The sequence below is a fragment of the Triturus cristatus genome, chromosome 8 (genome assembly GCF_964204655.1).
Source record: "Triturus cristatus chromosome 8, aTriCri1.1, whole genome shotgun sequence".
Classification (NCBI taxonomy): Eukaryota; Metazoa; Chordata; class Amphibia; order Caudata; family Salamandridae; genus Triturus; species Triturus cristatus.
Genome location: NC_140591.1, coordinates 144,632,727 through 144,704,815, shown reverse-complemented (window position 1 = coordinate 144,704,815; position 72,089 = coordinate 144,632,727). Strand labels below are relative to the sequence as shown.

Here is a 72,089-nt window from a genome sequence, read left to right as displayed (position 1 = left end):
AAATCAAAACTAGCCCACATCAATGTCCTATTTTTGGGATATGAGCTGTCAAGTGAAGGGAAAAGTCTGGCAGCAAACTTTTTTAGAAAAGTGTGTGCTGCTCCAGCCTCCAAAATCATTAAAAAATGTACAATCAATATTGGGATTCCTAAATTTCAGAAGAACATACATTTTAGATTACGCACAACGGGTAAAACCTTTCTACCACTTAATAAAGCCAGAACATACTAATATTCTTCATTCACTCCAGGAAGACATGATAGCTTCCAAACACTTAACGAACACGCGTAAACGTACGCCCCTTGGTGATCCGTATAATTGCGGGTCAATGCGGGTACACTTACTTAACCTTTAATGAAGGAGAAACAGTACCAATAGCATACAAATCACACCTGTACACAAATGCAGAATTGCTTTTTACTTCAACAGAAAAAATCCTGACAGCGGTTCAGACTGCTGTAGCAAGAGAAAGAGCACTGGCTCAGGGGGAACGCATTATTGTTGTAACCCCGGTACCGGCTTTAGAAGCTGTTACAAAGGCCATCATTTCAAATGCGAAAGCGTTACATCCAAGATGGATACAATGGGCTAATTCTCTTACTGCAACAGATGTTGAATACAGATTTGATCCAAACTTAAAAACACAAGCATTCCTGCAATACAAATAAGAATATCCTCTACCAAATGAAATCTTGCCTCTCGATCAGTATGAATATATTATTTATACTGACGGATCTGCGCAACCGGCCATAGAAAGTAAGCAGCAATACAGCTTGGCGTGTGTTATCGTTAAAGGTCGCATGCGTGATGGCAAATTCCATCCTAGTTGCACAAAAACGCAATTTCTGGGAGACTGCACGGCTCAGTTGGCAGAGTTAAAAGCACTAATACTGGCACTTGAAGAAATACGGGTCACAAATTCCCCACACTAATCATGTGTGATTCCTTTTACTGTATACAGACGTACAATGAGTATTTACATCATTGGGAACAAAACGGGTTTAAGAATGCGAAAGGTGGCACAATTAAGCATAAAATGTTATGGGAACAGGTAGCAGAGTTGAAAAACGATCTACCAAGGACTCACGTGATCCATACACTGAGTCACCAACGTGATGGCGTTCACGTTGCGGGGAATTCATTGGCTGATGATGCCGCAAAGGGGGCGTACGGCCTCCGTAGCTGCACTCACTTGTTCAAAAACGAGAATAGATGGCGATATTATGGCAGCTGTCATCGCTTCAAGCAAAGGCAGCACAGCACCTAAAAAATGTCCACTTAAATACTCCTACAAGTTAGATGAAAAAAACATCCATATGCTCAAATTCCTGGAGTGAAGATGGAGTAATGCCAAATATGGATCGCAGGCAGGGTTTAATACTAGCTGCACACAAGAGTTTGGGCTCTGCGCACACAGGCGTTACAGCAACTATTTCTTTACTGAAACAGCGCTATTGGGGCCAGGGTTAACTAAGCAAACTAAAGACTATGTCTTGAATTGCGACATCTGCCAGCAGATGAAACGCTCCATGGTAGCAAGACCAGCACAGATGTCATTATTAAAATCAGACAATCCTCTCGCATGTGTGTACTTGGACCACTGCGGCCCCTTACAAATGGACGGGGCTTACAAATGTATCATGGTTGCAGTGGATTCATGCTTGAGATTCCTATGGGTATGGCCTCAGCGCTCGACTGACACTCAAACTGTTATCAAACATTTGCAAGTCTTTATCGGCACATAAGCAGTTAGCACGTTACATTCTGACCGCGGCCCTGCGTTTAGCTCTCGGGCTTACAAATTCCTACAATTGATCGAACTGCTTCTAGCTATTTCATGAACTTTGTTATGTTTTCTCTGGATCCAAGCGAGCCAGAAACGGCGCCAGCCAAAACACCATTCAAGCAACAATTAAAGAAATGTCTTCTCTTTCTTCATAAGATATTCCTGGTATAACCTTGGATTGAACTCTGGGTCATTTCTGGGATTTTGTTTTTTCTTTTCTGGCTAGGCTTAGTACTAACTTTTAGTATGCTTATTAATGGACACTATCTTCAACAACAAAGTTCCACAGCTCAAAAGGTCAACATCCTACTGAAGCCACATCCATCATCACATCGTGAACAAAGAGACTTATCATCAGTGAACATTGCAGCAGTTCCTATACCGGATGGTATAGTACGGGACAAGGTTGATTTTAACATATTCGGACCGACAGAACTTTTAAAAATTAATCATGTATTTAAAATTTCATTAAGTGATATCATTACCTCAAGTACATTTTCTGATGATTGGGACACTGAAACAATCAATAACATGTTGTCTGATTTAGAGAAAATACTGCATTTTCTAATAAAGAAATGTTAGAGAGTTCTTCAGATTATGACACATTGTACTGTTACCAACATTATGGTCATCATTTCCTGCACAAATCCATTTCAGCTAGGAATGTTTTTGAGTACCATCAGTGGGAACATTGCCCAACACTACCAAAAAGTAGTTCACAGAAATGTTCATACTTTTCAGGGTTTAACACAACACATCCAGCCTTGTTTTACTATATGGTTGCACCAACATCAGCACTGAAAATTATGTTGACAAACACTAAACAGATTTACTCTGCTTCCTTTTTGGCCCAATTGTCTAAACAGGGTTTCGACCTTTGGAAAGATGAAATTGACTCAAAATCAATTTGGGGTTTGAGGGACTGGCAAGTCCAGGGTACAGAGGCATTATTTAGAGAATGCCTCATTCCACAGCAGATGATCTTTTTAAATGATACTGTGCAACAGAAATCCTGTCTTGGACTTGCCAAGAACAAGGACCTGAACACTCTTAGGTTTCCAACACCAACACAGGGGTGACAGAATTCAACTAAAAAAGAAGGGGCAACAGTGGATGACATACTTAAGTACAATAGAACAGACCCAAATTGGAAGGATCACGAAGCGACTCAGTATACTTAGGCCAGACCCACGTTATGTACAGAGAGAACATCCAGGGGTAGTGACATCCTATAGAGTTGGAAAGTTGTGCCTTGATTGGCTAGAAACCTTAACACTTGCAGACGTGAAAGAACACTTATGTTTACTCTCACACAACATGGATCTTAGGGACTTTTTAAAAGGACCCAGAAAACAACGTAAAAAACGTTTCATATATGCAGGCATTTATGCTGCCTATAATGAAAACTGGAAGATTTCCCAACAGGAAGCCGCAGAGAGAAAACAGGAAATAGACCGTATAAACTTAGAAAAAGCTTTAGCTGTGGTAGATAATGGGTTAACAACTTTGACCTCCAGGATATATTCATTGGGCAACATTGTATCTTCTGCTATTGACATACTGGAACAGGATTTAGCCATATTACAACACGGCCAATCTCAGTGACGTTCTATTATGTTATTAAACTGGATGCTGCAATCTTTGCGTGCCGGATTTGTGCCTTGGCGTTTTATAAACAGTACGTCTATGTTTTCAGAATACAATCTAACAGATACATAGAGAGAGAAATGGCGCAAAGAGGAGATAAATATACAATTCTGTAAATTGAAAAACTGGATAGGCTACAATTCACAGGGGTGGAATTACCATCAACAGAATGTCTACTTCACGGGCAAATCACTCTCTTGGTCACAACCTTTCAATTTCACTATTGCCTCAAGCAAAAGCAGGCATGCAGATATGAAAAATTGGGTAAAGAATACATTAAGAAATCCTTGGATTTACCATATAGATTTCGATGCCGGAGTGGGGATCAAGAAGTGTGTCTTAGTGGTGCAAACTGCAAGAACGCTTTAAGCGGTTCTCATATGCCAAGATATTGTTTTGCATGGAGCATGTAATGGCTTAATAGCGAATCTGTCTTGCCACATGAAATGAACTCCAGCTGCCATGATTACACCGGTGTTCGAGTTGCTCTCGAATGGGTGTTACTTGATGCTAAATGATCAGGGTTGCTGTGGTATGCTTCCGGGCATCGCCTATCTGGTCACCGTGAACTCCAGGGTTCCTACGCCGACGACACCCAGCTGATCCTCTCCCTCACCAATGACCCTCTCACCGCCAAAACCAACCTTCACGAAGGAATGAAAGCCGTCGCCGAGTGGAAGAAGATCAGCTGCCTGAAGTTGAACTCAGACAAGACGGAAGTCCTCATCCTCGGCTTCACTCCTTCAGCGCGGGACGACTCCTGGTGGCCGACCGCACTGGGAGCAGCACCTACACCCACCGACCACGCATGCAACTTAGGGTTCATCCTCGACTCAACACTCTCCATGACCAAGCAAGTCAACACCGTCTTGTCCTCCTGCTTCAACACCCTCCGCATGCTTCACAAGATCTACAGGTGGATCCCCACTGAAACAAGAACAATGGACACACAGGCCCTCGTCAGCAGCAGGCTAGACTACGGCAACGCCCTCTACGCAGGAGCCTCGGCCAAACTCCTGAAACGACTACAACGCATATAGAACGCCTCCGCACGCTTGATCCTCGACATCCCTCGCCGAAGCCACATCACACCCCACCTAAAAGACCTGCACTGGCTTCCCATCAACAAGAGGATCACCTTCAAGCTCCTCACCCACACACTCAAGGCACTCCACAACACCGGACCGACATACCTCAACAGACGACTCACCTTCTACACCCCGAACCGCCAGATCCGCTCCGCCGATCTCGCCCTCGCCACCGTCCCCAGCATCCAAAGAGCGAACACCCGTGACAGATCGTTCTCCCACCTCGCCACCAAAACCTGGAACACCCTCGCCATCCTTCTACGGCAGACCCAGGACCTACTCACCTTCAGGAGGCTACTCAAGTCCTGGCTATTCGAGCAGTAGCAGCACCCCTCCCCTCAGCGCCTTGAGACCCTCACGGGTGAGTAGTTCGCTTTACAAATGTTATGATTGATTGCTGTATGCAAGAATTGTTTCCTCTGACAAATACAGTCAGGGAGGCACCGCTATGGCCTTCACTGAATGTTTCTTTTATACAATTTGATGCTTTGAGCAGAATGAAAGCCATGCTTTTACAGCAGACAGTACCCTTAACCTCCGCTCGAGAAACTTTTGAACTTCAAATCGCAAGGACCTCGACAGAGATACAGGCACTTATATGTACAAACTGCCCCCTACATTTCATAGAAATGGTGGGTCATATCCTTAATATGTCAGATACAAGTTGTATTGTACACCTATTTAAAACTATAGGGTCAGGATTCCTTAACACCTTTCAGACAATCCTCGGAGTCATTCCAAATTTTATACACTCCATATTTGGAAGCATTTTTGGGGGTCTACCTCTGATCCTGCTTGCAATAGCTAGAATCCTAATTGTCATTTACCTGCTACGCAATGGACAGCCCAACCACTAGCAAAATGGCAAAAGCTCTCCTTGAGAGGTATTACCGTGAGCGTATGGTACAACATCTGGGTGCACCTCGCCTTCGAGAACTAAGTGCTTCTTGGTTTCTATCGTTCAGACCAGTCTTTGAGGACTGCACCGTACCTGTTTTCCGATGCCTGTTTTGCAGAGGAGAATGCAAGTTGGACATCTGTCTGACACCTGAAACCGAGACGCCAGCGGACTTAGACTCCAGGCTGGAACCACTGCGGTCCCATACTCAACTATATCCTTAGCATATTCCCATCTTGACAAATGCATTCCTCGAGGATCTGAAGGTGCCCTTTTCAACTGAGTTGTACTTCAGCTCCACCATTGGCACCAAGGTATTCACCACAGCTCCGGCTGCCTCTCCACCAGCTGTTGGCAGCACTGAATTTCATCTATGCACCCTTGACGTGCTATGTGAGGTATTACAAAGTTTGTCCCCTGTGGCAGTAGGCAGCGATGATGTTGCGTCTCCCAGCCAGGACATTTAATCTAAATCTGGCTCATCGTGTGCTGGGAAAGAATTCGGATGCTCCCCTTTTATTCAACAAAATTCCTTCAATTGACACTTTCAATAACAAAGCATGGTTTTCTGAGTATACTTGTAGTAGTTCAACGTGTATGATCAAACTCATTTAGGACTGTGATTTGTAGAACTTTAAAACAAAAGTCATATTTCAAGAGAACATTTTTTCTCTTCTAGCTTTTTTAAAACTGTTTTTAAATGATTTTAACATTTTTAGAAACATTTTAAAAAGCTCATTGATAATTCTATGCACTGACACCTAGAAAAAATGTGTATCTCAATTGTGTATTATTATTGTTGAGTATTAGGAGGAGTTGGTGTTATGTTTCATATAGGTATTCAAATCTAGGTCCAGGAAAGAGCGTACCCTTTCACCTACATCATCTCCCCTACATTTCACATCAATGAGCCTTTTAGGGACATAACGCCTTATAAGGACAAGAACACCTAATAAGGACAGAACGCCGAATTGGGACAGAACATCTTATAAGGATTGAACACCTTTTATTGGCTAAACCTTCCACATAGTTCTATGCAGAGGTAGGGTGTTTCCCAATCAATACTGCTCGGACGCCATCCTTAGCACATATGAATAATTTATGAGCATACTACCCAGGGGTATACTTCACCTTCCTCCTATCTACTCAAAAGGTTTATCCCATATGTCATACTAAACAATGGCTAACACACGCACAAGGGACAAAGGGACACTGACCAGAGACGCTGAGGCTCCTGCATGCAGTCGCTCCAGCTGACCTTGCGGGGTGTCCAACTTGAGACCAGGATGAGGTCCCACACTCTCATTATTCAGGTAATGGGTTCGACTAAATCCTAGCGAGATTCTTGGCTCCTAAGCTTATTAGCTCTTTTGTACCTACTCACACTTAGGTACATCTAGACATAGTGGGGCCGATTCACAGAACTAACTTAAGACAAAATCCTAAACTTACTACTTTTGGTCTTAAGTCTGTCTTAAGACTGTCTTAAGTCTGTCTTAAGACTCTCTTAGGTCTGTCTTAAGACTGTCTTAAGTCTGTCTTAAGTTTGTCTTAAGACAAACTTAAGACAAAATCTTAACTTCTGTGAATACCAAAAGTAGTAAGTTTAGGATTTTGTCTTAAGTTAGTTCTGTGAATCGGGCCCTTTAGGAGTATGCGCTTTATTTTATAAATGCATTTTATATTCATGTATATGTTCATGGCTATTGCAAAACTATTAATTATAATTCACTGTACTGCTGATCCTATATCTCTGCTACTGTGTAACAGTTGTAGCAGCACATATATTTTACACTAGAAGAACAACGCTGCAATAAATTCCTATTGTAAACATGCTCAACTGTTTCTTCTGTGTAACTCTCTGAGACCAAATGAGCAAGCACGAGTGACTAGGTGAAAAGTAGTATATTGTTTCCACGAGTCTGAGGAATCAGAGTTGTCATGTTATGAGGTTGCCAAAAACAAATCTTTCTGATAAAAGGAGATTCTAGTGGCACAGTGAGCTAGCTAATGCAAATAAGGATAACATACAAGGTGGGGGTGCACAGAATCAGTCTACCACCAGACCCACAGTGTATGATATCCAAAAGCGCAGGTCCTGCAGGGTCCTATAGGAACTACACTACAATTGCTACCTTTAGTAATGGGGGTGCAGATCGAGGAGGCCCACGCTTGGGGAGTAATAGCGTATGTAGTGCTCTCATCTCCCATGCTGTCTGTGTCATGCCTATTTCCTGCAAGTGGTGGCCGACAGTCCAATAGGACAACCACTGCAGCTGACTAGCATAGCAATATGCCTGGAAGTCCGGGACTCCCAAACCTCCCTGATTAGTACTAAGCTGTAGCTTAGCAAGCCCCACTCTCCTTTGTCCCTTACTCCAGATCAATTTAGTAAGTAGTGTGTTTAGTGTTTTGAATATGTGAGACGGGATTACTACTGGTATATTAGTGAAAAAATATAGCAGCCTGGGCAGCATGACCATTTTAGAAATGGCCACTCTCCCTGCCATGGAGATTGGCAGCGAAATCCAAAAGGAGATTTGTGATTTAAGTGATTTAATAGCACAGTTTAGATTACCGTCCAGTAAGTCCTGGGGCTGCCTGTAAATTTGGATACCCAAATATTTAAATGTAACGGGGGCCATAGAAAATGACCAGTGACCAAACCTAACTGGGTCTACAGATTCGGAGTCATGAAAGAAATAAGCAGTTGATTTAGATTCATTAATAGCAAGGCCAGACAATAGTTGAAATTGCTTAAATATATCAGGGAGCGGATCGTGGGGTCTGCGTAGATAATTGAGGTACAAAATAATATCATCAGCATAGGCGGAGAGGATATGAGTGTTGATCCATAATCTGATGTCCCTATCTCTTGCCACCGTTTGCACCTTAATGGCAAGCAGCTCCAGCCATGATATATGCACCCCAGTCCTGGCATGAGCCGTAGGATTCGTGTACAGGAGCTGCACCCATTGGATATAGCCCTGGGGAATGTCGAATAAGGAAAGAGCTCGTAGCATATAGCCCCAGTGAAGTGTATTAAACACCTGCTTCAGTTCTAAAGAGATGCAACAGGCTGCTGCATTTCCAGGAGGCGTCAAGGAGATTATGTGGTGTAGGCGCCTGATGTTGAGGGAGGTGCTCCTGCCCGGCACAAATCCGCACAGGTCTATATTTATTAAGCGCGGTAGATATTGCTGTAGCCTAAAGGTCAAAACCTTACTAAGGATTTTATAATCCATGTTTAGTAAAGAAAGGGGCTGGTAACCTGCCATTTCTTTTGGGTCTCTACCTGGCTTCTGCAGGAACCGAGCTCTTTGGTTTGACTATAAATTGCCACCAAGGAGTCACCTTTACGGTGATTATCTGCTACCGTCCACCTGGGGCCTTTTCTCTCTCGCAACAGCAAGCACTCCTCACGACTATCACCAACATGGCAACCTCTCATAATAAACTTATACTCCTAGGAGATTTCAATCTTTGGCCAAACGGCAGCCTAGACACAGGTCTAGACAACCTTCTGCTGTCCTGTGATAGTGTGGGACTTTACCAACTGATAAAGGACCCCACTCATTCCGCAGGTAACCGGCTTGACCTTATCTTCTCGACCCCGGGTCTAACTCAAGTAGGCGACATTCTACCCATGAGCTGGACAGACCACTCGCTCATCAAACTGTACATCAATAACGCCACAACAAGTAAGCCCATAAATCACTCACCACCACAATTCTCTTATCGGAACTGGAAAGCTTTAGAAAAACTCAGCATTTCCACCAAAGTCTTCGAGGTGGAGGAAAGTTTTTCCTCCACCAGCTCGGTGGAAGACAATTACAGATCCCTTAGCTCGAGAATCACTTCCATCGCGGACTCTGTTGCCCCTATTAAACTCTGTAAACCTAAAGGTAGAGCACCCGCTCCCTGGTACAATGACTCTCTGAAAACCCTCAAATCTACCTGCAAACAGGCTGAGAGAAAGTGGAGACACGGATACTGCAACAACAATAAAATCCTCTGGAAAAAGTCACTCCGTGACTACAAATTCGCTATCGCAGAGAGTAAAGCGAATTACTACTGCTCTACCATAGCCAACGCGGCCAACAGTCCAAAAAGTATATTTCAGATCCTGGACAACATCTTACATCCCGACTGCGTTAAGAACCCCATTCCCCCATCTCAATCCCTTTGTGACAGCCTTGCTTAGTTTTTTACTGACAAAATTGAGAACATCATCATCAATCTGGCAACGCCCCCGTCACACACTTATCCCACCCTTCCCGAAGTCAGCCCCACCAATTCTGACTCTCTGAGGTCAGCCTGCCCTCCTATGAATAGGCTACTGGCTTTCCCCCTTATTTCTCAAACCGAGTTTGAAAAAGTTGCACAGGGCATCACCTCGGGATCCCTCCTTGATCCTCTGCCTCCGAAAATCTGGAAAGCATGTGGGCACGAACTATTTGACACTCTCCGGATGATTTGTAATCAATCCCTCGGCTGCGGTTTCGTCCCCCGCCCCTGGAAGCAAGCGCTTATCACCCCGCTACTAAAGTAACCCACGCTAAACCCAGAATGTTTATCCAACTTCCGCCCCATATCACTCCTACCTTTCCCGGTGAAGGTGCTCGAACTTTGGGTCAGTAAATGCCTCTCAGCCCACCTCGAGCAGCACCACATTCTGGACGAATTCCAATTTGGTTTTCGCCCAGCCCATGGCACTGAAACTGCTGTGCTCACTGCCATGGAGGAGCTTCGAATGCGTGCAGACAGGGGCCAAGCTGTGGCCCTGATTTTATTAGACCTGTCTAACGCATTCGATACTGTCAATCATGGGATTCTGCTCGAGCGCTTGAGAGAGGCAGGGATCGACGGCACGGCCCTGATCTGGTTTCACTCCTATCTTAGCAAAAGAAAACAGGTTGTATCCCTCCCTCCCTTCCAATCGGTTTTTTCCCCTGTCCCTCACGGTGTTCCCCAGGGTTCCTCTATCAGTCCGATTCTTTTTAATGTTTACTTGAAACCACTGGTCACGTTAATTAAATCACATAACATGACCACAGTAAACTATGCGGACGATACCCAGCTCCTCTTCTCTTGGGAAGGCGAAGATTCCATATCCTTGCAAGCCTTCCATGAATGTCTAAGAGACACTGCAAGCTGGTTGCATCAGAACTCCCTTCAGTTCAACGCCTCGAAAACCGAGGTGCTGTTCTGCCCTGCGAGTCGTATACCCCGCCCTCTGCCCGCTGAATTCTGGCCTCCGGAAAACTCCAACAACCCGTCACCTGTCACCACTGTTCGCAACCTGGGCGTCATGCTTAATCACCAACTGAGCATGGAAACGCAGGTCTCAAGAACAGTCGCTACCTGCTCTGGCCTTATGCGCTCGCTGCGCAAGGTCTTGCCTTTGCTACCTGCCTCCGCCAGAGCACTAGTAGTCAGGTGTACTATTCTTAGTCGCCTCGACTACTGTAATGCCCTGCTGCTTGAATCTCCTGCGACACTACTGGACAGACTCCAACGAGTTCAGTCGGCAGCAGCCAAATTGGCTCTTGGATGGACCAGGAGATCCTCGGCCACCGCTGCACTGGCCGAGCTGCACTGGCTGCCTTTGAAGCAACGCGTTGCCTTCAAGGCCCTCTGCCTGGTCTTTAAGGCACTACATGGTGCAGGACCCAGACCTCTTCAACGTCTGTTCTCTTGGTACACCCCCATCAGAACACTCAGGTCCACAACTGCCTGCCTTGTGAGAGTGCCCAGATGTAAGAAGGCCAGGACGGGGGGAAGATCGTTCAGAGTAACTGCAGCCAAGCTGTGGAACAGTCTGCCTGTCAATATCCGCCAAATCCCCCATCTCCTCCCCTTCAGGAAACGAATCAAAACATGGCTCTTTCCTTCACCCCTTTAGACCGGCCAGCCACAGTCATTTTCCCCCCCCCCCGGCATTAAACCCCCGGAGTAGCTACCAGCGCCAGGATACCTGCCAGGTGACAGCCGCGCTCTATAAATATTTTAAATTAAACTAAATTAAATGTTACCAAGGCTTGACTCGTGGTCAAGGGGTAATGCTCTAGTTTCCAGAGCTGTGTGGTATAACTTTTCGAGGTGAGGGGCTACCAGGCAGAGATGGGTGTTTAGCAGCCCGTTAATGGTGAGTATTAAGGCAGGATGCAGGGCCCGGACTGGAACTCGTCTAAGGCGCATCCGCCATGTTCAGCAGTTAGCCACACCCCCATCCGAATGTATTGTGTCAATAGGTATATCTGGTCATGCAAGGGTTGAGCGCATATTGTGTGGGGGTTTTTAACACTGGTCTCCACTAGAATTGAAAGAAGTGTAAGAAGGATAGAACCTATAAGCTCGCGGGCCTACATTTCAGTGGTTGAAATTTAGATGGAATAGAAACACTGGGAAATACTAATCTTAGTTGACATTTATTTGCATAAGGAGATCAAGGCTAACTTGGCTGAAGTTCTAGAAAGCTTAGAGGCAAAGTTGTTACTGATCACTATGAAATTCAATGAGGGTGTTTTAATTATAGCAGGTGGATTTACTGCTAATATAAATCACAATATATGAATTATTGTACGATATTTTGAAGATGTATAATATTCCTGAAGCAAATTTTCCAACCGAGACACAATTCGAATGTTATCTATGACTGGTTGAGCAGGAGCAGCCTAATAAGTTTGAATGTCACTCAAACCTTGACATCCGGCAGTTGTCATGCTTAGGTTTCACTGTTAGTCCCAACGAATTCATTCAGTTTAGTTATTTTTTCATCCCCTGTGATATGTTTAGACTGTTTAAGGATTTTAAGATACTGCCCCATGAAGGCACTTACTATAGAGTTTTACAGAGGGTTTTAATATTAAAGGAAGCAGTTTTAATTGAAAAAGTATGACCTCTAGTAATGGACTTTCCTCATAGATACTTCAACTGACTGGGCCCAAACAGTTGCAAGAGCTTAGTGAGTTTCAAATTATGTTTGCACCTAGATGTAATGCTTTCCTAGCTATACTAGATTGGCTTGCATCTTTAATGGACCTTGTGCTTAAATGTCTTTGTACCTTTTTAATGCTAGGGGGTAATGCAGGGAATAATTAATTAACCAAACATATCGGAGGATGGTTTGATCACTAGTGTAAAATGTGAAAAAATGTTAAGGAAATTACAGTCTCTTCATAGGACACATCAATAGAAGGGGACTGACATTGAATTTGGATGCTTGCACAGACAAAATAAGACCCTGATTACAAATAGGAAAGCAAGCTTTTATGATAAAAAAAGAGCAAAATGTTGGAGATGATCGAGGCTGGGATTAGAAACAAATTGGGGGGGAGGGCTGGTGAAGAATATAGCTGAATAAGATTGGATGTCAAATGTCATTTACAGCCCGCCCTCTTCAAATGATCAGTGATATGCCTACAATACTGATTCAGATATTGCTGAGATATTGTCTAAGGAACAGATCAAGAACACAATAGCAGGGTTTAAGTTAAGTAGGGCAGCCAGACCGAATAACATCCTGGCAATTACATTTAAAACACTAACAGTGGGAGAGAACCTGAAGTATCTGTGCCAATGGGTAGCTGAAATGGGAATTATCTCAGAATCCTGGAGGGACTCCGTGATAAAACCATCATGAAAGAAAGCAGATGGTAGAATCACAGCTAACTATTGGCTAATCAGTCTTCTGGTTGTGTCAGCAAAAATATTATCTAAAGTATTGCTCAAAAGGCCTGAAGATTAGGTCTTAGAAAAAAACTCTTACTTATAGAACAAGGTGGCTTTCAGGCAGGACACTCCACAATGAATCATTGTTTGCCCTATGGGCTTTAATTAAAAAAATAAATAGAAATAAATCAAAGCTTGAGTGGGTGTTTTGCGGACTTTTATACTGCCTTTGATACAGTGGATAGGGGAAGATGCGGGGCTTAATTGCATACTTGGAAAAACACCAAGATGGACCTGCTGTCCTTGATTCAGGTGTTACATACCTCAAATTGGACTCAGGTGGAGATGAATCGGTTGCGTAGATTAACTAAATGAATAACAATGAATAATGGCCTTCATCAAGGCTGTGTTAGCCATGATCCTTTTTAGTCTTTATGTCTGAATGAAACAAATTATTCCCTCCCCCCCCAAAATTGGACAATTAATATTCCCTGTCTGATGTATGCGGACAAGCTTGTCATTTTAGATTCTAAGAAGAAACTGGATGCACTGACAGCATACTGCGCATTAAATCATCTGAAGATTCAGCTAGATAAGACAAAGGTCTTAATCGTGGGGGAAAAGGGCCCAATTTCAATTGGCAAATGAGTAATACAAAATAATAATAATATGAAAATAGAAGAAGTTAAGTTATATAAGTATCTGGAGTTGTACTTCAATGCCAAGTTGAATTGGAATGAACAGCTGCAGGACATAAGATATAGGGCCATATTACAGGTGGGCTCTCTGGTGAAGTTTAACCGTATGTACGGGGGCTTTGTCACATTGACCACTTTTAAAGGTCTTCTTGCAGAACATCTCTCATCTAGCACATTACTGGTCAGAAACATTATGTATAGATTAAGGGGACATTTTAGAACCATTAAAAATATGTGTATGAAAAGAGTTTTAAATCTCTCAAAAAAGCCTAAGATACAGAGTGTTAGATGTAAATTAAAGTTGAACTCTTGAGCATACATAACAAAAGTACAGTTTTAAACAATCTTATTCGGGAGGTTAGCCCTGAAAGGAAATCACAGGTATGTTGGATGGAAGCACAACATAGTGAGCTAAAAGAGGCTCAGCCTCTCAAGAGAAATGTACAAAAACGTAAAGATCATATTTTATCCGCAGAGGTTTTTGTTAGTTGTGATACCTTCCTGCATAGAAAGTCACTTCAGGAAGCTGCCTGGGTTTTGAGCTATCGTAAAGATAACGGGGCCGATTCACAGAACTAATCTGAGACAAAATCCTGAATTTACTACTTTTGCTATTCACAGAAGACACGTACGATTTATAATATTCACAGAATGCACTTACGTCTCCTAACTTTACGTCCGCACTCGGGCCGGTATTTCCACACACGGAGCATACTCCCTGCACTCGTAGCGTTCTCTCTGCACTCGGACCGTACTCTCCGCACCCAGACTGTACTCTCTGGCTAGGGCAGTACTCTCCGGCTAGAGTCATAATCTCCGGCTGGGGCGGGATAAAGTGTAATCAATGGGCCTGATTGCAATTTTTACAAAAAGGAAAATTAGGAATGTGTGATAAATGGTAGAGAAGGTCATGAAAAACTGTTTGGGCAGGGAAAGGGGTACTGCCAGACACTACATAATAACCCAGAAGAGTTTTCTCTTTTGCATCACGGTACATGCAGTGCACAATTTGCGCTCACCTCAGTATTGACTGTGCAGTACACACTGGTATGTTATTTATTTCTATTAAAAATAATGTTGATCCTTTACACTATTTAAAAGCTTTCATATGTTGCTGATGTCACCAGCCAGGTAGTCATCCTTTCACACAAACACTATCCATGCTGTCATCTAATCTCTGTAGCACAACTTTGGCACTAATAGGATAACGCAGGCATTATCTTTGCAATTTTTATTTCACAGAGGCAAAACCCATGCACTCATGCAATCGCTGAGACACTACTCCTGCACTTATGCAATCACCAATGCTCTACCCATGTACTCATGCAATCACTCAGGCACTACTGATGAACTCAATAATTCACCTCTAATACTACTTCTGCACTCATTCATTCAGTGATACACTACCCATGCACTCATCCAGTGACCCAGGCATTTCTGTTGCAGTCATCCTTTTACACAGGCACTACCCACATACTCATCTAAGCAACCAGACATTAGCCATGCACTAATAAAGTCACTCAGGGACTACCTATGCACTCATCCAATCACTCAGACAATACCCCTGCACTTATACAATCACCCAGGTACTGCCCATGTACTTATGCAATCACTTAGGCATTATTCTTCCACTCAACCATTCACGGAGGCGCTAACCATGCACTCATCCAATGACTCATGCATTAACCTTGCACCCATTCTTCCAGTCAGGCATTACCCATACACTCATCAAATCACTCAGGTACTACCCATGCCCTCATTGAATCAGACAGGCACTACCCTTGCACTCTAGCATTCACTTAGGCAGTTCATATGTACTCCTCCATTCACTCAGGCACTACCTATGCACTCATCCAATAACCTAGGCATTACTCTTGCACTCATCAAATGACCCAGACATTACCCTTCCTCCAAACCTTCCACTCAGGCACTACTCATGCACTCATCCATTCACTCGGTAGTACCCAAACACTCATGCTGTGAAGTCAATACTGAGGGGAGCACAAATTGTGCACTGCATGTACCATGATGCAAAGGAGAAAACTTTTCTGGGTTATGATGTAGTGCCTGGCTGTACCTTTTTCCCTGCCCAAACTGTTTTTCATGATCTCCTCTACCATTTATCACACATTCCTAATGTTCCTTTTTGTAAGAATTGCAATCTGGCCCATTGATTACACTTTATCCGGCCTCAGCCCAAGATTACGGCTCAAGCTGGAAAGTACGGCCCTAGCCGGAGAGTACGGTCCAGGTGCGTAGAGTACCGTCCGGGTCGGGAGAGTATGCTCCGAGTGCGGAGGGTACTGTTCGGGTGCGGAAATTACGGCCCGAGTTCGGACGTAAAATTAGGAGTCATAAATGCATTCTGTGAATACCAAAAGTAGTACGTTTATGATTTTGTCTCAGATTAGTTCGGTGAATCGGCCCCAATGAGTACCGATCCCAAAAACCCTTACTCCAAATGACAGTGTCTTCATTGAGTAGGTCAGATAAGTACCCATATCTTTATTATCTGCTGGATCCTCTACTTCATTTAGACATTTTAAAAATTAGAATAGGTCTAAATCCTTTTAAGGCTATTCCTATGTTGTCTGAAAAATATTAAGGAAAACTAAGAATATTGCATATGAACTTTATAAAGAAAATGTTCTACTACTCATGTACTAAAGGATTTCCCTCTTGTTTTAGTTAAGCATCAGACATTTTTAAGAAAGAACATTATTTTAAAAATATAATGCATTGTCTCCCCTTTTCGCGATTGATCTTCTAGTGAGTATTAACTTTTTAAATGTGATTGTGGGTTTGGGGCATTTTTTACGATCATTGAGGAAAATGGATTGTCATGAATTAAAATTTTTAATGGATTTAATTGTTCTGTTTTTTTAAATTGATATTTTAACTAGTGTTCGTTTTTTTAAAAGAAATTGTGACTTTAGGATGCTTTCTATTTTTTATGAGAAATGTGGACAGTCATGAATTAATGCCTCAAGACGTTAAATTGATATTTTAACATATGCGATTCAAGAATTTGTGTTGATCTGTCTTGGTTTTAAGGACTAATGTCCTAATAAACTTATATTTTAACCCTACCTCAGGTGCACAGTTAACAAGTGTGGTAGGCTGCTTGCATTCGCTATTCATGTTCTGTTTAATTTAGAGCTATTTCTCAGGGCTAAATGCATCCTCGCGTCCATTGTAAATGCAAGGAGGCAGATTTGCAACAAGAAAATAGCAGAATTACTCTTCTTGCGTAATTCTGTGTAATTTCGCTGAATTTGTGGGTTAATGTGCGTGGATACGCTGCATGAAATTATGCAAGTTATGACCACCCTTAGTTATGGGTTGTGGAATAGGGTACCACAAATGTTGATGACCAGGGCAAAAGACCCATTTAGTCAAATGTCTTGTCAACAAAAACGGTTCAGAAAGGCAGCTAACCCTGTGAACAACAGACTGGGTTGGCTCTTGTCTATGTATTGGGATTTGGTTGGCATTCAGATCTGACAATAGTGTACTACTGGACACAGCATTTTCTAATTACCAGTGGCAGCTCAAGTATCAAGATATTTCTGTACAATGTTTCTTTACAAAAAGATAAGAAAAAAAATATGTTCATATAGTGAAATATACATAAAAAGTGCTGAGAAAGGTTCTCCCCACATCCCTGGGCATTGCAAGAGTTGAGCCCCCTTGCTAGTTCATCTCAACTGGTCCCCAAGTCCAAGCCTGTATTCTCTTTGTAACTGGATCATTCGTCCTTTGAAGTGAAGGGGGCACCTGACGCTGTAATGCAAGATGCCCCAGAGCCAACCAAAGTGAACTGTTGGTGCAGCCTTGGACCTTGCCGCATACTCACCTTAAGTTCAGAAGTTTGGTCCCTTAAGTCACTGCTAAGTAACTGTATGCTGCGTGTGTTTTTCCTGCATAGCTTAACACTACGCAGAAGTCTTTCAATTCCAATTTAAATTATCAAAAATCACTCAAAATCTTCCTATGCTGAAAAACACACCTCGGCACCTGGACGCCCCAGATTCTCCCGAGGTGAAATGTTGGTGCTGCCTTGGACCTTGCCCAATATTCCTCTCTCAAGCTCTGGGGAAGGGTCCCGTAAGTCGTATGAAGCGTATGATTTCTCCATAGCTTAACATCACTGCAAATGTGTTTTTAATCATAATTGAAAGTATCAAACAGCTGTTTACTTGAAAGTTGCTATTTCAAACAGTACTTACTTTTGAATGAATTTCTTGGTTTTACAAAATATATATAATGAAGTGTTTTTTTCTAATTTGGTCTCAGATATATTCTTTAAGTATGTGTCTCATGTATTGCCTCTGTGAGTACAGCAAATGCTTAGCACTACCCTCTGATAAGCCTAACTGCTCGTCCACACCACTACAAATAAAGCGTTATTATTATCTACTTTTGCCTCTGTATACCAATCTGAGACCCAGTGGAGTCTCTGCACAGTGAACTTTGTTTTAGTACACTGTATAGAGAGCCAGCTTCCTACACCTCCTCACTCAGGTGGGGGACCTTAAACTTACTTTTGGGGAGCAATTTACTAGCCACTGCATTACATATCAAAGATTCAATGTCCTGAGTATGGTAAAGCTAATTTGTGAGATGCAGGCTCATGCAGTTATACCTATCTGTCAGTCAAGCTCGTCAACGAACCTGAGTGACAATAGTGCTGTACCTTCAGCTCTGGCTGTATTCTCATATGGATTGACTTTAATTTTAGCATTTTTATTGAGGGTTCTACACTGCAGAGAATAGGATCGGAAAAGTCAGAGAACTTTGTAATTCTTTGCAAAGTACAAACACGGAGAGGAAGTTCAAGATTCAGAGTAATGAAGAGTAATCCTGGTATCAAATACAAGACAGACATTTTCCTTTACAATATCTCCTAAACTTTGATCTGATTAATATAATTCGTTATGAGGCCACATCTAGGCTCAACTACGCATAACCCATGGAATGAATGTTACCCTATTGCCTACCCTTGCAATGTGCTTTCTCTTCATTGCTTTTCTGGTTACCTAGTATGGCCAAACATGTTATTTTCCCTCTCTACATTGTATTTCTACTTACCTGTAAAGTGATCTTTTGCCCGTGTGGCAAGATTTGCTCTATGTATGCACTAAAAATAATGAATACATAAATAAATATAAGGTATATCCTTTTCAAGATTCATAGAGAGGTACAAACATTTGTATATTTTCAATTTAATGCCTTATTTTCTGCAAACTTTAATATTTTCACTTTTTAGTAATGTTTGGGTAGTTGATAGAAGCCTCATGTGGCAGAGGTGTGCACTGCAATCATCAATCAGCAACATTAACAAGTTCATCAGCTTTTGCTTGTCAGCCTCTGTGAAGGTCTGTGTCAGATGTTCTGAGCTTTCACTTTCTGTGCTTGTATTGTGTAAAGCTGGGCCATCTATGCCTGTGGAACGGCAAAGGACTTGAGCGCTCTTTGGGGGCTAGATCGACAAAAGAACACTTGGGAAGGGTTACTGGGTAAACTCTACTGCGCCTCCTGCTGCAACTCCTTATGATGCTGATGCTTCTTCTTCTTCTTCTTCTGCTCATCCTTCTCCATCTCCTTAGCTATTTCTTTATCGACTTCTGATAGAAAACCGATGATGGGTTTGGCCAGGCCATTCAGCTCAGATCTGGAAAAGAGGCAGTAGTTAGAGTCAGCATGAAGCTAGAGTCTTATGAGCAGATTCATGTTTTCACACCATGCAGTATACAAAATTTGCCCTGCTGTGCTATGTGAAAGGGAGAGAGCAGAACAGCACCAAAGCTATTAAGGTATGGTGCTATTTCTCTTATGCCCTGCCACGTCGCACTTAAGGCTGTTGCAGGGATTCTGCACATACACAGAACTATGCGAAGGAATACGGGACCTCGGTGTATAGTGGCTAAGCCTTCCTACCGCCTCAGTACCCACAATCCCAGGAACGACTAGCTATAGTGTTTCACTCGCTCTCCTAAACAATCACGAAGATGCAAATGATTAGACACCCCAGAACACAACACTCCCGATTCTCTCAGGAATAGCAGTAACAAGACGTACCCTTTCGCTCACTCACTCGTGCTTGTCCACAATAAGAATTGACAGAGACCCTGTTATAGTTTAAAATGTTTACTTTAACTATTGTGCTCTATAACGCAGCATACGAGTCACTATTTATGTTTTAAAACCAAAAAACATAAATAAAACGCATTCCCATTTACAATGCCAATATCTCAAACGTGCGTGAATGCGAAACCTATTGCACTGCAAATGCTTGTTCTTTTTCTGTGTCTGTTTTATGGTCTGGAGGGCCGGTTTTTACTGCTGATTTCTCTGATAATAAAAAAAATGTTGCCGGCATCCATGCAGTCTACCATGTATTTACAAGTTTTTTTAGCTTTCTAATTCACTAATCAATCCGCTGTAATTTTGGTGCGCACGCCAATTTTCTGCCCCTGCAGGTGCTGAATGCTGAGTGGGGCTTCTGAGAGTAGGAAGGTACACAGTGAAGTGGTTATTGTGCTTCACAACTGCCAATGAGGGGACAGAATAGTCCTGAGTGACAGCAGGGAACATCTCCACCTCACCCCACCACCTGGAGCTTGATGTCCACTCACAGATTTCTAGGACATCTTGCTTTGGAGAGTAGGGAACAGATGAAGTTAACTTCACCTCGAGAAAATTTGAAAAAAATGTGTCTGTCTTTGCACAGGGAGAAGATTATGAATTCTCACACGAAGGGTATATTAAGCGTGCACTATTACTTATTTGAAAATTCCACATATCCACTGCTCCATGGACGCGCTTAGAGGTACGAGTCACTGTGGACATCAGCTCACGAAGCGCCTGGTAAAGGGCTTCCTGCTCATTTCACCGTTTTTAAAATTGTTACGTGCTGATATACTGATGTATGTTAATCACTCTGCTTATGGTCACAAATCCCTCTAAAATCTCACCACATCGCCGCATACCTGATTTTTAAAATACCACATTGCACTCACTGCAATCACTTGGTCGCCAAGCGTCTTCCCCGGTCCACCACGGATACTTCCGATTGTGTGGAGGGAATCACGACGCAGACCGGAAGTATTGCAGACTCCATTGAGGCGGTCAGCAGTCTAGTTGTTCAGTTGGCTGCATAAATAGGGATGCTTGCCCAGACGTGCAGCGGACTCGCTTAGAGGTACGAGTCACTGTGGACATCAGCTCACGAAGCACCTGGTAAAGGGCTTCCTGCTCATTTCACCGTTTTTAAAATTGTTCACGAAGCGCCTGGTAAAGGGCTTCCTGCTCATTTCACCGTTTTTAAAATTGTTACGTGCTGATATACTGATGTATGTTTATCACTCTGCTTATGGTCACAAATCCCTCTAAAATCTCACCACATTGCTGCATAACTGATTTTTAAAATACCACACTGCACTCACTGCAATCACTTGGTCGCCAAACGTCTTCCCCGGTCCACCACGGATACTTCCGATTGTGTGGAGGGAATCACGACGCGGGCCGGAAGTATTGCAGACTCCATTGAGGCGGTCAGCAGTCTAGTTGTTCAGTTGGCTGCATAAATAGGGATGCTGGCCCAGACGCGCAGCGGACGCGCGAAGCAGGCGCGCCTAAGGCAAGCCCGTCTGCGCCCGTCCGTGCCTCAACCGGGCCCAGGGCCATGAATCCTGGCCTAAATACCCCAGTCATGCCCAAGAAGTACTTACCCTACTCCACCACCCAGCTAAAAAATATTGGCCACTCCACTAACATCCCCCCCTGCCTTCACCTCCACTCTTGCACTTTAGAAACCAACACAACCTTCAGTTGTCCCGCTTGCCCTTATATGCTTAACGTTAATGACATCTATAACATCTCAGAAGAAACCCGGACCCGACAAATTCACTCCAAACAGGATGACATACATTCGGCACTTGTAAACTCATGCTCCCTCCCCAAACACAAATATGAATTAGCAGACTTCCTAATCAATCATATCCTAGACATCTTATTTATAACGGAAACATGGGGAGACCCCTCGTCTGGCCCAGACTTCTGTACCGCAACCCCAGAAGGTTTTTGTGTAGTTAGGCAGGACAGAAATAATAAGAAGGGGGGTGGTCTGGCTATAATGCATCGAGACAAATACTTGGTAAGGACAGAGACACTCCCTAGCACGACCTGTGAAGCTATAACATTCTCCATAAAAATCAACAACTCCCAAACCTTCACAGGAACCCTCCTATACCGCCCCCCAGGCCCGCAAGCAGGGTTTCTCACCTCCCTGGGCAGCCTGCTGGAACCCGTAGCAGGGGAAGCGGACTTCACCATTCTAGGTGATTTTAATTTCCATCTGGAAAACCTTGACGATAAGGATACAGTAACCCTACTCACAGAACTAGACGCTATCAACCTCCGACAATTGGTTACCAGCCCCACACATAGAGCCGGTCACACGCTAGACGGGCTCTTTACAAATAATACCAATCTATCCATTACCAAAACTCTACCCCTGACCTGGACTGATCACTGGGCAGTGTTATTCAACATCCTGACAAATAAAACCTCCCCCCCACTCATTCCTAGAAGGCCTACACAATTTAGAGCCTGGAGCCAAGTAGACCAGCAGCTTTTTAACTCTCAATTCTCAGTATCCAACTACGAGCCCACAGCCGATCCCACACTAGCCTCCTCCAAATACTCAGACTGGCTGAACAATGCCTTTAAAGCACTCGTACCTACACAAAATCTCTCAAAAACAGAACGTCACCATCAGCACCTTGGTTTTCTGAAGCCCTCAGATTAGAAAAACAACGCTGTAGGAACCTCGAGAGACACTGGCGCAGAGACTATAACACTTCCGACAAAACGCGCTATAAAGATGCAATCCACCAATACAAACAACTCTTGATTGCTGAGAAAAGCAAATACTACACCAATCAAATAGAAGCAGCCCAAGACTCCACTAAACGCCTCTTTCAGGTAGTCTCCAAACTATCAGGATCCACAATAAACCCCCCACCAGCACCTACCATGGACCTATGCAATGCCTTGGCCAGTGCATTCCAAGACAAAGTTAGCAAAATATATGATAACTTCACCACGCAACCAAAAATAAATGATCACCCAAACTTTCCCGACAATAGTGACAATTCTCCTTCCTTACTGCATTTTTATCAAGTCTCACCCAAACAAATCAAAGACCACATCCTAACCATAAAATCAGGCTCTCCAATGGACCCATGTTCACCCTCGGTATTAAAACTCATCCCTGATCTACTAGCCCCTAACCTCACAAACATCTGCAACGCCATGTTTGACACCGGTATCTACCCCATAGCTTGGAAAAGGGCAACTATTAAACCCCTGCTGAGGAAGCAGCCCCTTGACCCACTAGACACTAAAAACTATCGACCCATCACAAACCTCCCTTTCCCAGCAAAAATCTTTGAAAAAATAATGAACACACAACTAGCTCACTACATTGAAGAAAATAATCTCCTGGATGAGACAAAATTTGGCTTCAGGAAAGGCCATGGGAGAGAGACCGCCCTCATTAAGGCGGCAGATGAAATCAGAGCCACCCGAGACCAAGGTGGATCAGCAGTCTTGATACTGCTGGATCTATCAGCGGCCTTTGACACGGTCGACCATGCCACTCTGAACGACCGTGTCTCAAACATAGGCGTCAAACTTAAAGCCAAGGAACTATTGGCCTCCTTCCTGTCCACAATAACAACAAGAGGGTGAGGGAAAATCACTCTTGATCCCCCTGGTTAATAATAAATCAACAACAAGCCGAGCAGGACGAAGCCAGGTATTCCACGGGAGTGTGCGAGCATGGAAATACTATAGCTCACTACCCCCCTCTCGGACCCATGACGCTAACAATACCTTTGTACTGAGCGTTACTAGCCCCTGAATTATAGGATGGCTTTTTGCGGTATAAGAGTAAGTTGTACCGTATAATAACACCACTGGTTAGGGTGCACCTTAGCGTGTGCATACCGCCGTGGTGCTCCCCATGGTCCTGACGAATGCTTAGCCAACTAGGCATGTTAAGCAGAAACATGTTGACCTATCCATAATTAGGACGAGCCTTGTCCCACCTAATAGGCCGGCTCTTGTCCGACTCACTTGCTTTTATCCGGTTTTTGGTTTGCCAGAATTAAATTGGTTATTGGTTAAAACCAGTTACCTTTTAAACTTTCACCTTCCGTTCTATCACAACCAGCTCCGCTGTAATTCAGGCGTTGCAGCACACCAGAGAGGCATTCGGCCTCTCTGGTGGGAACCCGATGATGAAGCATGTCACCAACTAGGTTGGTGAGTGAGGGTTCTTTTAAAACACTATTTTGGTTTTTGCCCACGCCTTTTCTCTTGGTTTGCTCCTTACCTAACTCCTTCCTGTCCAACCACACTCAGCTGGTGAGTCTCGGCGAATTTAATTCCCCCCCCATTTACCCTCCCTTGCGGTGTGCCACAAGGATCATCCTTGAGTCCGACACTGTTTAATATCTATGTGTCGGACCTGGCAAAGGTAATTTAAAACTCATGGGATGAGGCTGACATCCTACGCCGACGACACACAGCTGGTGCTTGCAATTAACAACGACGGAGAGGCAATTGCAGCTAGTTTTCAAACTTGCATGCTTGCTATCAGTTCCTGGATGGCTAAGAACTGTCTAAAGCTGAACTCCGATAAAACGGAGGTAGTGATCTTTGGCAAATTACATCCAGCATGGTCCCCTACTTGGTGGCCGACCACCTTGGGACCTCCACCCCTCCCTGTACCTAAAGCAAGAAACCTAGGGGTCATATTCGATGACAAACGAACCTTCTCAGCTCACACAAACGCCATCGTCTCATCATCTTTTTACAGTATCAGAATGATCAAAAAACTGCTACCTTTCCTCCCCCCAAGTGCAGGAAAAACACTGGTTAGTACGCTAGTAATGTCAAAAATCGATTACTGCAATGGCCTGCTCATTAATGCCCAGCAAAAGATTACCAACAGATTACAGATGGTGCAGAATGCCGCCGCCAGATTAATAACAGGCACCCCCAAGTACAACTCAATTTCCCCGGTGGTTCGGAGTCTGCACTGGCTACCAATAACAAGCCACATCAAGTTTAAGGCCCTCTGCATTGCCTTTAAGGCCATTCACAACACCGGACCAGACTTTCTGAAGAAAGCATTCTGCGCCCATGTGCCTAATCGAACCTTACACTCCTCAACCGCCAACCTGCTGATGATTCCTCGCATATACAAGGCGTCTTGGGGTGACAAGAGATTCACTGTTGCCACTGCCAAATTGTGGAACTCCCTCCCCCAGCACATTAAAGCTTGCCCAACGCTACCTGCCTTCAGGAAACTCATAAAGACCTGGCTTTTCAATCAATGAGCATCCCACTGAACAACGACTCCTTTTCAGTCCGTAGCGCCGAGACACCCACAGGTATTTGCACGCTTTATACATCGCTTAAATAAATAAATAAATAAATAAATGGATCTCATTCACAAGAAACTGACGCATCGACATTGATGCGTCAGTTTCCTTGTTCCAGCGTCAAATGCTCTTGCGACACAATGGATGCGCTGTATTTACAATACAGGGTACCATGGAGCAAAGATTAACAGACGCGTCAGAAATTCTGATGCATATGTTGGCGCAAAAGTGACAAATTGCTGGAGTTGGTTGTAAAACTGACGCAACCCCAGCAATGCGTCAGAACACATAGATGAGTCCCATTGTAAAAGCCCTGCTCCAATCCTTACGCTGGGTCTGAGCAGAAGCAGGGATTTTGACGCAGTCAGGTCGCAGGGTGACACAGTGAAAGGTTGTACATTTCAGTGTGCCACTTCTATGCAGCTTTTTGCATGGATTGCCTACCATGCATACATTACACCTGGTGCAGGGCTCTAGAAACTGATGCATTGGATATAATGTGTCGGTTTGTAGATATGGCGCAGTGTGGGGCACTGATTGCGCTGCATCAAAAAAAGTGACGCAGCAGCGGCGCAAGGGGCTTGTAAATAGGTGCTCATGTTTCTGTGCTGAGCTATCTGCCTTCCTTGAGTGAACTTATGGAGTTCTCAAGAAAGCAGATTCGAAGCAAGAAAATGCAAGGTTCCATTATGTGTTTATGCACATCATTATGGTCAACTAATACTGCAATGGGATTGCATTCAGTCCATCCTCTGGGACTTGCAAGGAGCAGTGGGTGGTAGTAATGGGGCTTTTACCATTCCTCAAAACTCACATTTGAATATATTAATGTTTTTTGATTGCAGCTATGGTAGAAAAGCATTGAATGACTACCAACTGCTAAGGGAAAGAGGTAATTGTTCACAAAGTCCAGGGTGGACAGCTTCTGCTATTAGAGGCATAGTGGTTAGAGGCATAGCGGTGCATTTCTTACAGTGCCTTTTCTGCAATGCAACCAGAATTTGTAATACTTTGGCGCTCGTCCCTTTAAGAGACAGGGTCTGCCATCTTGGCCCATTTCCAACAGATAGCAAGGACAGGAATCTGATGCCTCTTAATTCCATTCGGATGGGACTTCACATATAGATGTGTGCACCAAGTTGCTTAGTCCAAAAGAACCACGGCGGAGAACAGTTGTTGTAGATACATTTCTTTACAAAACAAGCATTGGCAAAGCTAATAGTAGCTGAAAATAAGAAAAGAGCACTGTGACGTGGCCATCACGTCATATTGTAGGTGCGGGCCAACACAGATACACCTGGCTACATATTGAGGCACACTAAAGTATACAAAAAGTGATGGATGGAGGCTTATATTAATCTCAGTCACTGGTGCTTACTATAAGCTACATCCCAACCCATTGTTATTTTGCACACTATGCCACCTCAGTTACTACCTAGCTATATGCAAATCAGTCCTGACCCTGCTCCAATGGGAACAGTCCAGGCCAAAATGCCAGCCCTACGAGATCTATTGGCTTTAGCAATTACTTTATAGCCATGCTGTACAGCAGTGGAGCTGCTGTGCAGTATGGCTGATAACAATGTAAATGGCACTATGACGTGGCCGCCGGGTCATTTTCTTCTTTATATTTACACTCCGAGATGGATTAGTACAGGAAAAGTTGCCCGAAATGTGCTTATTTTATATAGCGCTAATGCCTATTTTTGTATTTAGTTCTAATGCACTTTTTAAATAAACAAACAAACAGGCAAGTGGATTGAGAATGAGGAGCAGGCAGGGACAAGGAAATAGAAGAAGGGCAGGAGATAAGGATTGGGGTGGGGGCAGGACAGACAAGCAACAGACAGCACTGGGGAAGCACACTGGACCAGCGTCATTTTAGCTCCTTCCTTACACGTCACAGATATGCAATATTCACGTGCACCCTGCACTATACACTCTGTGTGCCTTAACTTTCTTGATATGCAGTGAAGTAACAGTCCAGACCAAACTGCCAGGCCTATGAGATCTATTGGCTTTGGCAATTACATTATAGCCATGCTGTACAGCAGGGGAGCGGCTGTGAAGCATGGCTGATAATAACGTTAAAAAAAAGCACTATGACGTGGCCGCCGGGTCATTTTCTTCCTTTTATCGACCTCTCAGAGGTGGATTTGTACAGAAAAAGTTGCCTGAAATGTGCTTTTTTGATATAGCATTAACGCATTTTTTGTAATTTAGCACCAATGCATTTTTTTAAATAAACAAACAGAGGAGTGGGTTGAGAGTAAAGAGCAGGCGGGGACAAGGAAACACAGAAGAAGGGCAGGAGATGAGGATTGGGGTGGGGCAGGACAGACAAACAAGAGACAGCAATGGGGAGGCACACTGGACCAGTGTCATTTTAGCTCCATCCTTACACATCACAGATACACAATATTTACGTGCACTTAGCACTGTCCACTCTGTGTGCTTTAACTTTCTTAATATGCAGTGAAGTATTCACCTGTACTATTGTGATGGTTTACTGTAGAACATTAGAGATTCATAAATGTGTGCATATTATTGTTTACCCTAACCATGAAGAAATGTAGTTCTCACACATATTTAAATTTATGATTCAAGTTATGCTGCAATTATTTGAAAGTGCATTGTTGATGAGTCATTTACTTAAGTACATCTATATTGCTGTAGTTATTTTTAAGTTATAGGTGCACATATATTGATGTAATCAAAGTGCACAATCTAGTGTTTAACCAAGCTAATTTAACTAGGATTGAATTTTGAAATGTATTTTTCTGTTTGTCTTGCACGTTCGCTCCTCTTCAGACATTATTTCAAGGCTTCGTTAGTTAAAGAATGAAGAATAGTCTAGTAGCGATAGAGAGGACTTAGAAGAAAATCTTGGTAGAGCTGTGGTAAGCTAATGGACAGAAGAAGCATCCTATTAATCAATAAATCAAACAATGTATTGTATAGCACGGTTAATCGCCAGTGAGGGTCTCCAGGTGCTAGGTTGAAAAACCAGGTCTTGAGTCTCTTCCTGAACTATTCCAGTGAGGGTGATGTCCGAAGGTGGAGCGGAAGGACGAGGTAGGAGAAGGAACGGCCTCTAATGCGGCTTTGGGTGGATGCTCAGTGTCTGCGCAAGGGTGAGTTTGGCTGAGCAAAGGTGTCTGGATAGTTGGTGGAAGTTCAGGCGGTGGTTGATTTATGGTGGTCCTAGGTAGTGGATGGCTTTGTAGGCATGTTGTGTCGGTATCATGAATTGGCATGTTTCTGATGGGAAGCCAGTGGAGGCTCCTGAGATGTGGGGTGATGTGGGTCCATTTGGGCAGGTTGAGGATGAGTTTAGCCGCTGAGTTCTGTATCATCTGTAGTATCTTCATGAGTTCAACAATGGTTCTACTGGAGTTTTCACAATGCTGACACCTTCATTCATTTCTAAATTCTCCTGCACCTTTTCCGGTTTTAACCCCTTGAGTGCCCCGCCCTTTCCACGCCCTGTGCCGGGCGTTTCATTAGCGGGCGGGGCTCATGACGAGATAGTCTCGTCATGGGCACAGCGCAACCGCGGCCCATGACGAGACCATCTCGTCATGGGCACTCAAGGGGTTAAACTACCTTTATTTAGACTAAGAGCTGTATTAGATGGTTTTAGAATCTATTCATATTTTGGAGGGAGGAGCGGAGTAACTGGAGAGTCATCCAATTCTATATTCTGGCGTCTGTATTGTTTTGACTGTCATTACTTTCTGTTTCATAACGTCAAGATGGAAACTGCTTCGACAGCTTAATTTTCTAGTCGTGTTTCTTTACATTTACAGCATGTTCTTGATTTTTACAACTATTGGATTGATTACTAGTATGTAATAAACCTACTTATCTTAGATTTCAATCCTAGTTCTTAATGTGTGGCCAAATGGGTTACACAAAAATGTAATTGTTTGTCTGAATGCCAGCTCCCTTTGCCTCTCAGTCAGGGCTGACCTATAGCTGAAAATAATGTGAAAAAGCACAATGACGTAGCATCGCTTCATTATGTATGTGCGCACCAATACAGACTCACCTGGTTACATAATGAGGCACACTAAAGTATACAAAAAAGTGATAGATCAAAGGCTTATATTAACTTCAGTCACTGGTGATTACTCGAGGCTACATGTTATGTTATGTTATGTTATAAAATTTGTATAGCGCAACTGTTACCCGTAGGTGTCCTGGCGCTGTTTTGGAAGTCCTCCTTCAGTTCAGTGAGTTAACCTAATTGCCTATTAATACGCAAATAGCCAGGTTTTTAGTGCCTTCCTGAAGCTAAGGTGATCCAGAATGCCTCTAAGGTGTGGTGGTAGCGTATTCCAAGCCCTAGTAGCTCCAACCAGGAAGCTCCGACCACCCCAGTTTGTTTTTCTCGCTGGTGCAATTGTGGCCAATTTGGCCTCAGCGGAGCGCAATGCTCTCTTGGGTTTATACCAGTGGATGTGCTTGGTAAGGTATGAGGGCCCCTTACCCTGAAGTGACCTATGCGCTATGCACATGGCTTTAAACAAAATACGTTTTTTTACTGGAAGCCAGTGTAATTTTTTAATTTCGGGTGAGATGGCAGCATACTTGGGGATTCCTGTGATAAGTCGAGCAGCTGCTTTTGAAGCAATTGAAGTTTATTCAAGAGCCCTTCCCGCATATTTAAATAAAGGCTATTACAATAGTCCAGTTTTGAGAGCGCAAGTGCTGATACCACTGTTCTTAAACTCTCTTTGGGAAGAAGGGGCAGAATTTTTTTGCAGGATTTTAAAGTAAATGAGTAGGCCGAGACCACCGCATTGACTTGATCTTTGTAGGATAGCTGATTATCTATCATTATCCCTAGATTTTTTACTTTCCTGCTGGGTGTCGGAAGTAGCCCCAGTGAATCTGGCCACGATCCCAATCTATTTTTATTTTGCACACCATGCCACCTCAGTGTGGACCCAACTATATCCAGTCCTGACCCTGCTCCAGTGGGAACAGTCAAGGCCAAACTGCCAGGCCTATGAGATCTATTGCCTTTGTCAATTACTTTAAAGCCATGCTGTGCAGCATGGCTGATAATAACCTAAATAAAGGCACTATACCGTGGCTGTTGGGTAATTTTCTTCTTTACATTTATGGATTTGAGATGGTTTAGTACAGAAAAAGTTGCCTGAAATGCGCTTTTTTTATATAGCTCTAATGCTTTTTTGTTTTATATAGCGCTAACACACTTTAAAAAAAAAAAAACCAGGAGTGGGTTGAGAGTTAGAAGAGCAGGCAAAGGACAAATGAACACAGGAGAAGGGCAGGAGTGAAGGATTGGGGTGAGGGCAGTACGGACAAGCAAGAGATAGCAATGGGGAAGCACACTGACAATGTAGAGTGGGGGACGGGAAGCACTCAAACCGATGAAGGATGGGGTTGGGAAGTACACGAACAATGGAGGGGGGAAGTACACAGACTACAAAGGGCAAGGATGGGGAAGCATACGGACAACTGAGGGCGGACAGAGAGGTGGAAGCACACAAACAACGGAGGGTGGAAAGGATGGTGGTGCAAACGGACAACAGAGCGTGGCAGGTGGGGATGGGGAAGCACATGGACAATGTACAGTGGGTGGAGAAGCAGGAATGGCTATGGAAGGTGGGCAGGTTGGGAGCAAGCAAGAGTGGTAACTGAGGAAAGATAAGCCGAGAAGCACAAGGTTGAAAAAGAGGAACCGGAAGTACACCAGGGAGATGGTTGGAAAACACATGCACTCTCATAAAATGCCTAACCAATATGCTTAAACAAAAAGAAAAAAGTAGTGCCTGAAAATGAAGCAGTGTACAGACAGAAGTAATGGGTCCATACAACAGGGGATGGACAAACACTAGAAGAGGAAGGAAAGCCCATGGAAGCTGATGAATAAGAATTAAGCAAATGAGAATGATAATAAACCCAACCAGTGGTAAGCAATGGGTGGGCTTTAAGCCCACGGTAGGGTAACAATATGTAACAGTTAGCGCAAGACATGAAAACTCTACAGAGAAAGGTTGTTCTGAACGTAGTGCATTTTAGTCGAAAACTTTCAAGGGATTAAGAATAATAGAGAGGGTAAAATGGAAAGGGAAAATGTATAGTTTATAGTACAGGTCAGGCATGGAATGAAGGTTAAGGTTGGCCTTTACACTCAGTACGGTAGGGTTCAGAGTTTAGGATAGAGTCTAGTTTTAATGTAAAGAGAGGTCAAAAAGGGTGGGTGAAACACATTTTCGGTGTAAAGCAATTAATTGCAGCAGTTTTGTTGATGGTATCCGCTTTAGATGTGTAGGCGCGTTTCTTTCTGTTGTTTCTCTGCTGTACTTTCTCATGTAGGTACTATTCAGTAAAGGTGTTCATTGCAATGGGTGCGTCATTGCTTGAGAGCACACAGTGTGACTAAGCACAGTGAGACAAGTATCTTATAGGTCTACTAAGTACACCACATAACACACATTTTAAAGTACTCAGGCACAATGAAAATGAAGGTTGCCGTTTTTCTGTACTTTACCTTAATTTTTCAATGTAATACGATCGACCGATTTCCTCAATCATTTTTCCCATTGTTGGGGCGAAGCTTCTAAAATAGTCATTAATACAGGCTGCTATTTTGTCTGGGAAGGCGTAAGGCAAGTCTTTACTTTCGTCAGGAATGGCCCTCGCATCCACTTCTGCAGAACGGGGATACAAGTAAGACGAGGTAGGGTGAGAAGCAATGTAAGTAGTTAGAGAGAGAAACTACAGAAAGCAAGAAACAGAACAGAAAAAGTTAGAAAGGAGAAGGTGAGAGAGGTCAGGAAGAAGAAATGTGAGATTGAGAGTGAGAGATTGAGAGGAAAAGAAATCGCCCCAAAATGCTGTTTGATCTGATTAAACTTCAATCCAATAACACTCCCATTCAATCGTCATTCATCTCCAGTCCACAACCAAACTCTGAGGACTTTGCCTCCTTCTTCCTTGAATAGTCTCACAAGATCAAATCTGATCTAAGGTCTGCCCTGATCGATCTATCGTTCATACCAGCCTCCCACCTGCCCCCGCAATCCCATCTCGCAGCATCTCACGCCCCCTAAAAACAGTGCTTTTTGGAGGCAATTTTCAACCTTCAACGATACATCAATTCTCAACTTTCTTTCTACCCTCAAACCCTCAAATCACTTCAATGATCCCCTTCTCTCCAAGTTCTTCAAAGGGATGATAAGGTCCCTTGTACCACTGTGGACCAAGATCGTTAATGCCTTCCTACTTCAAGGGGAGATCCCTGACTGCTTAAAGTCCGGTCAGGTTTTGCCCATTCTCAAAAAACCTATGGCTGATCCAAAGGATCTCAATAACGTCTGACCAATCACAAACATCCCAACTCTGGCAAAGCTCCTTGAGAAATGTGTTCATGTACAACTGTGTAACCACATTTAGGAAGTCCAGCTTCTTGATCAATTCCAATTGGGCTTCCGTCAGGGTCACAGCACCGAAACAACCATCGCTCATATAGTTGATGACACTCTTACAATGCTAGATTGGAACAAATCCTGCCTATTAATCCTACTCTACCTCTCATCAGATTTTGACACTGTCAAACATGACAATCTGCTGAGCCTTCTGGAACGTAGGATGGGGCGCTCCGGCTCAGTACTAAAATGGTTTGCCTCAAGGAAATAGAGAACTCTTAAATGAAGGTCCTTCTCCCTCAATGACATCAATCCACTTCATTTCATCTATACACACCTCAACAACTTTGTGTGAGAAAAACAAAACATTGGGGCACATTTATCAAGGCACATTTATCAAGGCTTTGTGCCAGTGAAAAGTCACAAACAGTGAAGCAAACCAGTGCAAAGTCTCGATAAACAATTATTTTTTGTGCTCACAGTTTGATGAAGGCAACACAAATAGCCAATTTGCATTACTTTATATAAAGAAGTGTTCCATGGGTGTTTCCATGATCCAACCCACAGGTTTTTGACCCATGGCTCTGCATACGAACATTGGTGACAGTGAGTTGTGTTCATGTACTCAGTAAGATGTTTTTTTCTCTCCCCCTTGGTGCCCCCCTCGATGGGGCCTGTGAAACGATCTTCCCAACTAATGTTTCTGTCATGACCATAGATATACCAACTATTATACAAGCCATGTGGAAAGACAGCCTGGCTAAAGACATTACAATTTATTTTCTCACAGAATTTGTTCGTAATGGGTGGCCCAATAGAATGAGTGATTTTGTTTGGAATCAGTGGCCCAACAGAATGAGTGAATTACTTGAAGTTAATAAGCAATTCTGGGAAGTCAGAAATGAGCTTTCTTTACGATGTGACTTAATATTGAGAAACTTGGTACATGAAGTCTCACTAAGGCTAGAGTGAGTGCTGCTTATTGGTTGGCAAACATGGATGTGATGTTGGAGTATAAAGTAAGAGACTGCTTGTGGGTTGAGTGATGAATTTAAATCCATTCAAAATCCTGCTTCATCCCCAGTGGTGGTCCAATTTAAACTGCGGGACAATGTAGGTTTGGACATAATTGGAACAATATACAGACACAATGTTGTAAAAAAAAATCACATTTGTTTTAGTGGATTATTACTTTCAGTATGTCATATACGAAATGGTGAACAATATTACTACCAAGGATTTGTTGGAATGTTTGTCTGAGTTTTTTCTATTGAAGGCATTTCTAGCACATTAATAAAGGCTGCTGGTAATCAATTTACCTCTGACTCCATGAAAGATTTCCTGGAAAACATGTCTAAATGTCACCAGAGAACAGCATTATATTGCCCAAGGGCTAATGGGTTGGTGGAAAGGGTCACTAAGATGATGAAGGAATGTATCTAACTAGCTAATGCATCTCACATTTCTGTTGAAAATCTTTATGGGACATGTTATGGTCATATCATATCACACCCAGTTCTGTTACTGATATTTCTCCCAATTATTTCTATCAGAGGAAGGGAACCATGTATGAAATTGACTAACTGGCTAAATGGCGGCGATCTAATTTGTTTACAACATCACATTGTTAATGAGAGAATTAAGGGACATCAAAACAAATATAAGTATAGCCATGATATTGATCATGGTGTAAAAGAGCAAGAGTGGCAGGTTGGAGGCATGGTGGCAATCAATCAGCCTGACATCTGTAAGGGAAAAAGTTCTGTGTTTTCCGAACCACTTACAGCTAAAGAGTATAAGAGAAATGTTGGCATTCTAGAGGATGGTCGCACTTGGAGTGTGGAGAGATTGGTCAAATGTCCTATGAAACCTAGTTCAGACAGTGGTATATCAATAGACCATAAAAACACCATGAATAGAACAAACGGGAATATTGAAAACCCTTGAGCCAGAAAGAAGCCAGGATTGCACAAAGACTTAAATGAATTTTGAATACTTTGTCCTTAAAAGTTGTCTTTATATTTTGATATCTAATTCCATTTTTGATCTCCATTAACAAATTCGATTTTTAGACCTCTGTTTTATTTACTGAGACTGCATTTTTTCTTCTTATTGCATAACTGTCCAATTTTGCCTGTATATTAGGTTTTGTCCCTTTTAATTCTTCCTCTTCTATTTATTGCAGGGAGATGTGTTGTATTCCTGTACTCAGTAAGATGGATCATTCTCTTCCTCTTTGTGCCCACCTCTTTTACCCTCTTCAATAGTTTGCCCCGTTGGGAGTGTTATTTACATTTTGGTGACTGGATTATTTTTGGGATTTTAATTCAAATGTTGGTGATATGATTATTGCTGACACTGGAGCAAAGTTATCTCTTCGATTGTGTCTTTGGACTTAAAATTATCATGCCGCAAATGTGTGCGAATGGTGCCTGGAAGCCTGGAAGAGTGCCAATGCTTGGGAAGAGAGGAGTAGCACACTGTCCTGCTGTCTCCCTCTCAGGCAATGCAGTGTAGCAGCTTTGGTTGTTGGGTGCATTGAGTCACTTAATCGTAAATCTGCCACCCTTGCCTTGTGGTTTTTAGAAACTGAAGGAGCTCAAATAGCTTTACTGAGGTAGAAAGGGAGCTTGGGGCCTCAATGCACTTCTGCCACTTTCAACGCTGCAGTGTTGCTAGCTGTGTCCCTGTGAGTGGCGCAGACTGTGTAATGCAAGCAAGGGAAATGGACCCCCGGTTCAGTATTAAAAAAAGATACTTGGAGTGCAGGGAGCCCATCACATTCCTTGTCCTTGGTGTTACTGCACTTGCTGCAATAATGATAGCCGCAGGCCTGTTTACCAGTTTCCAAGTTCCCCATTATACCTGTCTTTCCTTCTCTCCTCCCTCTTGCAATCCCTTTCTCATCTCTTTCGTCCCAATTCCATTCCTCTCTCTCTCTCTATCTCTCGCTCTCTCTCTTTCTGTCACTCTCTTCCCTCACTTCTGTCTACAACTCTTCCTTATCTTCTTACTTCTCTCCAATAACACTTTTTTCTTTCTGGTTCCTTTTCTTGCCTTGTCCCTTGCCTCCTTTGCTCCTCTTTCAGTCTGATCCTTAGCATCTTCTCCCATTCTGTTAAATGTTTCCCTCTTCACTTTCACCCTCTCATTTTCTTTCATCCCTTTCCTCTTTTCCATTTCTACCTTATCTTATAATCCCTCTGCACCCCTCACTCAGTCCTCCCCAAAGCGTCAACAAATAACCAGGCCCCAGGCAGGCTCTGTGTTCTGAAAGTGAAAGCTCTAAACTGACAGCAATTAGTGCAGGGCAGACTAGGCCAAATCCCACCTCTGGGGCCCGGTGGCACTGCACTTGCTGCACCACTGGTAGTTACACCCTTGGCTCCTGTATGACTTCTTGTCCCCTCCCCCCCATTCAGTTCCTCTGTTGTCTGTGTATCAGCACTGTCGCTCTCAGGTCCTCGATTGGGTCGAATTCCTCTCAGTGGTCTCTGGACAGTGCGACCCTCCTTCACCCTCTTGGTCTTCCAATGGATAGTGCTGTGAATCTCAGGGCCCAGCACACACTGATCTTGTGTGCATGTGAGAGTGTGTGTGTGTGTGTTTGAGCCTCTGTGTTTGTGGTCCCAGTGTTCCACTACTAGCTGGTTCTATCTTTTGTCAGGAGGTGTGCTTACCATCATGTCAGGTTCATGCGCGAGAAAGCAGTACCTTAACCCCTTCGATGCGTGTGACGGAGCGGTTCCGTCATGCGCGTCGGTTGCGCTGTGCGGATGACAAAACCGCTCCGTCACGGCCCCGCCCGAGCACGAACCCTTCAGCACAGAGCGGTAATCCGCGCCGCGCTGAAGGGGTTAAAACTATCTACACCGAGGGCCAGCCAGCAAAGAGAACGATTCTAGCCATTACAGAGTATGTTCACTGGCTGATTTGATGCTGCTTGTGTGTTGTGAGTGCAAGCTTCAGTGTATCGGCAGTGAACAACACTTCCCAATAGACCACAGACTCTCACGTACCTAGAGAGATGGCAGCTATCTTGAGTTTGCAGGTATAGCTTTCCTTGTGTTGCTTGTGTTCTTTCTACTCAATTTGTGCTACAGTGTTGCAGTAGCCAGACTTCACTAAATGGAAGTTGGTTTTCAAGAGTCATGGGGGCATATCTTCAAGGCGGCGATAGAAAATTATCGCCGCTTTTGCGGCCGTTTTCGGCCGAAAAGCGACGATAATTTTATCGCCTAATTAGCTAGGTCACGCTAACGCGTGAAACCTTGCATTAGCGCACGAAATCTTAACGCCCAGCTTTGCATCTCTAATGAGATGCAAAGTTTGCATTCCTGACCTAACATGACAGGAGAAATGTCGCTAAGCGACATTTCTCCTATCATCAAGCCCCACGCTATGAAGCATAGCGGCAAGAAAAGTAGCGATAACCCCTGTTATCGCTACTTTTTATCGCTACTTTCCTTACGCCTGCTTCAGGACTGACTTAGCCATGATATCCTATGGAGGGTGGATATCATGGCTAAGTTTGTGAGGCCCTATCAACAAGCTAACGCCACATTTCGTGAGATTATCGCTGGGTTTTCAGCGATAATCTCACGTTAGGCAGTTAGCGCTAGGATTTTTATCGCTTTTGAGATAAGCGTTGCTAATAGCACACTATCTCAGCGATAAAAATCCACGTTAGCCGGCGATAATTATCCTAGCGCTAAGTGCGCTTAGCGATAATTATCGCCGGTTGTTGCTGATATGCCCCATGGCTTTTTTTTCCACTAAGAATTGGATTACGGGCAATTTGATTCTCAGAGAAGCATACTGAAGTTGTGTGTAATTTGCATGTTAACTTTCAGCCATTTTGTTTGTTTGTTTGACCTCTAAAGACTGGGGTTATATGTTTTGTTAAAATTCCTGTGATGGAACAGGACTGAAGCAAAAAGGACATTTCATATGTATACAAATCTTAACACAAACAATTTATGAGGTATTAGAGTTCCAGTATACAAATGGGAATTGCAGAATGTTAATGATGTTTATTATGTTTTCAGTTTACAGGAATCAAGTATCAAGTATATTCATCTTTCGAAAGAGAGTGTGTGGTGAAACAGCTTGAGGTAGTTATTCTAACATAGGGAGAAGAGCAACTGTATGTATGATTTGCAAGATATTCAATCCTCCTTATGTTTAACTTTCAGGAATTCACATTACTGTGTCGAAGCATGTAAAGTTGGTTATGCAGAGATATTACTAAGGTATATCATTTCAACATTACACGTAGATTCAGAGTTCTGTTGAGGAATTACTTAAAATATCCCTTTATCGTATAGAGATCTACTGCAGCCTGCAGCCTTCCTTGACACCGGAAGTGACGAGACAGAATGTGGAGGCCTGTGTCTCTTATTTCTCTCTTATTTCATCCTCCCCTCCCTGATTCAACCACCAGCTCTCACGATCCACTGTATTTGGTGGAGATGGAAAAAGCGCATCACTGCCACTTGGATCTCGCACAGATTAGGGAAAAACCTGACATCTTTGTCAGCTTTGAGTCAGGATTCATAAAAAGGTTTTACATTAATTAATTTTTTACTATTATTTCAGGAATGTGCAACTCTATCAATTTACCCTGTCGCAGTAATTTTTAATTAGACATGTTTTCTGATTTCGCTTTCAAACTCAAATAAAACAACTGTAACTTAAAAAATAAAATGACCGAGATAGGTGGATATTTTCTGGGAGGGCTGGTCACTGAAACCGAACATTTCCTAGCCTGCCACCCTGAAAATAAAGATACTCTTATCTACCTGTGGGTCTGCTGAGGATCATGCCTGTTCCTTGGGCATCTTTGGCAAGGCCAAGCTGAGGCATCAGTCCAAACTGAGGAGTGCAAGAATTCTCCACCCTGAGCTCTAGGCAGTGTTTCCCTAATTCTAAACTTTGATCGCATGCTGCTGAAATGATTATTATTCAAATGTAGAATTACTGCTAGCAATGAAGGGGAGATGCTGAGAGGTGGTTCTATTCATTTGGGGGCATTGCAGAGCGCCCTTACTAGAGATTTGCAGAGTTGCAACATGGACCCTTGCTTGTAAAGTTGCATTCCAGTAAGTGTTACAGGTGCAGGATTTGGCTACTAAATTGTAATATATTGCATTGACTCTAGATAGCCAGTTTTAGTTTCTCACTTCTGGAATTTTCATAAGGTGTAGTCAACATTTTGCATTGGTTTGCTGTCCATCTGGTGTATTAGTCTATATACACACAGATGCACAAATGTTAGGTCACGACCACCACTCTTGTTTAAAATTGTAGCCTTAAACATCTTGACATTTCCGCAACTTGGTAAAATGAAGGAAATTGATGTAATGGCTGGATTGCAAACCTGTAATCTTATCTGCTAAAACCATTGTTTTGTCTCCCTGCCATTAAACCTCTAACAATGCTTAATTTAACAGTGGTTGCAGGTGGGGCACACTAGCACTCATCTTTAGGGTCCAGCACTTATTTTTCCTACCCAGACTTTGACACAGAGAAAGAGAAAGAGAGAGAAAACATAAAAGAGGAGAAGGAGCAGGAGGGAAAAAAGACAGTAAAATAGTGACAAAGAAAGAAATCAGTGTTGAACACAAACTTGAAACAGTCAGATAAACTGGCGGGAGTGTCTGTTGTTGGATGAAAGAAGCATGACGTGCAATCAAGACGATGCAGCCTTGATATTCATCACCCTGACCTTCAAAGCACTGGCTTCAGGCTTCTGAGCAAAACTTTGGACCCCAGAACTTAGGGCCACATGTATCACAATTCCATTTTGTATTCCCTAGATAGCAAATTTTAAGAAATCACTATTTAAGGAATGCAAAATGGTATGTATGGAAGTAGCGGTCACCTAATAGCGATTCCTTAAGATTCACAATCGCAATTAGGTAATCGCTATTAGATAAATCTACTCCGTTCCTTCCTATTAGCCAAAAGGCCCATAGTTGCGAATGGTTTTGCATTACCTAATTTGCGGTTACCTATGTGGTAATCGCAAATTAGGTAATGCAAACCCAAGGGTGCCCTCCTGAAGCACCCCAAAAAACAAATGTGCACATGTAAAGCACACACATGGCTCTTTAAAAAATGCATTTTGGTGCATTTTTTTTAAAGTGCACATGGTTACCATTGACTTGAAGTCGATGGTAATAGTATTTCCTAAATGCGCGGTTTGCATTTAGAAAATGCTTTGTACATGTGATAAGGGAATCGATTTGTAGTCGCAATTATTTTCATACATCATGAAAGGCTATTTTGCATTCGCAAATGGCCGAATTTTGCAATTTGAACTGTGTGTGAATGCAAAATTGTTTCATACATGTGGTCCTTATTCTTTTACAAATCAAGCAATGATTCCCCCACCTCCCTAACCGATCTCAGTGGGTTTCCCATTCAATCAGAGATTGATTTACATCCTGCTTATATGTCAGGAACTGAAGAGGGGAGAATCAAATCCCTTTTTGATTAAAAAAATTAGCCTCTGTAATTTTTCGCAAACACATGTGAAGGTATGTACAGGAAAAACAGCAGAAACAGCTGAGTGATGGTTCACCTTGGATAAGGGATAGGAAGCCTAGAAATAAGGTTATCAAAGAGCACAATTAAGTAATCCAGAATTATTAATAAACACGTATTACTGTTATGTATTCCTCTTATAGCAAGGGTGAAATACCAGCCGTATGAAGGGGCAGATTTACAAGCCCCTTGCGCCTCATTTACGTTGCCGTTGCGTCACTTTTGCGCCATGGTGCGGGGTACTTACAACGTGTCGCATCTGGGAGATGCGTCACGTTGTAATGCCCTGCGCCACATGTAGGCGTTCCTGCACGGGGGGGCATTCCGGTGCAGCAACGCCTCCTAAAAGTGGGTGAGTGAAATCTACAAGATTTTACTCAGTCACTTTTAGGCCCATGCTGCGTCAAAACCCTGCGCCTGCCTGAAGCAGGCGTAAGGATTGATGCAGCATTAACAAGATAGGGCCCCCCAGAGCATTGCTGGAGCTGCGTCGCAACTCCAGCAATGCGCCACTTTTACGGCACAGATGCGTCACGCATCTGTGCCGTTTTTGCCCCATGGTGCGCCGCATTGTCAATGTGGCGCATCCATGGTGGCGGAGCTGTGGCGCACAATAACTGGCGCATCCCTGCTGCTATGCAGGGATGCGCCAGGTATTGTAAATATGCCCCGAAGTTTTTAGTGAAGTTTAGCAATTAGCACTTCTGTTGCTAAATAATCCTTTTCTGCTTTAATTACAAACATACACTCTTTTTTTTTTTTTGTGGGTTTCAAGCGATCCAAACGATCTCTTTTATTTGCATGGTTTTTTTTTTTTATACAATTGAATTTTCCGCACAATAGAAAACTTGATCCACTTGTTGCATTTTAACACATAGTACTTGAGGGTATTTCCTTCTTAACATACAGTTTACATTCTTTCTATGTCGCAACAAACATACACTCTTGAAGTGAAACAATATTTACCTTTCTAAAGAAAAAAACGGTTCAAATTTTGAAACTGAAATAAAAAACTGTCCATATGACGGAATAGTTCAAAATAGGCTTTTTCGACACAGTCAACCTTACTTACTGACTTATCGTCAGAACTCAGAAAATATGTTTATTTCTTTGTGGGTTTAAAGTTACATTATCACAAAAAGTCTTGCCGAATATGGAACCTCATGTACTAAGAATGTATTTGGTGAAAGTGCTCACAATTTTCGCACTGACTTTCACCAAATGTATTGGTATTTTGTGAATCGACCTATGGTCTAGATGGTTGGTTCCTAAAATACCAAATTATAGGGGGTTGGAATTTGACCTATCTCATGAATATTAATCAGGGAGGTGAGAAATTCCGATCCTCTACCATTTGCTGCCACCACAATGTCTGTGATTCCATTTAGAGTCCAGACCATTTTGCGGAAAAGAAACAGATGAGTTTTATCAAAAATGTAAAGTTTGCAACAATTTTTACGAGTAACAAGTGATCCCATTGACCACTGCCTACTCCTAAGAAACGTTTTGTCATCATTCCCAAAGAGAAAGGGGGTCCCTTTTACGAATGAGTTACTACTACCTTTCAGTAATTGGCAAACTATGAGGGGCTTCTTTATGAGAGGCTTGCGTCGCCGGAACATCACTTTTTTTATGCTCTGGTGTTGCAAGCCTCTCAGTCATATCTATGAGGCGACACAAAGCCACTCTGTGTGGCTTTGCATGGCCTCATAGAGATGGAGTGAGACAGACCAGCGCAAGTCTCTGCCTTGCCTTACTCTGTGTCAGGGAGACGTTCCGTGGGCATTGCGTTGGGTTTTCACACGCGGCACCCATGGTTTTTTGACGCTGCCCCAGATTTACTTAATCACGTAAACCTGGGGCAGCGCCAAAACCTTCCACCTCCGCAGAGCAGGCGAAACGAGGGGAAATATTTTTATTTCTAGTAGTGTTTTCCTCTTTCCGTGTGTGCTGCATTCTACAGCACACATAGAAGGAGGAAAATACCCTTTCCGGCATAAAACAATCCTGCCTGCAAAAGAGGCACCCTTGCACCATGGTGCAAGGCTGCCTACATTTGCGCTGGGCAGCGAATTGTGCACCCGCACAGGCAGAAAGGACAAGAATGCACCGTATTTCAGCAATAGGGCGCCTTCCCACCCATTCACATTGGCATAGTGCAGCGCAACAAGAAGATTTGCGGCGCTGCTGTACTCCAGTTCGTCATAAATATAGGGCCTTTATTATTTTGCGACCATAGGGACTCAGTCTTTGGAAGGGACGTCCTAGACATGCCAGATTCAGTATGGCTTCCTCAACCCATTTAGCAATTCAGAAAACCTTTTCCAAATCGCTAAATGGGTTCAGTACATTCAAAAAAGGATTTTAGCATTAACAAACCCTCAAATTAAAGGGTTTGTGAACGCTTGAAGTCCTTTGTACATGAGGCCCCTTGTCACTTCTTGCAGTTTAAATTGAAGATGTGCAATTGCCTTTTTACTCTAGCATCTTTACAAAATCTGCACACTCTGGGGCTTATTTACAACCAGTGCACTGCCGGAACGTCACTTTCCTTGAGGTTCTGGCAGCACACTGGGCTTGCCCATATCTACGAGGCAGCGAAAAGCCACTTTGCATCACTTTTCATAGCCTCGTAGATATGGAGTAAGCAAAGCAGCGCAAGTCAATGCCTTCCCTTACCCTGCGCTAAAGAGGAGTTCCATGGGCTTGTGGTGGGTGTTCCCCCAGAACACACAGGTACTTTGGCGCAGCCCCAGATTTATAACAGCACGTAAACCTGGGGCAGCGCCAAAACCTTGCCCCCTATTTTTACAAGGACTAAGGGGCATATCAACAACAACCGGCGATAATTATCTCTAAGCGCACTTAGCGCTAGGATAATTATCGCCGGCTAGCGTGAATTTTTATCGCTGAGATAGCGTGCTATTAGCAACGCTTATCTCAATAGCGATAAAAATCCTCACGCTAACAGGCTAACGTGAGATTATCGCTGGAAACCCAGCGATAATCTCACGTTACCTTGTTGATAGGGACAGACAAACTTAGCCATGATATCCTCCTTCCATAGGATATCATGGCTAAGTCTGAAAAATACCAGACGTAAGAAAGCAGCGTTAACCGCGGTTAGCTCTGCTTTTTTTGTCTCTAACAGAGTTAGCGACATTCTTGATAATAGGAGAAATGTCGCTTAGTGACATTTCTCCTATTATTTTACTCTGGAACGCCCCCTTTGCATCTCATTAGAGATGCAAGGGGAAGCGTAGAATAAAAGGGTGCTAACATGCAAATTTGCATGTTAGCACCCTGTTGTTGATAGGGCGCTAGTTTTATCTCTCCTTTTCTGGCTTTTAAAGCCAAATAAGCAGAGATAAAGCCCTTGTTGATATGCCCCATAGTTGTACCAAAATATTTTGTGATTGATAATATGTCATACAACTATTATTCAGGATTAATGTACCAACATGTCTTCCTACATTAAGACAATCTTTAAACCCTCTTCTGCCACAAATGTCAGTCTTAAGACTGTCTTAGGCCAGGAGGAGCAGTCTTTAGATCATGTGAATTGAGGACAAAACTCTTCACAACAGAGGCCTACCTTTCCAGACATCAGAGGCTCTTAAGACTAATGGCTGAAGTTTTATCCAGATTTAGCACATTAAGCCAGTATATTATGTGTTGGGTTGTCTTCGAATTGGTAGTATTTGGCCAATTCCAGGCTTCTGAACATCCAACAGTTCAGTCATTTCTAACATGTTTTCGGAACTCACCTGAGAGCGTTGTCCCAAGAATAAGAACCAAAGCCACAGCCAAAGCCCTGGAATACATGGTTCAGTCTCTGGCCTGTAGAGGGCGCTCACGACTATTCTGTAATTTAACTATAATATAAAACAAAAGAGAGTGCAAGTTAAGATGGGTTGGCGTAGGGGACAATTATGACAATAAAGTAAAACAAAGAGAAAGTAAGTTAAGTGTTGTCGGAGCTCTGCCGACAGCAAGTCAGTAATATGCAACAAAGGAAGAGCGATTTAAGTCGGGGCTGGCATAAGTTTAAGATGGATGATGAGGAAGAACAACCTGTTTTTTGGGAAGCAAAAGTTCAGAAAAACAACTCCTACGGGACTTTTAGATGCAAAAGCATGTAAGCCATCCGTTTCATACCTATAAGATGCAGAGTAAGCAGAGAAACAGAATATTCTAGAGTCAATATATTAAACCTTTTGCATATGATTTTTGCCACACTCAGTCGTTGAAATATAGGATTTAAAACATGGGGGATATGTACAAGGAAGTGGCAGAGCGTGTTGTTAGCCTCCTTGGCTTAACGCCCCTCTCCGCCACTTCTTGAAACGCAAGGCTGCACCATATTTACAAGAATGTGGTTCAGCCTTGCGTTTGCCCCTGCGATGGTGCTAAGTTTAACAACTTAGCGCCAATGCAGGCACTCTTGCACCAGAGTGCAAGGGTGTCTGTGTGCATGGGAGGATTGTTTAGGTGTAGGAAGGTGTCTCTTCCTGCACATAAACAATCCTAAAATGTCATTTTGTAACTTTCATGTGTGCTGCTTCATGCAGCACACATGAAATTGAGAAAATTGTAATTTTTCAAAAGGTTTGTTTATCTTCCTGTACATAAACAAACCATGAAATGTTTCTTTTTTCCATGTGTGCTGCACAAGGCAGCACACATGGAAAAAGGAAAAACTAGGAGTAATAATGCATTCCTCCTCGTTTCGCTAACTTAAGTCAAGGGTTTTCCTGGTCTTCATTTTGGCGCTGCCTCCTATGTATGCCACCCTTGTACATAGGGGGCAACGTCAAATACAATGGGTGCTGCGGTGGAACGCCCACCACAACAACCACTGCACACCCCTTTCACGCATAGCGTTAAGGGACACCTTATGTACAAGGCAGCGTTAAGTCACGTTAAGTGGCTTATCGCTGCCTTGTACATAAGGCATAGCCCCTATAGCCACCACAATGTCTGTAAAAGTGACGTTGTGGTGGTGATAAGGGCTTGTACATATGCCCCATGATTTTCACTGATGCAGAGAACATTATACTATATAACAGTTGCATCTTGGAAAGAGCCATTAGTTTCTGCTCAGCACCTGGCAGTTCTAAAAAGCAGGTGATCAGAGGGGTCACTGTCGGGCTCCACCCTCAGAGTGAAAAAAAAATCTTAACTCTGCAGCATTGCCACCCTCCACTGCCTTTGATGGGGCATATCAGCAACAACCGGCGATAATTATCGCTAAGCGCACTTAGCGCTAGGATAAGTATTGCCGGCTATCGCTGGTTGATATCACCGCTTATCTCGTTTGCGGTAAATAAACCAGCAATAGTTGCAAAAAGGTGCGATTATCGCTGGCTATCCAACGATAAACGCATAGGGACAGGGGTTACCTTGTTGATAGGGCTGGGTGGTGGTCTCAGCCCTATAATCCACCACCCATTGGCTAACATTGTTTGGTCAAAGGAAAAGCAGGCGTAAATAACCTGCGATGAGCGCGGTTAGCGCTCCTTTTATCACCGCTGCACAGGTTAGTGTGCAGGTTGATAATAGGAGTAATGTAGCTTAGCGACATTTTCCTAGAAATATATCTGTGTTACGCCCACTTTGCATCTCATTACCGATGCAAAGCTGGGTGTTGTTGTAACAGGCGCTAATTCAGCAAAAGATGCGATAGCATGTCTTTGCTGATAAGGCGATAAAATTATCGATGCTTTTCGCCCGATAACGGACGCAAAAGCGGCGATAATTTCATAACGCCGCCATGATGATATGCCCCGATGTTACTTCAAAGAGACTCGTGAAAGTTCTTTCACACTCATCATTTCAGTACTTTTTTTTTGCTCTTTTATATTGTGCGAATCCGACCCAAAGGTGTTTAAACCCATTTCATGGGCACCAGCTGCATTACACATGGACATATTCTTTTTTTGATTTACAGGGTTTTGAGACGGCTTGAGGCTCGAACCTACTGCTGGAGCTCCAAGTCGCAGCTCTAGTTATGCCACAGTCACTCCCAAAAGAACTGAGGCATTTTCGGTGTTACAAACAACGAAGTCCTAGTTGTTACTTATTTACCTTATGCAACTAACAACCATTGGCAAAGCCAATAGTCCTGGCTTATTGAAGGTGTAATGTTACGTGTTGTATTATATATCTGGATGCAATGACAGAAGCAGCAAAATACCAGTTGGATGGCACACTATGTTAAGCACAGATTTTTAGCTTAAGTGTTTAACCCCTTGTGTGCCCCGCCCTTTCCCCGCCCTGTGCCGGGCGTTGAATTAGCGGGCGGGGTTCATGACGAGATAGTCTCGTCATGGGCACAGCGCAACCGCGGCCCATGACGAGACCATCTCGTCATGGGCACTCAAGGGGTTAAAGCCACGCTCTTAATTACACCACCCCTTTGAGAGACCCCCCCCCCCACACACACACACAGTTTTTCATCCCACTTAAAGTCCTGGTTATAGGGAGAACATTTTGTTATGACGCCTTCTACGAAGCAGGAGTGGCAGCACTGTGCCCAAGAAGTAGGACAGAATGGATGACGGGATTCACACGAGCCCCTCCTGCTCATTATCCCTGTCCAATGGGCAACATACACTAACCTATGCTCCCCAATGGGTATTGGACTCGTCCGGACACGGATCACCGCTTCTGCCGAACTTGAACCGGGGACGGTGTTTGATACGTCCGTTGCGATGTCGAATGTGGTGTATCTCGTATGATTTGCTCTGTTTCAAACAATCATGTACACAAATGTTTCGATGTATGCCATACCTAGTTTTAATTTTTTGTTGTTAAACCAATAAATATGTTTGTGAACAAAAAAATGTGTTGTTATATGGAGGAATAAGGAATACATGCCTACACCAATAAATATACATTCACAGAAAAAAACGAACAGTTAAGATAAAGTTATGGTTAAAGGAAAATAACCTAAAAAAATGAAATTGTCCAGGAAGGGTTCAATATGCAAACCATGCAAACCAAAACTTTCCTCCAAATGGAGTGCTCATAAACTCCCCCATGAAGTGGCAGAGGATTTAACAATTGACTTCAATGCCATCACTGGTGATGGTAGATATGAACTTACAAATGACAAAATTGATCGCTAAAGATGCATTGTAATTTTTGTCTCTGAATATTCATTATTATCAGGGGAGTAGTTTCGCGCGGAGCGGGGGTGTTTGGGGTGTTGCATTCCCTCACAAAATGTATTTTCTGGTAGATTGTTGGGTACAGGTGCTTTCCATCAGGTATGCTGAGGTGTCTCTGACTTACTGCCTTATCCAGCCAAAATTGTTTTGTGAAGCCCATAAAGCAGTCCCCTTGATCTCAGACTTTTGTCCGAATGCTGCTAGCCTCGCTGACACTAGGACCTGCTTTTACCCTTCCTTCAGAAAGCATATCCGGTCACCCATTTTTCCTAGGTCTTTCTCATTTCCCTAAACCCTCCTCTATAGTCTTCTTCGCCTACCTCATGCCTATTCAATGTCTTGTTAGTAAGCAAGTTGAGGGCCACAAGGTTTAATTCATATGCCCGCAAGTCGAAGGGTTGTCGGGAAAACTGTAATTTCCTCTGCATCTGGCATCATTCTACCAACTTGCATCAAGACAATGTATCCACAATTAGATTCATTCAGCCTTCTACAGAGAGTGCAATAAAAGAAATGCTCCATTTTAAACATTGCAGTGTCAAAGCCTTGAGCCTCCTCAAGACACAGGACAAGTCATGACCTGACCATCAACCCTCTGTCAGACAAACTGCCCCCAAAACCAGTACTTCCTGGTGCATCTGTGTACAATACCAGTAGGCCTATTGAAACTCTTTCACTTACTTATTAAAATATTCCAAAATAGCATCCCACACTTTCAAATCGTTTTTTCACTCCTCTGGACAACATGGTAAAATGTGCCCTTCTCTTCCACCCCAACGTAGCTCTTCACAGGCTTCTCAGCTCCAAAAATCTTATCAACATTTGCTAGCACAAGATTTGCTGACTCAAGATTTGTGCAATGCTGCAAACAGCAAGGCCCTCAAGGGGAATCAGATTTTCTTGCAAAAATCATTCTCTTAAAACAATGCTACCTCCTTTGTAGCAACCTGTTGGAAAGTGGATTATTAGTAATGATAATTATTTACTTACCACTAATAATAAGGTCATAAACACAATAAAAGGGTCAATCAAAGTCTCAATAAATTATTCCCTTGCTCAGCTCTTGGAAGCTGACAACGAGCAGGCAGTCATTACTTAGGAACAGCTGAGTAAAGCATTTAAAAACACCAATACATCAAATAAGTAGGACGCAGCACACAATAAAAATCCAACTCTACTTTCTAGAAAATAAGATACAACTTTACAAACAAATAGATACCAAAATGACAAAAATCCAATGTAAGGAACCGGAGATATGAATTTTTGAAGAATAAGCACTTTTTAGTGCATAAAAACATGTAGCTCCACTTTGGGACGTTTGGTCGCGCTTGACAAGGACAAAGTCCGGCCGACGGCGATAGAGCCCTGGTCAGACACACTAAGCAGGAGGCCTTGGTCTAAATTTTACTTTTACACTTCAAAACTTTTCTGGAGGGTTTTCTCTCAACATCAAGCGAGGATCCCCTTAAGGCCAGATTCAGTGCAGATTCGTCGGCTTGACTTTCTACGAGGCAACAGAAATTCTTGAAGTCTGGAGCTCCAGTGGTTTCAGTGGGCCGAAAATTAAATTAGGCCAGGTTGAGGTTGCAGGTAGCTGACTTGAATCTTGACTTTGAATCTGTCACCTTATGGAGCTTTTTCCAAAAGGTTCACCAAACGTCTCCAAACTTCTGGATCTTCCTCCAAAAGGTCTCCTTGAGGGTTCAAAGTGTCCACAACACCAATCCAGGGGTCTAGAATCTCTGAGGTGGTCCTTGGGATGTTGTATTGGGATTTCAATTCCTATGATGCACCAGGCCAAATCCTTAAAAATACACTGGACGCACTCCAGGATGGGGAGTTCTTGGTGGAGATGATGCAGGTGGGCGTTGTTAACCTATAGCTTGCAGTGAGTCAACATGATAAATGTTTAGGTGGGTGAGTACTTGCATGTGTGTGTCAGTGGTCATGTGAGTGGTTGTGTGTGGCGTTTGAGTAGGTGTATGAGAGGTTGTATGGGGTGGTTGTGTGAATTCTTCTGTGGCTGATGTCAACAGTGATGTCACCAGTGATGTGTTTTAAGATGTTATCGGTGATGGCATCAGTGATGTCACTGACCATGTAATGGGTGATGTAATATGTGAGGTCATAAGCAGTGCATTATAGTTATAGTTAGCTGAGCTAACTATAACTGCTAAATTTCACTGGTTTTGAATGAGTGAAATCTAAGCCTTACTATAACATCCCTGTAACCTTTTGTTTTTTCAGTGGAAAACAAAAATATGTATATATGTGACCTCACCCTTAATGTTACTGATGCAGTTTCAAATGTCTTATATAATATTACAGATGAGATTAAATATTATTTACCCATACATCTATGAAAGAGATGATTGGAGTATAATATATTGGTTTGAGCATGTATTGTTATTTAATGATGTTGTCCTTTTGGTGTTGCTATACAGTAGGATAAATATTGTGATGCAAAAGGCATGACATTTGATGTGCTACTCATGAAAGAGGTGTTGCGCAGCGGCCAGAGCGGCTGACTCCTGTGTGCGAGGCTCACGATTCAGCATCATGTGACTCTGTGCAATAGCTCACTGAATCTCGCAGACGGCCCCCAGCACCTTGAAACCTTATGGGGTGATATGTGCGCGCTTTGCAAATATGGATTATTAATATTATCATGCTTATTGCTTTCATGTCTGTTCTGTGAGTTATGATTTGCAGTATTAACCATAATTTACCCATTTCAGTAGTTTTTACATTTTAATTCACAACCATAACTCCTCCTTAACTGTATTTTGTCAGAGAATTTCTAAGGTTTTATTTAACCATATTTCAAATTATTATAATCAAATCTAACTATAACTTCATGTTGACCTTTGTTTTTTTCAATGATTTTTTTTATCATATACAAGATGCAACAGTTTCCTGTGCCCAACCAACCATGGGCAACCAGTGCCTGCCACACACAGCTTTTGGCTTTGCACCGTAGGATTTGGCCTCAAAGAAAAGCCTGCAACCAAGCCCTGCATTCAAATCTCTAGAGGGTAGTCAAATCAGTGCATAGACACTGTACAGGGACTTTTCATTATTTATATTATCTAGTCCACAAAGGGGTTCTTTGCAGCAATTTGGAAACCAGCAAATGTTTACTCACTGATAAAAATCCTTCTATAAAGGCTGAAGACTTCACCCATTCTTCCTGCTTCCTTGGCAATATATGGGTAAGACTGGACCTTTTAGAGGATCACTGACACAATATCGAAACCAAAAACATCGTGATATAGAAATATTGTGTCAAAATATCAATCCCAAATAATATTGTTTATCTATACTTATAAAAATAGGTACAAAAAAAATGAAAACAAATCTCGTTTCACAATAATATCGATTTTTAATGTATATACTAAAAAACAGCAATTATTAAATATGTTAACATATAACATTAATATAATGTGAATTAAATATGTTTAAGTAATATTTAAACATATATATATATTTATAACAAAAATGCAAATGTATTTAAACAAACACACACATACATGAATGTGTGTATATTTATATACATATATATCATATAAAACTATTGAAAAAATCATTATGATCTATATTTTAATATTCAATTTTTTAAATATACCAATATAACAAATACATGACGGAAAATTATAAAGGCAGTCAGGGTTTGCAGGTGAATTCTCTCATGCACACCATCACGATGGTAATGCATTGGAAAGGCAAGCAACAAATAACTGAATTTCCATCATATTGGGAAAGGGTGCCATATACCTTTGTGATTGGCAATTTGAAAATATGACTGAGTCATACATGCAATTGATTTCTATAAAGGCATCGTGGAAATATTGATGATAAGCGCTAATCCAAAGGCACCAAATTGGTAACAGTGAGGGGACATTGTTTCACTTACTCAGCAATTATGCATTATGGGCGCTGTGGTCCAAACAACAGAACTAAGGTCAGTGAAAGAAGCAAAATGCAAACAAAGATGATAGAAATATAATGGACTTACCAGTACATCTAAAATGTTAAAAAGATTCCCTGACTTCTTTTGAACAAGGCAAAGCAAAATCAACTTGGATATGTACTTTGTGATCACGAATCTGTACCTAAGTATTTGAAAAACTGTTTGTCCCTCCTCACTGTTGCTAGATTGACTATTTAAATGTTGAACAAATGGCCACCCCCTCCTAAGCATATGATTAAGACTCATGTTTGGAGTCGAAACGCGTAATGCTCTACTATCTTGCCAGCATTAAACATAACCTGTCTCTATTGATTGGCTGGAGGGCCTGTGTCACGTAACAGAAGGTTGCAGTTCGTATTTTCATTTGGAATATATATATATATATATATTCTCTCCACAAAAGTTTCCCTTTAGGATTTGCCACTCACGCAGGGGTTACTGCACTCGATGCCACAGGTGGAAGGCTATCAGCATGTCTTCAAGCCTTTCAGCACTGCCATAAGCGTTTCGAGCTGTAAGGAAGCTCTTGTTCACTGGCACAATGAATGACTAAGCAGGTGAGTATGGAACATCTACTTTATTCAATTACAAGTCCCACCCATGTAGGTGTCGCAATCGGGCATTCTGGATACTGTAGTTTCCCTCGTATGCCCACAGACTCGAAATGTTCCTTAACGCAAGTGCGCTGCTTCCACGAACAAAGTTTCAAAATGCCAACCCGGTTGGGTGGAAGGTCTCGAGGGCACCACTGATTACTCCCCCAATTTCTCCGTTGCTCAGACCCCCCGCTTTCTTGAGAATGCTCGCAAGCAAGAGCACTCCAGATCCGCTGGATCAGCGGTGGTGCAAATCCGCGACCGGACTGGCCGCATTTATTCTCTCCACAAAAGTTGCCCTTAAGGATCAGAAGTGGAGGGGGCCTCACCTACGGAGTACATTGGTGAGCAGTCAGTGATTTTCCTTTGACTTTCACCCACTGGGGATGACGACTTTCAAGTAGATATCCCACTGAGGATTAATTTTAATGGGGGCAGCAAAACCCACTTGGGTTTGGATGGAACCGCAGTCATCGCTGGCACATGGACTATAATTACCACAATGCCTTGCCTGGTGATGCCCATTGGGGCGGGACTGTGTTAATTAAATAAAGGTGTTCCTAAACTTCATGCTGCCTCTGTTGTCAATGCAAGCCAGTGAACAAGGGCTTATGGCTTGAAACGCGTTTGGCATTTGCATTTGGAAGCTGAGGTGTTTTGCTGACAGCTGCTGCCGGAGGTGTGTGTGCGGATTCCCCCCCAGGAGTGACATCTTTATTGGGGACACCCGTTGTTGTTATATATATATATATATATATATATATATATATATTCACTGAAAAAACCATAGTTTTCAGGGGCGTTATAGTTAGCTGGACATTTCCCTCGTACAAAACCCTAGAAATTCCCCCGTTATAGTTAGTTCAGCTAACTATAACTCACGCCCCCACAATGCACTGCTGATGACGTCACATATTACATCACTCATGACATGGTCGGTGACATCACTGATGACATCACTGATGACATCTCAAATGACATCACTGATGACGTCATCCATGTGATAAATTAGTGCAACTTCTCACACCCTAATATAACCTTTGATACACCGACTCAAAATTTCAGATGGCCATTTTGAAAACCATAGATACTCCAATACCAATAACTACATACCCACTCATTGACTCTTAGGTCTACATACATCTCCACTCACTCACCTGTACAGTCACTCATACTTACAGTCACTCCGTACAGGACTATCATATGCATGTATACACCTATATAGACACTCACACACTGCCAAACATCCATTGAGGTACTGATACACCTAGTCAGTCATGCAAATAATTAATCACAGTCCAATGTACTCACCTATACAGTTAAACACACTCAAGTTCAATTACTCATAAAAATACTAACAAATTCTGACACTCTTATACAATTACTGATACAAGCACACACTCATCCATACAGCCACTCCCGCAATCACACACTCTCACATATAGATAGTTATATACTCTTACACACATATACACTGCGTTTCACATATGTAGTTACTGACACATGTACAACTGAGATATACATTCAATCACTAACACACCCATACATACACTCACCCAACCATACAGTCCATCACAGTTGCACTCTTAAAACCATGCACCCATAGAAACACCCACTCACACATCGAGTCACACACACTGTACCCACACAAACACTTAGGCACCCATACAGATACTCAGACAACCAATCAGTAACCCATATAGACACTCATATAGCTATTCACAAAACCATGCAGCCACTTATACACCAACACACAGACACATACAGACATTCACACAGTTTAGTCACTAGTCTGCAGTAAGATACATTTAATGACTCACTTATAGAGTCAGTTACGCACCTAGAAAATCATCCATTCACACACTTGTACACCCACTCATTCTTTAACAGGCCTTTCCCTATATATATTAAACATATTAAAACTTTATGGAAACACAGACTCACTGGATGACGTCATCAGTGATGTCATTTGAGATGTCATCAGTGATGTCACTGACCATGTCATGAGTGATGTAATATGTGACGTCATCAGCAGTGCATTGCGGGGGCGCGAGTTATAGTTAGCTGAACTAACTATAATGGGGGAATTTCTAGGGTTTTGTACGAGGGAAATGTCCAGCTAACTATAATGCCTCTGAAACCTATGGTTTTATCAGTGAATTTCTAAGGTTTTTTAAATGTCAATTCCTAACTATAACGCCCCTGAAACCTATGGTTTTTTCAGTGAATTTCAATGTTTTTTTAAATGCTAATTCCTAAATTTATCAGGCCTGAAACCTATGTTTTTTTCAGTGAATTTCAAAGGTTTTGTAAATGACAATTTTTTAATGTATTAATTGTTATACTGATCTTTTTGATACTGATTTACTACATTTTTAAAACTATTTTTTTTAGATATATTTTTTTAATTACATTATAATTACATTATACATTACAATACAAACTATACTTTCTCAGAATGAATTACTTTAGTTTAAATACTTGGCAAATAGGCAACAGAATTTTAAGTACAGTAGTTACAGTTGGTGCAATGGGCAACACAATTTCAAACACAAAGCAACATTCAGCTCAATGTGAATTTCTAATTAAATGCAATTAGTTACTTTATGGATTACTTTTCTAACCATAGGACTGGATCCTAGATTCAGTCCTTGGACATCTCCTGTAAACAGTTAAGTAAAAGCACTTTGGTTGCAGTAGTAATTTTTAAGGAATATTATTGTATTTTAAAAGCTGACACTTGGAAACTTTTTCCCATAGAATCACCAATGTTATCCTATGGCAGAAAATTCACTTAGCAGGTAAGTAGTGTTATTGTTACTTTTTCTTACTCAGTGGTGGATCCTGGATCTAGCACTGGCCAACCTCCTGTAAACAGTTGAAAGAATGTCTATAAGTCATACAGACGATTTTTTAGGAATATTTTTAGTTTGTGAAAATAGACAGAAACTTTTCCGGTGAAAACCACACAATGGATTCCTATGGAAGGAAATACAAGTTACTGGTAAGTACGCTTAGAATTACCTTTCAGGGTCATTGCTGAGCAAAAAGATGCAGCACTGGGTGCTCTCCTGATTACAGGTGAGTAAATCGGAATTCGTAGTTCGGCTGATTTTAAAGGAATATTTGTACGTTTCAAAAATGGACACTTAGAAAATTTTCTGCTGAAAACCACACAATGGATTCCTAAGGACGGAAATACAAGTTACTGGTAAATACGCTTAGATTAACTTTTCAGGGTCAGTGCTGGGCTAAAAGATGCAGCCCAGGGTTCTCTCCTGATTACAGGTGAGTAAATCGGAATTCGTAGTTCGGCTGATTTTAGAGGAATATTTGTACAATGGTGAAGGAAGGGGGCGGGGCCTGAGGTGACGTGTGCAAACACGTCCTGTGGAGCGTTTTAAGTTTGGGAATTAATTCCTCTTCAATCCTGAGGTCCCCTGGGGGCCAACTAGCCCACCAGGTACCTCCAGTAAGCGCCACGGAGCTGCGTTGCAGAGTGTTGTAAAAAGGGGCATGGCCTCTGAACACCTCTCTGCAATGCAGCCCCCTGGCGCATACTGGAGGTACCTGGTGGGCTAGTTGGTCCCCAGGGACCCTCAGGATTGAAGAGGAATAAATTCCCCAACTTAAAACGCGCCACAGGGCGTGTTTGCACACATATCACCTCAGGCCCGCCCCCTACCTTCACCACTGTGCAAACGCGCCCGTGGGGTGTTTAAAGTTGGGGGATTAAGTCCCCTTGAATCCTGATGTCCCCTGGCATCCAACTAGCCCACCAGGTACCTCCAGTATGCGCCAGGGAGCTGCGTTGCAGGGAGGTGTTCAGAGGCCACACCCCTTTTTACAATACTCTGCAATGCAGCTCCGTGGCGCTTACTGGAGGTACCTGGTGGGCTAGTTGTCCCCTAGGGGACCTCTGGATTGAAGAGGAATGAATTCCCCAACTTAAAACGGGCCACAGGGCGTGTTTGCACAGTATCACCTCAGGCCCCGCCCCCTACCTTCACCACTGTGCAAACACGCCCCGTGGCGCGTTTTAAGTTGGGAGATTAAGTCCCCTTGAATCCTGAGGTCCCCTGGCGGCCAACTAGCCCACCAGGTACCTCCAGTAAGTGCCACTGAGCTGCGTTGCAGAGAGGTGTAAAAAGGGGCGTGGCCTCATTACACCTCTCTGCAACGCAGCCCCCTGGCGCATACTGGAGGTTCCTGGTGGGCTTGTTGGCCCCCAGGGACCCCCAGTATTGAAGGGGAATTCGTTCCCCCTCTGCAAACGCGCCAGGGGGGCGTTTGCAGATTGATGAAAGGAGGGGGCGTGGCCTCCTCCCGATCCCGTTTTTTTCTTTTTTTTTTCTTTTTAAGAAGGGGGGCTGTGTAGCTCCCCTTCTTTTTCTTATTTTTTGGCCCTGGGGCCCCCTATTATTTTATTTTTTTAAACTGTGGAGGGGGGCCGCGTGGCCCCCCTCCGGGGGCCTTAATTTGCCCCAGGGACCCCATCCCCGGGGCATGGCCCTTTTTTGTTTTCTTTTGGTTTTTTTGGAGGGGGGCTGCCTTGCCCCCCTCCTGTGGCCTCTTTTGGCCCCGGGGACCCCATCACCCGGGGCCGTTTTTTTTATTTTTATTTTTTTATTTTGGGGAGGGGTGCCGCGTGGCCCCCCTCCCGTGCCACTACTGGCCCCGGGGACCCCATCCCCCGGGGCCTGGCCTCCATTGGGGACCGTGGGGGGGTCCCCAATCCCCCTACGGCCCCGCCGGCTCCCCGCCTCCTACGGGAGCCGGCATTGCTTTTCCACGTGGGGAGCAGCTAACATGCTGCTCCCCATGTGGAAAAGCAATATGCTTTGCTATTTGGAAGAGAGAGCAGGTTTCCCTGCTCTCTCTTCCAAATAGCAAAGCAGTTTGCAATGGCAGGGTGGGAGCCGCGAGGCTGCCGCCCTGCCATTGCAAACAGCAGAGTCCCGGGGGTGGGCGGGTGGGGGGTGGCGGTTCCCAGGGCCACGACAAGGCTCCAGGAGGGGGGCCGCGCAGCCCCCCTCCCACTTAAGTTAAAGCCCGGGGTGTGGTGGTCCCCGAGGCTTGGGGGTCTGTAACGGACCCCCTACTTTAAATATGTAGTGCCCCGGGGAGGTGGCGGTCCCCCGGGCGTGTGGGGGGCCTCGAGCCCCCCCACACAGGTTTTTTTTTTTAAAACAAGCCCTGGGGGGTGGCAGTCCCCGGGGCTGGGGGGCCCTTCTGGAACTCCCACCCTGCATATATTATACCTGACGCAGGTATAATGTAGTTCAGGGGTTTACAAAGTGACGCATCTGCTTAGATGCATCACTGTGTAAATAGGGCGCAACAGGCGGCATGTTTTACGCCACCGATGCGTCACAAAAAGTGACCCAACAGAAGCGCAAAACTCTCGCAAGGCCTGATATTTCTGCTTTGTAATTCCGTCCCGGACCCACTGAATGAAAATGGTCGACTTTCTCACTGGGTTGTTTTGCATGTTATTTTTTTGACCCAACAACGGAAAGTCTCCCCTCATCCCCTCAGAGCCTATGGGTTTAAAAATGGATCATATCTGGTGTGCAGGCTGAAGTGCTCCGACTGACTGGAAAGGTAGTATTACATAATGGATGTACATTTCTCTGTGCCAGCCATGCGTGGGTCCTCATGGAGAGTGGGAGCAGGGACGGGTCACGGGAGCCATGCAACGCCTCAACACCTTCAGATACTGAACTCTAGAACCTACCACCCGGGGGGCACGCATACACATATAAAACAATTAATAAATATAACAAATATGCTCCCAATAAAGTAAAATATTGCTAATTTATTTATACATAAAATAGTAAACAATACATATAAATAAATATAACTGAAAATATGTTAAAAATTACATAATTGTATATATAAAAATATATTAAATACAAAAACTCATAATAATAATCAATATGTAAACAATATTAAAATATCTATTAAACTCTAGTAGGGAAAGCAATTCCCGCTCCAGTATGTGAAACAGTAGGGAAAGTGTAGGACTCAGGAAGGGTTAGACTTGCTATTCCCACACTTCCGTGTGTGCAACAGTAGGGAAAGCGTAGGACTCAGGAGGGGGAGAATGTACTATTCCCACTCGAATGTGTGCAACAGAAGGGAAAGTGTTGGCCTCAGAAAGGGTAAAATTTACTATTGCCACTCCAGTGTGTGCAATACTGGGGAAAGAGTAGGACTCAGGAGGGGTAAAATGTATTATTCCCACTCCAGTGTTTGCAACAGTAGGGAAAGTGTATGACTCTTGAGAGTTAAAATGTACTATTCCCACAACAAGTAGGTGCAACAGTAGGGAAAGCATTGTACTCAGGAAGGGTAAACTTTACGATTCCGACTCCACTGGAGGCAACAGTAGGGAAAGCGTTGACCTCAGGTGGGATTAAATTTACTATTCCCACTCCAGTAGTTGCAACTGTAGTGAAAGTGTTGGACTCAGGAAAGGTAAAATTTAGTATTCACACTCCAGTTATTGCAACAGTAGAGAAAACATTGAACACCAAAGGGGTAATATTTACTATTCACACTCCAGTTTGTGCAACAGTAGGGAAAGCAGAGGACTCAGGAGGAGTAACATTTACTATTCCCACTCCAGTGTGTGCAACAGTAGGGAAAGTGTTAAACTCAGGAAGGGGTACATTTACTATTCATCATCATCATCATAAAGCTTTATTTCGGTTAAAAACCATAAAAGCACATATATACAATACTTATTGCACATTAATAGGGGTTCATAAATCATGCTATTCCACAATATATTGATTAAAATACATAAAATATACTAAAAAGGTAAAACATTAAGACAATCAAGGGCCAATTTAAGTACAATAAATATCAGGGTAAAGCATCATAGAACTAGACACCTTTTAACTTGATTATTGCACTTCTTGCATACCACATAGAAAGGAGGAATCTTGAAGTTGCGAATACAAACACAGGGGTCGTGTCATATTTTAATAATCTGTAAACCTCCCTGTAGTCCCTGAGGCCTCTCGATTTACAGAGGGGTACAATCCATTGAGTTCGTGCCCCGATGTGAGAGGGACAAAAAAGCAAAACATGCAGATCGGTCTCTTCTACAGAGTCACAACCAGGGCAAGGACTTCACATGGAGAAAAAGCTTGACCATTTGTTTAACAAGGCTCGGAGTGGGAGAGATCAGTGTCTGAATTGAAGGTATAATTTTTTTGCTAGCGAGGGCTGGATGTCATCCAGAAATTTTTCAATAAAATAGTGATCTTTCACCTCCAGAAATCGGAGGGACAACCTGCCCAAGCTAGAATTCAGATCACGGAGATTCAGGTGGTACTGTTTAAGAATAACCCCCAACGCCCTCTTACTAATCAAAGGACAAGATGTTTCAGGCGAAGTCCACAGATTTGCCCTGTGCAAATCATAGCAGAACTGTTTTACATGTTTGAGCCATAAGATGTTGCCCGATCCCCTTATAGACAGTAGATCGATTAACTCCTCCTTATCGCTTAGAAGCTTTGGAGTGGACCAGAGTCTCCTCCAATATAGCAAAGGTCGGTGTAGGATGGTCTCCTGAATAGGAGCCAATCCCAGGTCCAATCTTAGAGGGGTCAAAGGAGTACTCTTGGGAAGGTTTAAGAGACGCCTGATGAAGTTATTCTCAGTAATGGACATAGAGCTGGCGTTAACATGGCCCCAAAGCTCTACGCCATATAGAGCCGCTCCCCTAGCCTGTGCCCTATATATTTCAACTGGGGGACATAGAGGTTTATAGGAACATTCATTAAAAACCTTTAGGATTCCACCTGTTGAATGAGTCAGCTTAAGGTTGACCTTAACCATATGGGAATCCCACTCCATCCTATCATTCATGAGGACTCCCAGATAATCAAAAGTGGAGACTCTCTCCAAAATACATCCCTCTAAGTGTGGGTGGGGATAAGTTGATGGTTTAGAATTGAAAACCATGAATTTGGTTTTTGAGAGATTTATCTCCAGATTTCTAGAGCGGCAGAAAGAACAAAAGGCCTCCAAAGTTCGCTGGACACCCATTGGAGATTTTGAAAGTAGAAGGGTGTCATCAGCGAACATTAGGGCGGGTATTCTGCTCGCTGCTAGAATCGGAGAGTCTAGATCTTTTACCCCCAATGGGTGTGAAATCAGACCATTAATAAACAGGGAAAAAAAAGTGGGAGCCAACACACACCCCTGCTTTACACCCTTGTCTACCGGGAAGGGAGCAGAGAGCTCACCATTCCTACCATAGCGGACCCTCGCATACGTTCCAGAATGGAGACGCTTAAAGAGGTCACAAAGGTGTGGGGGAACACCCATCTCAAACAAGTTTGACCAGAGCTTGTCCCTCTGAACCAGATTGAATGCGGATCTAAGATCCACAAAGATCAGGTAGAGGGAACCCTTCCCCAAAAGCACCATCTTCCAGTATACCAGCTGTAACCTGAACAGTTGGTCAGTTGTTGAAACCCTAAAGCGAAAGCCCGCTTGAAGGGAGTATAGGATATGATGTTCATCCATCCAACCTTCAAGCCTAGTTAATAAGAGACGGGCAAACACTTTCTGTAAGACGTCAATAAGGCTGATGGGCCGATGGGCCGATAGTTTGCCGGGTCTAGTGGAGAGGCCTTCTTGTGGATGGGAATAATTTCCGCGCCCTTCCAAGTATAAGGGATGTCCATACCCAGGAAGATTGCATTAAAATATAACTGTAGGTATGGTACCCAAACCAGCGGTTCACTTGTAAATAAATCACCGGGAATCCTATCTAAGCCGGGAGCTTTACCAGGGGAAAGACTCTTTAAGGCAGCCTGAATTTCACAAGAGGTGCAGAGTGGTGGGTCAGACACCCATACTTCATTAAGCACTTGGGGAGATAAACCAGTCAAAATTGGTGCTGATTCAACTACGATATCACTTGTCGGGAGACAAAAAAGAGGCTTAAAATGCCTCAGCCAAACCTCTGCACTCAAGCCGGGAGTTATAGCAGAAGATCCCTCTTGTCTGCCACACCTAACTAAATTCCAGAAGTTCCTGGAATCATGGTTATCCAGGGCGTCCTTTATACTAGCCCACCTCGCAGCCTCCCAGTCTTTTTTAGATTCTGATGTTATGGATTTAGACAAGAGTCTGGCTCCTCTAATACTGTGCGGGGTACCACGTTTCACCTCCCGCATAAGTGCCCGTTTTGCATCCTTGCAACTAGAATTAAACCAGTTAACTTGTTTCCTCACCCCATTCGGCTTGGAGTTGGCCCCAACATTAAAAAAAACGGCGGCCATCGTAATGAGTTTAGTGTGGGTAATCTCTAGCTCTTGGAAGTATAATGGATCCTGTCTACCCTCCGTGAGAACAAACGCTTCAGCTAGGAGGTTGGCCACATGGGAGTAAAGTACTACGATTTTATCTGGGGTAGTCAAAAACTTTGACCACCTGATACGACGACCGCCTGCCACCACTGTTAGATTAGGTGCTATAGATTGGTCCGGGATCCCTGGGACTCGTTTAGGGCCCAAGTAATGCAGTAATTCCAATCTAAGGAGGTTGTGATCACTATCAGCCCTGTCCACTATGGTAAAAGACTTGAGATGGGGCCAAAACTCCACGTTTACCAAAATGTAGTCAATAGTTGAGCTTTTGCCCAATCTATTATAAGTACACTTCCCCGGGGCATCAGGTAAAAGTCTGCCATTACAAGCTCGAAGAGAGTGAATAACTAAGAGCTTGTTGATCTCAATAGCCAATGGTGTTAAACGTATAGCAGAATACATAAGGCAGTCCTGAATATCCCAGGTTGAATCCTCCTCAGTAGTAATAGAGGGGATACCAGCCAGGGGTTCAAAGTGGCAGTTAAAATCACCCCCAATGACTTTGTAGGCAAATGCAGAAAACAAAGTCAACAGGTCATCAAGAGCGTTGGGAATAGAAAGTCCCAACCGTAGTGGAGTGGGCCGTAGATAGATATTGATTACCAGTACCGAGGTACCGTCCCCAAATTTCAAAATAATGCAAAGAATATCTAGTGAGTGGGAGTCAATCACTCTCACTGTACACCCCAAGTGGGTAGCCACCCAGATACATAGACCCCCCGAGGGTCGCCCCCTGGCGCCCTGCACCGCCGGAATACTATAGGAGGCGAAACCAGCCCTAACCGGAGAAGTCGTCATCCAAGTCTCTTGAAAGAGGCATAGGTCAAAATCATCTACCAATGCTTTCCAGTCAGGATTAGAGAGTTTGGTACCCAACCCTGCTACATTCCATGACCCAATTAGAAAGCCAGAGTTGACATCCCCGAAGGAACTACGGGGTACAATTTCAGGACCTGGAGGAAGGCCTTGGTGAGTCACCAAGGTCAAACCTACGTCATCAGAAAGATTACCAATACTTGAGCCAGAGGAAGTCATAGATGTGTTTAGATGACAAGCAGTGGGAAGACCAGCCTCTACACTCTACCCCACCATCTTGGTGGCATTGGCCCCGCCAGGTATTAAACCTGTAACCCCCACACAAGGGACTAGTCAAACCTCGCTGCCCAGTATGCCAAAGGAGTTGGCAACTGGAACATTGTAGACAGCCGTCTGCAGGCCAAAATGAGAATTCCTTAAAGCGGGCCTGGCCAAACCAACCGGCCGTTGATAAAAATGTCCCAAAGGGAGAGGTAAAATCGGGCTCTGGGAAGGCGAGCCTTGCCATTCAAGAATGTAATTAACCACTCTAGGATCCCTGAAGTTAATGATAACACAATCAACTCCCTTATCTTTTTGATTCACCCCCAACCAACTCACCCTTCTCACAAACAAAATTTCCCCGTGGCCCCCTCTTGGCAAAGATATAAAGGTGTTCAACCAGTGGGTAACTTTGTACTTCAAGTCAGGGAAAGATTCCTGGCGTGCACCAGACAATGGGGGGACGCCTGATAGAACCACCACATATGGCGAAGCCTCCGGAGGCAGCTGGGGAAGAAGTGGTGGTGGTAGTTGCCCAGTGCTATGGTCATTCCCATCTATAGAATGGGGTATATTTCACAGTGCACTCTCCTCATGCCAGATGCTAAAGTAGAAAAAGAAGAGAGGGGTGGGGGCAAGCTAGATACGGACACAGATGGCCTGGAAAGTGAGGGAAGATCGGGTACATTAGAACTTATAGTGGGAGGAAGTGTATTCGTAGTAGCTGATACCCGCGCCCCAATATCATTAGAACTAGGTACAGATACAGTAGGGCAGGAGCCTTGATGAATAGGCATAGAAATCACAGGAACCGTATGAGTAGTCCCACTTCCGGAAGGGGCAGATAAATGCCCAGCAGTTTTGCTATTAATTAAGGAAACAACTCTATCAATTTTGCTCATCAGGCTTTTGAATTGAGAAGTGATGAGTTGTTCCAATTGGGTTTGCAGATCTATTAGTAGATGGGTAGCCCATACCGGAGGAGCTAGAAAAACAGATGGTTGTGTTGGTCCTAGATTTGAAGATACTCTGAGTGCAGACCTATTTGTAGAAGGTTTATTAGGTGGCTTTACCTTCTTATTTCTGCCGCGAGGCTTTTGAATCCTGGGAGTTTCTTGAGGGACCTGGTATAATGATATATTATTGGGTGAACTAACCACTGGGCTGGCCGCTGAGTTTGCTTGAGCACAGGGAAGCTCAGCAAATGAGGGCACAAGCAGAGAAACCTGGTGGTTATCCATAAAAATGGAAACATTCCCAGGTAATGGAGGAGAGAGTAAGCTTGGAGTAAGAGAAAGACGTCTCTCAGTATTCTCTATTGCAGTTGCCACCACCCCAATAGTTTTTTGCAACATTTTGTCAATAGCAGTAAGACTTGGGAGAGGAGTGTTAGAGACTACATTTTGTCTAGTACAGGGACGGCTAATCACTGGCTTAGTTTTGCCCATTGTCTTTAGCCTGATAAAACGAAGAGAAGACTAATAAAGAACCCCCAAATCAAGAACAGTAAAACACTATAACATCCCTCAATAACAATACCAATTTAACCCACAGGGTTGCCCACAGAGGAATGAGACAAATTGTACAATCACCTGCTTAAAGCACACAACAATCCACAATAGTAACGTTACACAACCTGAACCAGTCCACACTTAGGCAGCCAAGAGATGTTGCCCAGCCTGGCCTCCTTCGGCCTCTGGCGGCCCTCCCTTGTCCTAGGCTTCTCCCGGCGCGTCCCGTGCGCATCCCGCGGGATGAGGTTCCACACAGGCCTTTATGCGCCTCCTGGCGCTGAGGTTCCGTGAAAACTGAACCCATGTTTCGGAACTAATGGTACCGTGACGATTCTGGTATTAGCGAATCGCAAATAATGAGTTTAATATGTGCGAGCGTTTTCGCAACGCTGCACTGAAGGATTCGTCATGTATTGCTGGTCCGCCGGGTCTTAGAAATTGCCCAGTCCTTCAGTGCCTGAAGATAGCGTCAGCGGCGTCCTCGTCACAAACGGGATTGCTGGGGGATGTAGTCCCGGCCACACCATACAGCGAAGCCAAGCCCGGCTGATGGAAAAGTCACAAGGAAATGATCCCCTGCAACAGCGTATGGCAGCATGCAGTGGAATCAAGCCCGGCTAAAACAAAAAAGAGTCACAGGGGAATCGTGGGAAAAAAACCCACAGTAGCATACATCGGTAAATAGCGGCCAGGGATAGTTGCTCAGGATAAGTTATAATTGTCAATTCCACGTACGTTTGGACGTGAGAATTGTCCTACGTGTTTGACGCTATCTCCTTTATTTATGTATGCCTTACCTTTCCTAGGCAGCCACACCAGTCACTGCTGCCCTCGATCCTGTGGGCCTCGGACCTTGTGTTCCATTTGCCTCCGTTCTCCAGCAGCCGAAAAAAAAAGGGGGCCCGCCTCCTTTGTGCACAAAGCCGGGCGCCACTCGCACCGAGAAACTATCGATCCTCCCGCTGCGCAGCCTTGAGCCCACCTGTGCCTTTGCAGTCCAGGGAGTTGCGTAGCTCCTCTCGCCCTCCTTTTACAGATCCCGGGCACGACCTTGAAGGGAGCAGGCTTGGTTGCTCCTCCACGCGGTACTGCTCGGCGACCTTGAACGGCCTCTCACGGTTGTGATGCGTTGCTGCTTCCGCTTTCACACCGTGCTGGTCGCGGACCCGGTTCCGACCTGTTCTCCAGGTCCTCCAACCAATGTTGGACCGGATCAGCTGGGCTTCCCACTCGCTCGTCGTAGCTCCGGTGTTCCCGCTCAGCCTGGCCTCCAACCAGCAGGAATTCTGCACTTGCCTTCCGGGCTACTATTCCAACTCCAGTAGGTGCAACAGTAGGGAAAGTGTTGATCTCAGGCGGGGTACAATTTACTATTCCCACTCCAGTGTCTGCAACAGTAGCTAACGCTTAAACTCAGGAGGGGTTACATTTCCCATTCCCACTCCAGTCGGTGCAACAGTAGAGAAAGCGTTGAACTCAGAAGAGGTTAAATTTACTATTCCCACACTAGTTGGGGCAACAGTAGGGAAAGCGTTATACTGAGACTGGGTAAAATGTACTATTCCCACTACATTCACTGGTATAGTACAGAGAGAGTACTTCACTTCAAACAAATAACATATTTTAACAACTCTATTAAATACCCCGAAATATAACATTCTAAAAAGAAGTCTTAATTTTAACCAAAAAAAACCATGAATATTACAATTTTTAATAATTATCATAAATTAACACAAATATTATTAATATAATTTAAAAAACAGACTTGGACCTGCATCACAATAACAGACAAGCAGCCAGCGGTCCGACTGCCCAATTACAATATGACCGCCATGGTGGAAGTAGGAAAGTAATTTTTTCCACTGTGGTTTGTGCTACGTCCCAGGAAAAGGGGCGCATCACAAGTTGCAGTGGTAAAAAAACTTTGGGCACATCCATGCATTTTGCGGTGCCTGACATATAGTGCCTGGATGTGTCGGGGGGGTCACTACATGTGCCCCCAGGACCACTTTGTAGTGGCCCATGGGGAATGGGGGCCTTGTTTGGGGTCCACAAAGTCCCTTTCTGGCTGCCTTTTCATGGCGGTCGAACCGGAAAGGAACATGTAATCCCCACTGCGGTGCCTGCGCAAACACCACCCAATCGTAGGGATACAATTCTGCCCGTGCTCCGATGGGATCTTTGGGGCTCATTACGATCCTTGCGGTTTTGGGACAGGTCCCGCTGAGTGTATTAGGATGTGCCCACCACTATGGCGGGTTCATCCAGGGCCCTGATCATTACGGACGGTGCTGCTGGCTGCAGCACCGTCTGCAATGCCAAAATGCCACAATATGCCTGCCACCTGGTGCATGGAAATGAGTGCACATACACCCTACCCCTACATAGAGGGAGCCCGCAACGGGCCCCCAAACCCAATCCCTGCCAGCCTTTCCTTGGTGGCATCACTGCCATGGAAAGGCCTCTTCCAGGACACATCCTAATATGGTGGACGGTGCCTGCTAGGCACTGCCACCATATTAGTGGCCCTTTTCCATCCACCAGGCAATCGGTGCGATTGTCTCTGGTGGAAAAGCGGCGGGCGGACTTTGCATCCACCGCGATACCCACCGCCATCCTAATTTGGCGGTGGGTGAAATGCTCCGTGATGGCGAAAGGACCACCAGTGCCGACCCGGTGGTGGCCGTCCTTCCACCATCATAATGACTCCCTTAGATTCTGTCTGAGGTGGCAGTCTTTCCTTTGACCTCTACGGTCGACCATCTGCCTTGAAATGCAGCAATGAGACAATGGCCTGGATGTCAAGTGGACCGCCACTGACAGGCTGTCGTGGTGGCTATCTGACAGCCTAATCAGGCCCCAAGGGCCTTATTACAATAATGGGTGGTCGGACCGTTGACCACTAATGCGGCAGTCAGGAGACCACCCGGCAATCCATCAGCGGTCCGACCGCCCAATTACAATATGACCACCGTGGTAGCAGTCAGAAAGTGCTTTTTTTACTGCAGCTTGTTGTACAGCACAGGAACAGGGCCGCAGCACAAGCAGCAGTGGAAAAAAGCACTTTGTGCACATCCATGTAAAGTGTGCATGGTGCCTGGCACAAAGTGCATGGATGTGTGTGGCATGCACTACATGTGCCCCTAGGGCAACTTTGTAGTGGCCCACACGGGCCGGGTGCCCTGTTTGAGGCCCCCAAAGTCTGTACTCTGGCTGCTTTTTCATGGCGGTCAAACTGCCATGAAAAGGCAGTTAGAAAGGGACATCGTAATCCCTACAGCGGTGACTGTGCATGCACCGCCCCATAGTAGGGATACGATTCCAACACCCACTCCGATGGGATCTTGGATCTTGAATGCGGTGGTCTGACCACTCGCCTGGATGTCGGGCATACTGCCAAAAACAGCCTGCTGGTGGTGGTCCTCCCGATATCCTAATCCGGCTCCTATATTACCACAAACAGAACAGCCAACAATTAAACTATAATAGAAATTAACAAAGTATAACTCAATAACATATTAAATAATATTTTTTTAAATAAATTACTATTTTTATTTATTTATGATTAGTTAAATAACGTCCCCCATTTCTCGACAAACTAAACAACATACGTCTAAAATATAACTTAACAAATATGATAGGTTCACAATAACATAATTATCAATTAAATAATTAATAATAAAGTAACAATTAATTATCAATAATTTATTTCTTAATTCATTTCCTACCTTGTAACTCTAAAAACACAACAACCCACACCCAACATATAATTAGGGCTCCCGGTTTTATGGTATTTATTTTTTTGACATTTCCATCTGTATTTATCCAGATTTATTTTTTGCTAATTTTTTCTGTATTTATCCATTTTTATTTTGGGTTTTCTGTATAAATGAAGCTACAATGGGTATTTCCCCACATATATGTGACTGATAAGTGTATACTTGCATTTGAATGTCCAAAAGGTTTCAGCAGTATAAAGTGCAATAGCGTTATCTGACAACACTTGTATTGTAGAATAGCATAAATAACTGTAGATCTGAACTTAATTAATCTTAAGTAGGAAATCTATTGTCATTTTTCATCTCCCCTACCTCTCAATCTGTACACCTACTGACCTGGCACTCATGATTGATAGAAGAAAAAATCTTCCAAAGAAGCCATATTTTCCGTATTTTTCAGTCTTTAAAAATAAATACATATAGGAAAATAAATAGTTTTCTGTCTATATTTATCGGTAAAATCAGTAAAAACGGAAAACCGGGAGCCCTACATATAATTTACAAAATCTTAAATACACAATTTAAATATTTAATTATCAATTAAATAATTAATAACAAATGAATCATTAATTAATTATAAAAAATGTACTTCCCACCCTATACCCCTGTACACCCCAAAACCTGCACCTAAAACATAACTTAAAAAAATGAATGACATAATTTACATAATTAGCAATTGAATAAATAAAGATTAAATATTAATTAATTATAATGTAATTTATTTCGCACCCTGTACACCTACAAACCACACAACCCACACCAACATAACTTACTAAAATAAATGAATTACACAATTTACATAATTAAGTAGCAATTACATATTTAATAATTAGAAATTAATTATTAATTGATTTTAAATTAATTTACATCCTACCCTGTGAACCTACAAATCCCACAACCCCCACCTAAAAAATAACTTTAAAAATGAATAAATTTCTTAATTAACATAATTAATTATCAATTAAATAATTAATAAGAATTAAAAACTAATCATAATTAAGTCATTTCACCTCCTATACTACAAGAAATCCCACAACCCAATATGACACTAAAAATTTCAATAAACAATTGCATTAAATTCAAAACAACTAACAATGTACAAACTATATTAAAAAAACAATAATTATACAATTTAAAAGAAAAACAATTAAACCATATGCTAAAACCTTTAAAAAAAAATAAAAACTATATTATTTACAACAATATATTTGTAAATGAAATCAAAGACATAGATATTTTTAACATCAATATTAGCAACATAGAGATTTGTAAACGATAATAAGAGAGATATTTTTTACATCAATATTACTTACCTTCAAAAATCGATATTCTTGACAACGATATTCCTGCATCACGATATGTGTGGATCATGATATTAAAAACCCAATATTTCTGCATCTCGATATTTTTTGCTTTATATTTTGTCCAAATACCCTTTTTGCAACTACATATTATCACCACGGAAAATAAGTTCCTAGATGTTTTCCAAACCAGCTTCTGCCCAAGATGCCGTACGGCGCCGGTAGTGGTATCATTCAATCGGTAGTTCTGAATGACCTCAGGAGTTTAGTAGTGAATGGTGGCATTGGAGAATTGATCCCTAGTAGTGCTATAATCATACCAGTAGTTCTGTATGACCTCAGGAGTTTAGTAGTGAATGGTGGCATTGGATCATTGATCCCTAGTAGTGCTATCATCATACCAGTAGTTCTGAATGACCTCAGGAGTTTAGTAGTGAATGGTGGCATTGGAGCATTGATCCCTAATAGTGCTATCAGCCCACCAGTAGTTCTGACTGACCTCATAAGTTTAGCTGTGAATGGTGACATTGGAGCATTGATCCTGTTTGATCTGTCAGCTTTCTTTGATACTATTGATCACACGATCTTAGGATCAAGATTGCTAGATTGCTGCTTCTAAGGCACTGTGCAAATGTGGCTAAAACCCTTTTAAGTGAAAGATGTGTAGGGTAGCTCTAACACCAAACTTAGTAAGATCTAGAAAGTGTTAAGTATGCGGTCCCCCAGGGTACCATACTATCGCCTTTTTCCATACTATGTGTCCATAAACGTATTGGCTGAAGTGATCCACCTGGCTGGGGTCCACTGTCTAATGTATGTGGATGGCACAGAGTTGACTTTTCAACATTTGCCTGTCTCACTGCAGACCAAGTCACCAACCTTGCAATCCCTCTCCCATTGCCCTCCTTACATCCAAAGATGGATGTCAATGAACTTCCTCAACTATAGTTTGTCCTCAATGGAATTTCTTGTTACCAAGGGTGAAAGGTCCCCCAGGACCCATCCATCTAGCATATGAGGACAGTCCTCCCACCACACTCATTCAAAAAAATGTGAAATATCGACTTCATTATCGATGCCAACCTGTCTCTGGGGGCCATCGTGACCAGAGTCTTAGTAACATGTTTTCTGACCAGTAACAACATTGAAAACAGTTCTTCCTGTTTTTCGAAGCTCAATTTCAGGTACCAGGCAATGCCCTCATGAGGTCAAGTCTAGAATAGAGCAAGCCCAACTAAAGAACTACACCTCGAACTCCTCTACCAGCTTCAGTTTGTGCAGAATGCAGCTTCTCACCTTTTAACAGGGGTGTCTCGCAGAGACCCAGTCATTCCCTTTATACTATCCCGACAGTCACTGTCTGTATGGAGCACAGATTTGTTAGAGGCAATGTTGCTTTCCCACTGAACCTTACACTAACCTATGCTCAAATTGTGGGCTCCCAAGCTGAAATGGCACAAAATTGGAATCCTACTATGTTCTTCCAAGTCAGTTCCCTTAGATAAGCCCAAAACAAGAAAAGCGTGGCATACTGTAGCAGAGCTTCATCGGTGGCTGAAGCAAGACCATAGAATGACTTACTGTGGAACTCCATACAGAAGCCAGGCAAAAAAAATCAGCACGGTCTGGTCATTTAAGAAATAGCCCTTCACGCTGTCCTTCATTGGACCCCAGATGACGTCTCTCCTATTTTACTTTACCCTTTCTTCTTTTCATTTAGCTACGGTCATCTGTCATGTTTAGCAGTGCCTCGAAGCTTTCTTGTGCACGTCCTTTCCAAACAAATATAAGATAATAAGTACTCTTTACCCCTTACCTTAGCTGTGGAGTCTGGTTGCCACGCACTTGCAAAGAGCTCAACCAGAGAAGGCATAAATAGACATCCAAGGCCATAGGTCGTGTTTGAGGAGCAAATTGAACATTGTGAAATGTTGTCCAACCCAGCCTGTTCTAGTGAAACTAATCTATGTTGCAATTCGCCGACAGCACAGCACCTGGGCAGTGTCCCAACTCAACATTCGGCATGTCTGAAGGTTGTGTTTGTACACAGCAATCCATGCTAATTTCAAAGTCGAGTACTAGACACAATGTAAAGGTCCTTTAAGGTTTGGTTGCTCCCAAGATAGCTCATTCGGGTAATTAACTTGCAGAAAAGATCAGTGCTAAAAATATTGGTGGATTGACTAAGTCATTCATCTTTCTAAGCTAATTCAAGTAATTGGAATTGTTAGTTAAGGTCATCTTACTAAACTGACAATTTACCTATCTGTATATAGAACCAGACACAAAATATGTTACTTAAAGGCTCAGTTACTTGCCTGTACAATTCAACCCGCAAGTATAGGCCTTCAACAGTAACAAGCATTCTATTTGGGATGTTGTGGACGAGCCAGCGAAGTTCAAGAAGGATTTCTGCAGGCACCTCGAGGGAGCTTTGCTAATGCTTGTTTTCAAGGGAGCCTACTGGTCTATGCTTAGACACCAATGACACACAAGTGGCACACGGGCGTTGCCATGCACCCTCCCATGAAATTTGATGTAATCCCTATCTACTAACAATAGATAAGAGGAATTTGCTCCAAAACCTTACACCACCTAAAGGAAGGCGTAAAAGAGGAGAAATAGGTTACTTTCTCCATGTATTCTGAGAAATGAGAGTGTGGCCTAACGGCCAGGGTGAACTTTGCACACAGGCACACTGGGAAAGCATTAAAGCATGGCTTTTGTACAAGAGGGATCACTTATCAGTACAACATTTATGCTTCAAACTACACACTATGGTGCAAGGTTGTGTGCTGGTGAATAGCAGCTTAAAGTGTGCCAGTGCAAAAGGAGAGGACAATCGCAGCACATCTCGGTGGAAATCCTGCTCTTTTTCTCTTTCCCTTTGATGCAACATAGTGTTGTTGCATTAAGAGTTAGTACATTTCCTCAGAAGGTCAGAAAATAAAACCCTATCTCCTTTGTAATGGTTTTTAACGGTAACAGGTCAAAAAAGCACTGTCTTCTATTGCTAGTAGATAGCGTTAATAACCATGGCTGGTTGAATAGCAACGTTTGTGTTCCACCCTTAGAAAACTCCTTTCATGC

At 43.3% G+C, this 72,089-nt stretch overlaps 1 protein-coding gene across 2 annotated transcripts; it reads right to left on the bottom strand.

Annotated features, from left to right (window-relative positions):
- Positions 1-19,000: 19,000 nt before the first annotated feature.
- Positions 19,001-70,956, bottom strand: LOC146801700 (uncharacterized). 2 transcript variants are annotated; one of them, XM_085621162.1, is made up of 4 exons: positions 70,816-70,956; positions 43,966-44,073; positions 31,774-31,933; positions 19,001-19,465 (listed from the first exon to the last, which is right to left on the bottom strand). In XM_085621162.1, the coding sequence occupies exons 2-4, from the start codon at positions 44,021-44,023 to the stop codon at positions 19,318-19,320; spliced, it is 366 nt and encodes a 121-aa protein (XP_085477288.1). In that variant the 5' UTR covers positions 44,024-44,073; positions 70,816-70,956; the 3' UTR covers positions 19,001-19,317. The 2 variants fall into 2 exon arrangements, with proteins under 2 accessions (XP_085477288.1, XP_085477289.1); XM_085621163.1 differs by having other exon boundaries at positions 70,581-70,824.
- Positions 70,957-72,089: the final 1,133 nt, after the last annotated feature.

Excerpts from the sequence above, each read along its gene's own strand:
- LOC146801700 (XM_085621162.1), bottom strand. The coding sequence starts at position 44,023 with ATGTATTCCAGGGCTTTGGCTGTGGCTTTGGTTCTTATTCTTGGGACA. Across the intron at positions 31,934-43,965 it reads TCTTGGGACAACGCTCTCAG|AAGTGGATGCGAGGGCCATT; the intron begins GTGAGTTCCGAA and ends CCCGTTCTGCAG. Across the intron at positions 19,466-31,773 it reads TATTACATTGAAAAATTAAG|ATCTGAGCTGAATGGCCTGG; the intron begins GTAAAGTACAGA and ends CCTCTTTTCCAG.